The sequence below is a fragment of the Pelobates fuscus genome, chromosome 5, assembly GCF_036172605.1.
Source record: "Pelobates fuscus isolate aPelFus1 chromosome 5, aPelFus1.pri, whole genome shotgun sequence".
Lineage (NCBI taxonomy): Eukaryota > Metazoa > Chordata > Amphibia > Anura > Pelobatidae > Pelobates > Pelobates fuscus.
The window spans coordinates 376,173,763-376,233,814 of NC_086321.1; the positions used below are offsets into that span (position 1 = coordinate 376,173,763).

At 44.7% G+C, this 60,052-nt stretch overlaps 1 protein-coding gene across 1 annotated transcript; it reads right to left on the bottom strand.

The window, feature by feature from the left end:
- Positions 1-323: 323 nt before the first annotated feature.
- TUSC3 (tumor suppressor candidate 3) lies at positions 324-47,877 on the bottom strand. The gene is made up of 10 exons (XM_063453426.1): positions 47,750-47,877; positions 40,261-40,430; positions 36,735-36,852; positions 25,477-25,617; positions 23,270-23,410; positions 22,795-22,884; positions 11,112-11,175; positions 9,484-9,558; positions 8,558-8,648; positions 324-1,438 (listed from the first exon to the last, which is right to left on the bottom strand). The coding sequence occupies exons 1-10, from the start codon at positions 47,855-47,857 to the stop codon at positions 1,423-1,425; spliced, it is 1,014 nt and encodes a 337-aa protein (XP_063309496.1). The 5' UTR covers positions 47,858-47,877; the 3' UTR covers positions 324-1,422.
- Positions 47,878-60,052: the final 12,175 nt, after the last annotated feature.

Sequence of the window (60,052 nt, forward strand, 5' to 3'; positions counted from 1 at the left end):
GTGGAAGAGAAGCTCTACAATATTTATATTTATTTGGCTGCCAATAGTTTTATTTTCTGGACGTTAGATCTGACGGCTATCTTAGACTCTATCAGAACTTTCAAAGATCGTATTACGTAACTTTACTGGTAACTGACCCCCTCCATAGATCATGTCAATATAACAGGATAAGCCGCCAATTAATGTTTGGATATTTCTGCCTGACAATAAAACCCATGATTACGAAGTGACAGCATGATTTTGAGTTGTTCCTGTGTTGCTTTACCAATAACTTAAAAACATTTTGCATTAACAAATAACACCAAATATGACAAATAGCCAAATTTTGATCAATAATTTTATTATGCCAAAACAAAAACAAAACATAGTAGCTGCATTTTAAGTGTCATCATTACGAAATACTAATTTCTAGATAATTGGGCATACAGTGACTCACATATATTTGTAAACTATTCAAATTTATAAGGATTTTAAATTAGCAAATAATAAGATTATAAAATTACAGAACACAGTAAATATCCATGGGGGTCTCCACTGTAAACAGTGATTGGATTCGAGATCAAATTAGAAAAAAATCTAAGAGGTAAAATGTTTCGTAGTGGTACAATTATTAAAAAGCTGAATTACTTCCTACAAGAATAAAGTATGTTTTATAAATATCACATTTCATTTTACAGTACAATTCCAGTGAATGCAACAAAACTGAAATTAAAGGGACACTCTAGACACCAACGCAACTTTTTTGAACTTTATAGCTTTTGATCGAAATAATTAGTTATTTCAAATTTATGAACAGATTTTTCTGAAAAATATATATATATTGATTTTGCTCTGCATCCCATGTCCCATCTCCTCTGTTCCAAAATACTTCCATCTTGCTAAATACTGAACCTGTGCACATGATGTCAAACACAACCTATATCTGTCTCTCCCATTTTCAATACAGTGTTTCTCCGATTTAACAGCAAATTCGTCTGGGAGTTAAAGTTTACTTAACAGTCTTCACAAGTAGAAAACTGACAGATGAACTATAAGTTCTAGAAACCCTTGTTTTGAGCAGACCTGAGGTTGTGGTCAGACTGTCACTATCGCACTTCTAAACTCTGCAAAGAGTTAAACAACCATTAAACATGTCTAACATGTCACACTGCACGGACCAGAATGAGAGGGTCAATATTTCAGGACTTTACTAGTGGGTATATTTTTTAATTTGCATGTTCGGATTATTTTACAAATATGTTTTAATAAATGTTTAATATCATTTGTTTCAAACAACATGGATCAAACTACCTCGGAGTACCCCTTTAATACGTTACAACAGTGAAATCTAACGCATAAACTAACAGCAAAGTCACAAACGAACATGCCTTCGAATACTGACAAAAAGCATAGTTTTCTACATCACCAGAATTCTTGTGAATTTCACTTGATTAGAAAACTGTAACAAAAAAGGGGGATATTATAAGCAATGATTGATCAATCAATAGATAGATAGATAGATACATAGACAGAATAATTCATTTTTTAAATATTCCTTCATTAAAACAAGCAATCAGAGTACAGTAACGATACAAAATATGATAAGCAAATCAAGTGAATTAATATTGTACAAGGATTAATAATTACTAATTCATTATTTCTTTAGCTACCAAATATTAATGATGCTTCAGACGTCAATAGCAGTCTCAGCACTGTAAACAATCCCTTTTCTGAGAAAAGGCAATGTTTATATTTATCCCTCAAGACACCTTCCTATTATGACACTTCCTGTTCTGGACCTGCAATCTTTGTAGGACCAACTTTCACTAGTACCAACTTTCACTGGTACCATAAAGAATTGGAATAATGGATTTTAATGAGGAAACGTAGACTGACGCGCATGTACAGTAAGTAAGCCCTACAATGCTTCTCTACAGAGAAGTGTTGGACTGGCAGGGATCACCATCATAAAGGTGAGTAAACTGGCTTTATTTTTAAGGGAAGGCATGAGTCAGAAAAAACTCTAACGTTAGAAAGAAAAATTTTTGTATTTCTAACATTAGAGTTTCCCTTTAACAATCTTTGTAATGTTGGCCAAGCAAAAGCACAACACAGAGCAGACCTACACGTCTTTATCAAACCTTTTCTCATACAGTTTATTGCACTAAATACATGTGACGAACCCTGCTGCATAGACCTGTATTGCTGGTTCGTCTGTTTGCATTGGATTCATGGATTTCCTGTCCGTATGCTTTTGTTCGTACGTTTTCTAAAGTACCGATTGAAACTACCGAACATCGGCCACCCAGGAGAGGAGTGTGCGGCTCATTAACACCTTGACCACAAATTAGAACGTTGTGGTTAACCGCAAACACCTCTCCATTCCATCCGTACGGGTGGTCGTCGTTCGTATGCCGAACACGAGGCGGCGGCCATTTTGGACACGAGGCGAATCAGCGGTGTTCGGTGCAAAACCCATGGATCTAAAAACGGACTCTTTATCTACCGAACACCGCTAGAGACGGCCGTCTCCCCTTCTATTCCCTTGGAGGCATACGAACACTGTTCCGTTCGGGAGTTTCTTTCATCCGTATGAACTTACCCAGATAGCCGTCCCATGGAGTCATTCGTATACCGAAGGACTTATGAGAGACTTTGACTCCATGGCGATTGGACTGTGTACATCGGACCTGAGCGCTATTCGGTAGGAATATGCCCTCAGATCCAGGCTATCTGGGGATACGTTGCACGAACACTATATATTCGGTACTTTTGATTTTATGTATTTTATTGCATTTTTTGTGTTTGATTTTAAAATGGCGATGGTTCCTATCCTCGGAGTTAATTAGGTTTCTCTCTAATTATCTCCGGGATAGGAAAAGATGTATTATGGGTAAAATGGGAAGGGCTTGTGTTATAGCCACTGTGATTGGCTACTGTCTCAAATGTTTTACAGTCTTCCACCAGGTCCCCTAGTAGAGTGTCTACCTGGTGGAGACCTGCATAAATACTGGGCAGGTAGCCCCCATTAAACACATTACTGCTTGACCTTCAAAACGGAGCTTTGTCTCGTTTGTGGAGGGATTGACTATTGGGACAGCGTTTTCGTTTATTTCTAGCTGTGGAAGGATTTCGGATGAATTGCTGATCGGGAGTTACCGCATTCGTATGCTCCGTTCGGGAGTTTTATGATCGGTTATACTGGAATTGCATTTCTGGAGAAAGGGGATTATCGACTAAACGGCGGCTTCATTCCCCAGGCGGTGAGTGTCGTAACAATTGGTGGCAAGCGACGGGATGAATCCCACCGCCCTGAAGGCCAGCTACACACCCCGGATTGGAAATGCAATATGAGGAATTAAGGCGTGCTACCCTTAAAGACATTTTGGAGCGCAGAGGACGATCAGCGAGCAATCTCAAGAAAAGAGAGATTATTGCTATATTGGTAGAGATGGATACGGCACAGGGAATGGAGATAGCTAATGTGCCGGGCCTGCTGGACTTAACACCCGAGGAGATAGCATTTAACCGGGCAGTTCAGATAAGGCTGGCACACTTTGGCCCCAACCCTGCAGCGGATATTGTGGTGCAAGTACAAGCCGCAGTGACAGCACAACAGGCGCTCCAGAGGAGAGGAGCTGCAGCAGCAGAGGTACCCCATAATAATAATGGAAAGAAAAAGGTACCATTTGCTGCTTTTAGAAGTTTTATTGAGACTGAAGGAGAGATAGACGGGTTCCTGGCGGACTTTGAACGACAGTGTGCCTTACACCAGGTGCCCGCAGAAGAATGGGTTCCTATCCTCTCTGGGAAATTATCCGGCCAGGCCAGTGAAGCTTTTCGGGCCATCCCAGAGAAGGAACTCACTAGCTACCGGGCAGTAAAAGATGCCCTTTTGGCCCGGTACGCTGTTACGCCTGAGGCGATTCCTGGACACTAATAAACAGGCTGGTGATTCCTATGTGGAATGGGCATGCCGGGTACACCGCACGGCAGCCCACTGGATGACAGGGTGCCGAGCGGTCACAGGGGAAGAGGTGCTGCAAGTGTTCCTGCTAGAACATTGCTTTGACAAGTTACCTGCAGGAGTTCGTGAGTGGGTCAGGGACCGTAAACCCGCTACCTTCCATGAAGCTGCTCGTCTGGCCGACGAATACACTGATGCACGTAAGCTAGATCAGACAGCAGCCAAGGTCCCTGCCCGAGTGGAGTACAAACCGGCAGCACCTCCAACCACCAATGTATATCACCCCCCAGCACAACGTACCCCCACTATGCCGCCAGCAACCAACCATGGGCAGTCAGCCCGATTCAACAACCGGGGTTACTCCAACCAGATCCAGTGCTATGGATGCAAGCAGATGGGGCATAAACGACCAGAATGCCCCTTAAACAGTGCCAACCAAGCACAGTCCTGGAGAAAACCAGCCGGCGGAGCCCAGCAGTCACCTCAGCCTTCTGCTCACTGCCTTGAGCAGGAGGAGTTTTGGGGTTTCCTTCACAAAGCAGACCCAGTACAAGCAGCTCAGCAGGACAACCGCCAACACCACAGGCAGACCGTTAAGCTGAATGGGAAAGTGGTCACTGGTCTTAGAGACACTGGAGCTACTATGACCCTGCTCCAAAAGAACCTGGTTTCGGAACACCAACATACCGGGAATACTGTAGCAGTAAGGGTGGCAGGAGGCGCCGTGTTCCGCCTGCCTGTTGCCCGGGTTCATTTGGACTGGGGAGTGGGAGCTGGACATGTGAATGTGGGGGTTATGAAGGACTTGCCTGCTGATGTTTTGCTGGGAAATGATTTGGCCCCTCTGATTTCGGCCTATGCTTCCATGGGACCTGCCGAAGCCAATCCAGTGACTACCCGTGCTCAGACCCGTGCTGCTGGAACCGGCCCACCTGCTGCTGAGACCCAGGTAAGAACCGATTCCCCGACTGACACCCCAGGGCAGACTTTAGCTAGTTGGGATTCCCCAGAGGAGTTCGGGAGGGAAACCCAGACGGATCCATCTCTCCAGAGGTATAGGGGCAGAGCAGACACTGGAGAAGAAGGAGCAGAGGGGGAGCGGTATGAGTGGGTGGGGGACAGGTTATATCGGATCCCTAAGCCGTCCCAGAAAAGTGTTGCCCCTCCGCCGAATCGACAGCTGGTAGTGCCCGCGAAATACCGGCAGGAGATTCTGCGGATAGGGCATGATGTTCCGCTAGCCGGACATCTAGGGTCCCGCCGCACAGGCCATAGGATTATGCAGAACTTTTTTTGGCTCTCATTAGAGGCCACTGGGAGGGGGAGACGGAGCAGGAAGGGACCCCCATAGTGCCATATGTTCTGGAACTTCGGGACCGCATGGAGAAACTGTCTCTGATGGTAAGAGAGAACCTCCAGGTGGCCCAGGGGAGACAGAGGGAATGGTACGATCGGGGTGCCCGGCAGCGAGTATTCCAGGTTGGGCAGAAGGTGCTAGTGCTCAAACCTGTGAAGGCGAACAAGATGCAGGCATCTTGGCAGGGCCCGTATAAAGTGTTAGCTCAGGTGTGTGATACTACCTACCTTATAGCCAGCTGTTCAGATGACAGGATCCAGCGATCCTTTCATGTGAACATGCTAAAGGAGTATCAGGAACGACCTGAGGATGTAGCTGCAGTATGTGCCCCCGCTGCAGACGATACCGAAAGCTTACCCTTACCCGACTTATTAGCAAGAGGTTCCCAGACGGATCTGACTAATCTTGTACAGCTAGGGGATAGGTTAAGCCCCGCAGAGAAAGGACAGGTGAAACAGCTTCTGTGGGAGAAGCAGGCGACGTTCTCCCAAGAACCCGGCTACACTACCCTAGCTGTACATAAGGTAGAGACCCCTGGACAGAACCCCCTGCGACAGCCCCCTTACCATATCCCTGAAGCAGTCCGAGAAGGAATGCGGAAGGAGATAGAGGAGATGACCCAGCTTGGGGTCATCGAGCACTCCGATAGCCCTTGGGCCTCCCCTGTAGTCCTGGTGCCTAAGAAAGATGGGACCACCCGGTTCTGTGTGGACTACAGGAGGCTCAACGAGCGGACCACCACTGACGCCTACCCGATGCCCCGGGTAGACGAGTTGTTAGATCGCATTGCCAGGGGACGCTATCTGACCACCATAGACCTGTGTAAGGGCTAGTGGCAGATTCCCCTGGCCAAGGACGCTATCCCCAAGTCGGCCTTCGTCACCCCATTTGGCTTATACCAATTTAAGGTTATGCCATTTGGGATGAAGAATGCCCCAGCTACCTTCCAACGTATGGTGGACAGGCTCCTTGATGGATTCCAGGAATTTGCTTGTGCATACCTGGATGATATTGCGATCTACAGTGGGTCCTGGGAGGAACACCTGGTGCACGTAGGGGTAGTACTGGATAAAATTCGGGCCGCTGGCCTGACATTGAAGCCAGAGAAGTGTCATCTAGGCATGGCTGAGGTACAATACCTGGGTCACAGGGTGGGGTGTGGGAGCCAGAGACCAGAGCCAGCCAAGATAGAGGCAGTAGCGAACTGGCCCACACCTATCACTAAGACCCAAGTATTGGCCTTCCTAGGGACAGCAGGGTATTATAGACGCTTTGTCCCCGACTACAGCTCTATAGCTAAACCCCTGACAGACCTGACCAAGAAAAACCTCCCTAAACAGGTCCTGTGGTCTCCAGCTTGTGAAGCTGCGTTTCAAGCACTTAAGCAGGCTCTCGTGAATGCCCCTGTCCTGGCTGCCCCAGTTCCTAACAAACGTTTTCTCGTCCATACAGATGCTTCCATGTATGGACTGGGGGCTGTGCTAAGCCAGGTCGGGGAGGATGGAGGAGAACACCCTGTCGCATATCTCAGTCGAAAGCTGTTACCCCGGGAAGTGAGTTATGCGGCAGTGGAGAAAGAATGTTTGGCCCTGGTCTGGGCATTGAAAAAATTGAGTCCCTATTTGTATGGACAGGAATTTTCCCTTATCACGGACCACAATCCCCTTGTCTGGCTTAACCGGGTCTCAGGAGACAATGGTAGACTGCTGCGGTGGAGTTTAGCCTTACAACCATATAACTTCACCATCAGCTACCGACCCGGTAAGCAGAATGGGAATGCAGATGGATTATCACGGCAAACCGACGTTCTTGCTACCTCCTAGTCCGGTCATCCCCAAGTTGACCCGCTAAAGGGCCAAGCCGGGTCTGCCGGAGTGTTCCACAAGGGGGGAGCCGTATGACGAACCCTGCTGCATAGACCTGTATTGCTGGTTCGTCTGTTTGCATTGGATTCATGGATTTCCTGTCCGTATGCTTTTGTTCGTACGTTTTCTAAAGTACCGATTGAAACTACCGAACATCGGCCACCCAGGAGAGGAGTGTGCGGCTCATTAACACCTTGACCACAAATTAGAACGTTGTGGTTAACCGCAAACACCTCTCCATTCCATCCGTATGGGTGGTCGTCGTTCGCATGCCGAACACGAGGCGGCGACCATTTTGGACACGAGGCGAATCAGCGGTGTTCGGTGCAAAACCCATGGATCTAAAAACGGACTCTTTATCTACCGAACACCGCTAGAGACGGCCGTCTCCCCTTCTATTCCCTTGGAGGCATACGAACACTGTTCCGTTCGGGAGTTTCTTTCATCCGTATGAACTTACCCAGATAGCCGTCCCATGGAGTCATTCGTATACCGAAGGACTTATGAGAGACTTTGACTCCATGGCGATTGGACTGTGTACATCGGACCTGAGCGCTATTCGGTAGGAATATGCCCTCAGATCCAGGCTATCTGGGGATACGTTGCACGAACACTATATATTCGGTACTTTTGATTTTATGTATTTTATTGCATTTTTTGTGTTTGATTTTAAAATGGCGATGGTTCCTATCCTCTGAGTTAATTAGGTTTCTCTCTAATTATCTCCGGGATAGGAAAAGATGTATTATGGGTAAAATGGGAAAGGCTTGTGTTATAGCCACTGTGATTGGCTACTGTCTCAAATGTTTTACAGTCTTCCACCAGGTCCCCTAGGGGAGTGTCTACCTGGTGGAGACCTGCATAAATACTGGGCAGGTAGCCCCCATTAAACACATTACTGCTTGACCTTCAAAACGGAGCTTTGTCTCGTTTGTGGAGGGATTGACTATTGGGACAGCGTTTTCGTTTATTTCTAGCTGTGGAAGGATTTCGGATGAATTGCTGATCGGGAGTTACCGCATTCGTATGCTCCGTTCGGGAGTTTTATGATCGGTTATACTGGAATTGCATTTCTGGAGAAAGGGGATTATTGACTAAACGGCGGCTTCATTCCCCAGGCGGTGAGTGTCGTAACAATACATTTTTCTGTTATTTCTTTTATCCATCTAAGTTCAAGCAGGGATGTCCAGAAATGCCCTGTCCATGGCCCAATCTGGTAATCCTCACCCCTAAACTATATGTTGCTTGGCATGATACATGGAATTAACTAAATCCAGTGTGATGGAAATTATTTTTTAATGCAAATGCAGAAAATGAGCAATGTCAGGATAATGGGATAGAACGGCTAAAACGCAAACAGGCTAAATCATTGAGAATAGCTTACCGCACCTGTACGGATATCCGTGGTATTTTGATCTGAAGATTGAGAGAAGAAAACTAAAAAAAAACACGACAAGGCCCAATCCGACTAGACATATAACTGGAAAAAGAGAGAATTTGTCAACGTTTATAAACGTTGGTAAAACAATATATACCATAATAACAGTATTTATTATAATTATAATATAATAACAAAATATAATAATAAAATAGTACATAATAAACAAAATAACATATTTCTGCTTCAGGTAAAGTGTATCAGGTATCTCTAATGAGAGAGAAACCCCTACATATTTATTAACCTTAATAGGGAACACATGGGGTGGGTGGCAGCATTGTAACATAGCTGTGTGATACAAAAGGGAATCCAAATACAAAAAAAACAAGTCCTGCGCTCAAACTCCCATTACTCCTGGGTGGCAGCAACAACCATAGCACATATCAGTATTGCACAGCCACGTCGCAGTGCTGCCCCTCTCTGTCTCTTTAGAGAGATTTTTTTTACCTGAAGCAGAAGGAAGCAAGGTGAACTGTTAGTGCAGGACCCACTTAAGGGTTGATACTAAAAACCTGTTATTTAAATATACATAGGGATCTGGGAAAGTGCGCAGGTAATTTTTTTTCTTTGGTTTTTATTGTTTCATTGAGGCTGAGTATCTCTGTCTCTGGTTTGTTTCTCCATAATCCTGACCTTGTCTTGTTTCCGTGTACAATTTTTGTTATATTCTTGTGTTACCCCGGGCCACTCTAAGGACCGTTAGTACATCCCATACTGTATTCTCTAATTCTAAAGTTCTGTGTTGTGGGTTATTGCAATTCTCACACCAATACACTTTGACAAATGCTATCACAGACAAGTGCTATTCTTATTATGATTAACGTACAATAGGACTAAACTTTACGTTTTTTGGTTGAATTGAAAAATTTTGACTTACTTCGTCTTTTTCCAACATCACCTTTTGACGTTGCTGCTTCATTTAAGAGAACCATTCCCATTGTGATAGCCGCATCTGTAATTGTCGCTAAGGAAGGGTGACACTGTGCATACATTACTATCAGATTTCAATATTGTCTAGCAGAACTTTACCTTACTTTATAGAATGAAGAATGTGTCAGAGTGCTATATTATTATCAGTAACAGTGCCAATTCTTTAGAGCGCTCATATTCCAGAGCGCTTTACAATTATAGAAAGGGGATATTTAGAAATGAAGAATGCTCTGCTCACATCAGCTTACAATCTATGACCATGCGAGGTTGCTGTATATATATTGTTAGGGACACTTACTGGTGAGGTGCTCTGACCAGGATTGAACCTGGGATTCTTGGTTGACATTACCACTGATCTAAGGACTATATCGACATATAGTGTGTAAATATTTATAATAAAAGGTTTGGAGCAAAATATTTTTGGCAATCAGTTTTGTTACCATATCATTGAGATGAATGTTATAAAAATACGTAATTGTGGATATACCTGTAACAGTCTAAATATCCCTTCTGTAAGATGGTAAAATCATTACTTTGGACTCTCACTGGGTTTATAATGCTTGCTCTATGTCAAATGACCGAAATAGCCTAACTGAACTCACATTTGGGTTGAACTATTTGTCTAAATTGGTTATTTTAGCCTAAATTTTAAAATTCATTTTGAATTCCTGACAGTAAATAACCCTGTTAGTCATGTTAATCACCAAACATTAGAAGGTGTCCCATCCTATCACCTCTTATGCCGATGATGACCGTCTTATAATGTAAAAAGTCCAATGGAATTTCTTGTTACAAATTTCTTCTTTTTTCTTTATTGTATTTTCATTTTTTTCCTTTATTTATTTATTCTATTTTCACAGTGATGCATATTCTGAATAATTAAAAATTTCTTCTAGTTATTCAAGAATATTGGAAGAACCTTGTGTTTAATGGGCTGTCAGGAGGCTTGTTTCAATCCATCATTTCTGTGGCACACATTAACAAATCTTAACGACACCCCCTTTTTTTATCGCGTCTCCTTCTCGCTCTGGCTCAGTCTGACCCACATTCCAATTTACCCTACCTCAAACCACTGACACCACTCGGACACGCCATAGCCCCGGGATGGAGAGGAGCATACTATGACAAAGCCCTATCTTTCATGGTGATTTTTCCTGAGCCATACGGCGGTAGGGCAGTTACCCTCTACCACTGTTTGTGCTACATAGCATCACTTTAGACGTCCGTGCCTCATACAACTTTTTACTCTCTGTTACATGTTATCTATGAATGCATCCTTACATAAATTGAGATTTACAGTATCCTCCCCTGCGAGGGAAGACTTTCTGATTTACACTGTGTCCATACTTCTTCTCCTTCACGGGAAAACTGTTACTTATGTTGGTCAAAATACAACACTGATTCAAAACAAAGCTCAACCACACAAATAAAAAGTATTCAAATATATATATATGTCAAAACCATAAACAATATTGTTGCTACCAAGTGCAATACCAAGCATCTATGTTTCCATAGAACCCTTTATACCCATTTCATATGCCATTTATTTCAGCTAGATTCATCTGAAAAGGATACTCAGTAAGAGAATAATGTGGGATTCTGCCACGAACTGGGCTTGGCTGCTTCCATGAATGTAGCTCTGAAGAGAAGAATAAACATGATATTCTGTTACTTTTAATAAAATAGATTTCAACAACTGTAAGCATTTACAAAGCAACAAGGATAAATATAGTTTAAAAACTCGGCTGAAGAGAATAAACTATATTATAGGGACCCTCCGGGCAGCCAGACCACTTCAGCTAATTTAAGTGGTCTGAGTGCTTTCTCCCTATTGCACTTAGTGCTGCAATGTAAAGTGCCACTGGAAGTGAGACTGGGGGCGCTTCCAGAATCCTAACTGACTTTTGGTTCCGTTATCTGATGCTGGACGTCCTCACGGACCTCCAGCGTCAGAATTTCCCCATAGGAAAGCATCGAATAGTGCTTTCCTATGGGGAGGTCTAATGCGCGCACGGCCATTGCTGCGCATGCGCATTAGGTCTCCCCCGCTGGCTGACGTCGGCAGGGGAGGAGTGTGGGCGGAGCCTGAAAAAGCGCCGACGGCATTGGATAAAGATAAGTGCTTGAAGGGGTTTTAACCCTGTGGGGTAGGGGGCAGGAGGGAGGGGGGCAACCCAGGATTCTCCAGTGCAAGAAAAATGGGTTTGTTTTCCTGGCACTGGAGAGTCCCTTAAAACTGATGGCTGCTGCATGTTTGCTAGTGGTACGAAGAATGGTGTGTGGACAACCGATGGCTTCTGTGTGCCTGCTATGGCTCAGGTGTGTGCTATTTAGTTGACTGATCGCTCTGTGCCTTCTATGGCTGAGGTGTATGTTATTTGTGTGACTGATGGCTCTGTGCCTTCTACGGCTGAGGTGTATGTTATTCGGTTGACTGATGGCTCTGTGCCTTCTATGGCTGAGGTGTATGTTATTTGGTTGACTGATGGCTCTGTGCCTTCTATGGCTGAGGTGTATGCTATTTGTGTGACTAATGGCTCTGTGCCTTCTATGGTTGAGGTGTATGCTATTTGTGTGACTGATGGCTCTGTGCCTTCTATGGCTGAGGTGTATGTTATTTGTGTGACTGATGGCTCTTTGCCTTCTATGGCTGAGGTGTATGCTATTTTTGTGACTGATGGTTCAGTGCCTTCTACGGCTGAGGTGTATGTTATTTGGTTGACTGATGGCTCCGTGCCTTCTATGGTTGAGGTGTATGTTATTTGGTTGACTGATGGCTCTTTGCCTTCTATGGCTGAGGTGTATGTTATTTGTGTGACTGATGGCTCTGTGCCTTCTACGGCTGAGGTGTATGTTATTCGGTTGACTGATGGCTCTGTGCCTTCTATGGCTGAGGTGTATGCTATTTGGTTGACTGATGGTTCTGTGACTTCTATGGCTGAGGTGTATGTTATTTAGTTGACTGATTGGCTCCGTCCCTTCTATGGCTGAGGTGTATGCTATTTGGTTGACTGATGGCTCTGTGCCTTCTATGGCTGAGGTGTATGTTATTCGGTTGACTGATGGCTCTGTGCCTTCTATGGCTGAGGTGTATGTTATTTGTGTGACTGATGGCTCTGTGCCTTCTACGGCTGAGGTGTATGTTATTTGGTTGACTGATGGCTCTGTGTCTTCTATGGCTGAGGTGTATGTTATTCGGTTGACTAATGGCTCTGTGCCTTCTATGGCTGAGGTGTATGTTATTCGGTTGACTAATGGCTCTGTGCCTTCTATGGCTGAGGTGTATGTTATTCGGTTGACTAATGGCTCTGTGCCTTCTATGGCTGAGGTGTATGCTATTTGGTTGACTGATGGCTCTGTGCCTTCTATGGCTGAGGTGTATGTTATTCGGTTGACTGATGGCTCTGTGCCTTCTATGGCTGAGGTGTATGCTATTTGGTTGACTAATGGCTCTGTGCCTTCTATGGCTGAGGTGTATGTTATTTGGTTGACTGATGGCTCTGTGCCTTCTATGGCTGAGGTGTATGTTATTTGGTTGACTGATGGCTCTGTGACTTCTATGGCTGAGGTGTATGTTATTTAGTTGACTGATGGCTCCATCCCTTCTATGGCTGAGGTGTATGTTATCTGGTTGACTGATGGCTCTGTGCATTTTATGGCTGAGGTGTATGTTATTTGTGTGACTGATGGCTCTGTGTCTTCTATGGCTGAGGTGTATGTTATTTGTTTGACTGATGGCTATGTGCCTTCTATGGCTGAGGTGTATGCTATTTGTGTGACTGATGGCTCTGTGTCTTCTATGGCTGAGGTGTATGTTATTTAGTTGACTGATTGGCTCCGTCCCTTCTATGGCTGAGGTGTATGTTATTTGGTTGACTGATGGCTCTGTGACTTCTATGGATGAGGTGTATGTTATTTAGTTGGCTGATTGGCTCCATCCCTTCTATGGCTGAGGTGTATGTTATTTGTTTGACTGATGGCTCTGTGCCTTCTATGGCTGAGGTGTATGTTATTTGTGTGACTGATGGCTCTGTGTCTTCTATGGCTGAGGTGTATGTTATTTGGTTGACTGATTGGCTCCGTCCCTTCTATGGCTGAGGTGTATGTTATTTGGTTGACTGATGGCTCTGTGTCTTCTATGGTTGAGGTGTATGTTATTTGGTTGACTGATGGCTCTGTGTCTTCTATGGCTGAGGTGTATGTTATTTGTGTGACTGATGGCTCTGTGCCTTCTATGGCTGAGGTGTATGTTATTTGGTTGACTGATGGCTCCATGCCTTCTATGGCTGGGGTGTATGCTATTTAGTTGACTGATGGCTCTGTGCCTTCTATGGCTGAGGTGTATGCTATTTAGTTGACTCATGGTTTTCAGTGCCTTCTATGGCATAGGTGTATGTTATTTGGTTGACTGATTGGCTCCGTGCCTTCTATGGCTGAGGTGTATGTTATTTGGTTGACTGATGGCTCCGTGCCTTCTATGGCTGAGGTGTATGCTATTTGTGTGACTCATGGTTCAGTGCCTTCTATGGCGGAGGTGCATGTTATTTGGTTGACTGATTGGCTCTGTGCCTTCTATGGCTGAGGTGTATGTTATTTGTGTGACTGATGGCTCTGTGTCTTCTATGGCTGAGGTGTATGTTATTTAGTTGACTGATTGGCTCCGTCCCTTCTATGGCTGAGGTGTATGTTATTTGGTTGACTGATTGGCTCCGTCCCTTCTATGGCTGAGGTGTATATTATTTGTGTGACTGATGGCTCTGTGACTTCTATGGCTGAGGTGTATGTTATTTGTTTGACTGATGGCTCTGTGCCTTCTATGGCTGAGGTGTATGTTATTTGTGTGACTGATGGCTCTGTGTCTTCTATGGCTGAGGTGTATGTTATTTAGTTGACTGATTGGCTCCGTCCCTTCTATGGCTGAGGTGTATGTTATTTGGTTGACTGATGGCTCTGTGCCTTCTATGGCTGAGGTGTATGCTATTTGTGTGACTGATGGTTCTGTGTCTTCTATGGCTGAGGTGTATGTTATTTAGTTGACTGATTGGCTCCGTCCCTTCTATGGCTGAGGTGTATGTTATTTGGTTGACTGATGGCTCTGTGACTTCTATGGCTGAGGTGTATGTTATTTGTTTGACTGATGGCTCTGTGCCTTCTATGGCTGAGGTGTATGTTATTTGTGTGACTGATGGCTCTGTGTCTTCTATGGCTGAGGTGTATGTTATTTAGTTGACTGATTGGCTCCGTCCCTTCTATGGCTGAGGTGTATGTTATTTGGTTGACTGATTGGATCCGTCCCTTCTATGGTTGAGGTGTATGTTATTTGGTTGACTGATGGCTCTGTGTCTTCTATGGCTGAGGTGTATGTTATTTGTGTGACTGATGGCTCTGTGCCTTCTATGGCTGAGGTGTATGTTATTTGGTTGACTGATGGCTCCATGCCTTCTATGGCTGGGGTGTATGCTATTTAGTTGACTGATGGCTCTGTGCCTTCTATGGCTGAGGTGTATGCTATTTAGTTGACTCATGGTTCAGTGCCTTCTATGGCTGAGGTGTATGTTATTTGGTTGACTGATTGGCTCCGTGCCTTCTATGGCTGAGGTGTATGTTATTTGGTTGACTGATGGCTCCGTGCCTTCTATGGCTGAGGTGTATGCTATTTGTGTGACTCATGGTTCAGTGCCTTCTATGGCTGAGGTGCATGTTATTTGGTTGACTGATTGGCTCCGTGCCTTCTATGGCTGAGTTGTATGTTATTTGTGTGACTGATGGCTCTGTGTCTTCTATGGCTGAGGTGTATGTTATTTAGTTGACTGATTGGCTCCGTCCCTTCTATGGCTGAGGTGTATGTTATTTGGTTGACTGATGGCTCTGTGACTTCTATGGCTGAGGTGTATGTTATTTAGTTGACTGATTGGATCCGTCCCTTCTATGGTTGTTATTTGGTTGACTGATGGCTCTGTGTCTTCTATGGCTGAGGTGTATGTTATTTGTGTGACTGATGGCTCTGTGCCTTCTATGGCTGAGGTGTATGTTATTTGGTTGACTGATGGCTCTGTGCCTTCTATGGCTGGGGTGTATGCTATTTGTGTGACTCATGGTTCAGTGCCTTCTATGGCTGAGGTGTATGTTATTTGGTTGACTGATTGGCTCCGTGCCTTCTATGGCTGAGGTGTATGTTATTTGGTTGACTGATGGCTCTGTGCCTTCTATGGCTGAGGTGTATGTTATTTGTGTGACTGATGGCTCCATGCCTTCTATGGTTGAGGTGTATGTTATTTGGTTGACTGATGGCTCTGTGCCTTCTATGGCTGAGGTGTATGTTATTTGTGTGACTGATGGCTCCATGCCTTCTATGGCTGAGGTGTATGCTATTTGGTTGACTGATGGCTCTGTGCCTTCTATGGCTGAGGTGTATGTTATTTGGTTGACTGATGGCTCTGTGCCTTCTATGGCTGAGGTGTATGTTATTTGGTTGACTGATGGCTCCGTGCCTTCTATGGCTGAGGTGTATGTTATTTGGTTGACTGATGGCTCCGTGCCTTCTATGGCTGAGGTGTATGTTATTTGGTTGACTGATGGCTCTGTGACTTCTATGGCTGAGGTGTATGTTATTTGTGTGACTGATGGCTCCATGCCTTCTATGGCTGAGGTGTATGTTATTTGGTTGACTGATGGCTCTGTGACTTCTATGGCTGAGGTGTATGTTATTTGTGTGACTGATGGCTCCGTGCCTTCTATGGCTGAGGTGTATGTTATTTGGTTGACTGATGGCTCCGTGCCTTCTATGGCTGAGGTGTATGTTATTTGGTTGACTGATGGCTCCGTGCCTTCTATGGCTGAGGTGTATGTTATTTGGTTGACTGATGGCTCCGTGCCTTCTATGGCTGAGGTGTATGTTATTTAGTTGACTGATGGCTCCGTCCCTTCTATGGCTGAGGTGTATGTTATTTGGTTGACTGATGGCTCTGTGCCTTCTATGGCTGAGGTGTATGTTATTTGGTTGACTGATGGCTCCGTCCCTTCTATGGCTGAGGTGTATGTTATTTGTGTGACTGATGGCTCTGTGCCTTCTATGGCTGAGGTGTATGTTATTTAGTTGACTGATGGCTCCGTGCCTTCTATGGCTGAGGTGTATGTTATTTGTGTGACTGATGGCTCTGTGCCTTCTATGGCTGAGGTGTATGCTATTTAGTTGACTGATGGCTCCGTGCCTTCTATGGCTGAGGTGTATGTTATTTGGTTGACTGATGGCTCCGTGCCTTCTATGGCTGAGGTGCATGTTATTTGGTTGACTGATGGCTCTGTGCCTTCTATGGCTGAGGTGTATGTTATTTGGTTGACTGATGGCTCCGTCCCTTCTATGGCTGAGGTGTATGTTATTTGGTTGACTGATGGCTCTGTGCCTTCTATGGCTGAGGTGTATGTTATTTGGTTGACTGATGGCTCCGTGCCTTCTATGGCTGAGGTGTATGTTATTTGGTTGACTGATGGCTCCGTCCCTTCTATGGCTGAGGTGTATGTTATTTGGTTGACTGATGGCTCTGTGCCTTCTATGGCTGAGGTGTATGTTATTTGGTTGACTGATGGCTCCGTGCCTTCTATGGCTGAGGTGTATGCTATTTGGTTGACTGATGGCTCCATGCCTTCTATGGCTGAGGTGTATGTTATTTGTGTGACTGATGGCTCCGTGCCTTCTATGGCTGAGGTGTATGTTATTTGGTTGACTGATGGCTCTGTGCCTTCTATGGCTGAGGTGTATGTTATTTGGTTGACTGATGGCTCCGTGCCTTCTATGGCTGAGGTGTATGCTATTTGGTTGACTGATGGCTCCATGCCTTCTATGGCTGAGGTGTATGTTATTTGTGTGACTGATGGCTCCGTCCCTTCTATGGCTGAGGTGTATGTTATTTGGTTGACTGATGGCTCTGTGACTTCTATGGATGAGGTGTATGTTATTTAGTTGACTGATTGGATCCGTCCCTTCTATGGTTGAGGTGTATGTTATTTGGTTGACTGATGGCTCTGTGTCTTCTATGGCTGAGGTGTATGTTATTTGTGTGACTGATGGCTCTGTGCCTTCTATGGCTGAGGTGTATGTTATTTGGTTGACTGATGGCTCCATGCCTTCTATGGCTGGGGTGTATGCTATTTAGTTGACTGATGGCTCTGTGCCTTCTATGGCTGAGGTGTATGCTATTTAGTTGACTCATGGTTCAGTGCCTTCTATGGCTGAGGTGTATGTTATTTGGTTGACTGATTGGCTCCGTGCCTTCTATGGCTGAGGTGTATGTTATTTGGTTGACTGATGGCTCTGTGACTTCTATGGCTGAGGTGTATGTTATTTAGTTGACTGATTGGATCCGTCCCTTCTATGGTTGTTATTTGGTTGACTGATGGCTCTGTGTCTTCTATGGCTGAGGTGTATGTTATTTGTGTGACTGATGGCTCTGTGCCTTCTATGGCTGAGGTGTATGTTATTTGGTTGACTGATGGCTCCGTGCCTTCTATGGCTGGGGTGTATGCTATTTAGTTGACTGATGGCTCTGTGTCTTCTATGGCTGAGGTGTATGTTATTTGGTTGACTGATGGCTCTGTGCCTTCTATGGCTGAGGTGTATGTTATTTGGTTGACTGATTGGCTCCGTGCCTTCTATGGCTGAGGTGTATGTTATTTGGTTGACTGATGGCTCTGTGCCTTCTATGGCTGAGGTGTATGTTATTTGTGTGACTGATGGCTCCATGCCTTCTATGGTTGAGGTGTATGTTATTTGGTTGACTGATGGCTCTGTGCCTTCTATGGCTGAGGTGTATGTTATTTGTGTGACTGATGGCTCCATGCCTTCTATGGCTGAGGTGTATGCTATTTGGTTGACTGATGGCTCTGTGCCTTCTATGGCTGAGGTGTATGTTATTTGGTTGACTGATGGCTCTGTGCCTTCTATGGCTGAGGTGTATGTTATTTGGTTGACTGATGGCTCCGTGCCTTCTATGGCTGAGGTGTATGTTATTTGGTTGACTGATGGCTCCGTGCCTTCTATGGCTGAGGTGTATGTTATTTGGTTGACTGATGGCTCTGTGACTTCTATGGCTGAGGTGTATGTTATTTGTGTGACTGATGGCTCCATGCCTTCTATGGCTGAGGTGTATGTTATTTGGTTGACTGATGGCTCTGTGACTTCTATGGCTGAGGTGTATGTTATTTGTGTGACTGATGGCTCCGTGCCTTCTATGGCTGAGGTGTATGTTATTTGGTTGACTGATGGCTCCGTGCCTTCTATGGCTGAGGTGTATGTTATTTGGTTGACTGATGGCTCCGTGCCTTCTATGGCTGAGGTGTATGTTATTTGGTTGACTGATGGCTCCGTGCCTTCTATGGCTGAGGTGTATGTTATTTAGTTGACTGATGGCTCCGTCCCTTCTATGGCTGAGGTGTATGTTATTTGGTTGACTGATGGCTCTGTGCCTTCTATGGCTGAGGTGTATGTTATTTGGTTGACTGATGGCTCCGTCCCTTCTATGGCTGAGGTGTATGTTATTTGTGTGACTGATGGCTCTGTGCCTTCTATGGCTGAGGTGTATGTTATTTAGTTGACTGATGGCTCCGTGCCTTCTATGGCTGAGGTGTATGTTATTTGTGTGACTGATGGCTCTGTGCCTTCTATGGCTGAGGTGTATGCTATTTAGTTGACTGATGGCTCCGTGCCTTCTATGGCTGAGGTGTATGTTATTTGTGTGACTGATGGCTCTGTGCCTTCTATGGCTGAGGTGTATGTTATTTGGTTGACTGATGGCTCCGTGCCTTCTATGGCTGGGGTGTATGCTATTTAGTTGACTGATGGCTCTGTGTCTTCTATGGCTGAGGTGTATGCTATTTGTGTGACTCATGGTTCAGTGCCTTCTATGGCTGAGGTGTATGTTATTTGGTTGACTGATTGGCTCCGTGCCTTCTATGGCTGAGGTGTATGTTATTTGGTTGACTGATGGCTCTGTGCCTTCTATGGCTGAGGTGTATGTTATTTGTGTGACTGATGGCTCCATGCCTTCTATGGTTGAGGTGTATGTTATTTGGTTGACTGATGGCTCTGTGCCTTCTATGGCTGAGGTGTATGTTATTTGTGTGACTGATGGCTCCATGCCTTCTATGGCTGAGGTGTATGCTATTTGGTTGACTGATGGCTCTGTGCCTTCTATGGCTGAGCTGTATGTTATTTGGTTGACTGATGGCTCTGTGCCTTCTATGGCTGAGGTGTATGTTATTTGGTTGACTGATGGCTCCGTGCCTTCTATGGCTGAGGTGTATGTTATTTGGTTGACTGATGGCTCCGTGCCTTCTATGGCTGAGGTGTATGTTATTTGGTTGACTGATGGCTCTGTGACTTCTATGGCTGAGGTGTATGTTATTTGTGTGACTGATGGCTCCATGCCTTCTATGGCTGAGGTGTATGTTATTTGGTTGACTGATGGCTCTGTGACTTCTATGGCTGAGGTGTATGTTATTTGTGTGACTGATGGCTCCGTGCCTTCTATGGCTGAGGTGTATGTTATTTGGTTGACTGATGGCTCCGTGCCTTCTATGGCTGAGGTGTATGTTATTTGGTTGACTGATGGCTCCGTGCCTTCTATGGCTGAGGTGTATGTTATTAGGTTGACTGATGGCTCCGTGCCTTCTATGGCTGAGGTGTATGTTATTTAGTTGACTGATGGCTCCGTCCCTTCTATGGCTGAGGTGTATGTTATTTGGTTGACTGATGGCTCTGTGCCTTCTATGGCTGAGGTGTATGTTATTTGGTTGACTGATGGCTCCGTCCCTTCTATGGCTGAGGTGTATGTTATTTGTGTGACTGATGGCTCTGTGCCTTCTATGGCTGAGGTGTATGTTATTTAGTTGACTGATGGCTCCGTGCCTTCTATGGCTGAGGTGTATGTTATTTGTGTGACTGATGGCTCTGTGCCTTCTATGGCTGAGGTGTATGCTATTTAGTTGACTGATGGCTCCGTGCCTTCTAAGGCTGAGGTGTATGTTATTTGGTTGACTGATGGCTCCGTGCCTTCTATGGCTGAGGTGTATGTTATTTGGTTGACTGATGGCTCTGTGCCTTCTATGGCTGAGGTGTATGTTATTTGGTTGACTGATGGCTCCGTGCCTTCTATGGCTGAGGTGTATGTTATTTGGTTGACTGATGGCTCCGTCCCTTCTATGGCTGAGGTGTATGTTATTTGGTTGACTGATGGCTCTGTGCCTTCTATGGCTTAGGTGTATGTTATTTGGTTGACTGATGGCTCCGTGCCTTCTATGGCTGAGGTGTATGCTATTTGGTTGACTGATGGCTCCATGCCTTCTATGGCTGAGGTGTATGTTATTTGTGTGACTGATGGCTCCGTGCCTTCTATGGCTGAGGTGTATGTTATTTGGTTGACTGATGGCTCTGTGCCTTCTATGGCTGAGGTGTATGTTATTTGGTTGACTGATGGCTCCGTGCCTTCTATGGCTGAGGTGTATGCTATTTGGTTGACTGATGGCTCCATGCCTTCTATGGCTGAGGTGTATGTTATTTGTGTGACTGATGGCTCCGTGCCTTCTATGGCTGAGGTGTATGTTATTTGGTTGACTGATGGCTCTGTGCCTTCTATGGCTGAGGTGTATGTTATTTGGTTGACTGATGGCTCTGTGCCTTCTATGGCTGAGGTGTATGTTATTTAGTTGACTGATGGCTCTGTGCCTTCTATGGCTGAGGTGTATGTTATTTGGTTGACTGATGGCTCCGTGCCTTCTATGGCTGAGGTGTATGTTATTTGTGTGACTGATGGCTCCGTGCCTTCTATGGCTGAGGTGTATGTTATTTGGTTGACTGATGGCTCCATGCCTTTTATGGCTGAGGTGTATGTTATTTGGTTGACTGATGGCTCCTTGCCTTCTATGGCTGAGGTGTATGTTATTTGTGTGACTGATGGCTCCGTGCCTTCTATGGCTGAGGTGTATGTTATTCGGTTGACTGATGGCTCCATGCCTTCTATGGCTGAGGTGTATGCTATTTGGTTGACTGATGGCTCCATGCCTTCTATGGCTGAGGTGTATGTTATTTGTGTGACTGATGGCTCCGTGCCTTCTATTGCTGAGGTGTATGTTATTTGTGTGACTGATGGCTCCGTGCCTTCTATGGTTGAGGTGTATGTTATTTGGTTGACTGATGGCTCTGTGCCTTCTATGCCTTAAGGTGTATGTTATTTGTGTGACTGATGGCTCTGTGCCTTCTATGGCTGAGGTGTATGCTATTTAGTTGACTGATGGCTCTGTGCCTTCTATGGCTAAGGTGTATGCTATTTGTGTGACTGATGGCTCCATGCCTTCTATGGCTGAGGTGTATGTTATTTGTGTGACTGATGGCTCTGTGCCTTCTATGGTTGAGGTGTATGTTATTTGGTTGACTGATGGCTCTGTGCCTTCTATGCCTTAAGGTGTATGTTATTTGTGTGACTGATGGCTCTGTGCCTTCTATGGCTAAGGTGTATGCTATTTAGTTGACTGATGGCTCCATGCCTTCTATGGCTAAGGTGTATGCTATTTGTGTGACTGATGGCTCCATGCCTTCTATGGCTGAGGTGTATGTTATTTGTGTGACTGATGGCTCCGTGCCTTCTATGGCTGAGGTGTATGCTATTTGTGTGACTGATGGCTCCATGCCTTCTATGGCTGAGGTGTATGTTATTTGTGTGACTGATGGCTCCATGCCTTCTATGGCTGAGGTGTATGTTATTTGTGTGACTGATGGTTCAGTGCCTTCTATGCCTTAAGGTGTATGCTATTTGTGTGACTGATGGCGGCTGCGTGCTTCTTTTGGGCCGGTGCATGTTATGTTGTCTCGACCTGAAGCTTAGGTCATGGGGTGCCATGGTGTGAATAATAGGTGCTGTAAGTTATGAAGATTCCATGTAAAGGGTTGGTGGGTTTTCTGTATGATGAACACATTGCAGAGAAGATTCACGTTGTGTATCAAGTCCTGGCGTGGATCTCTAGGAAGTGAAATAAGAGTGAATTTCACTGATAGGTGTTTCATCTGATATGATGCCTTGGGAGTGATTATAACTGGAGAGTACAATGTGGATGTCAATGAGTTAATAAATACTGTGAGTGATGTACTCTAGTGATGTGGATATTTTTAAGTCTTGAGAAAATATAACATATATAACAAAGTTTGCAGAATATGCGCACTAAACACAGCAGGAATGCACTGGGGGTTATCTGTTAATAAATGACGTACCACTTGACCGTTTTGTGGATTCTTATGTGCATAAGGCGGTCCACGTATGTGATTCCACATTTGTCCAGATGTCATGGCAAACACAACACACTAAAAAAAAAAAGATTTTAAAATAATCAATTACGTTAGCATCATGTACAATATGTTATGTTAAAATTACATGGAAATATGAGATACCAACGTTCATGACAGTAGTGGAAACGATTGGAAACAAAACAAAACTCATAATATTGTCACACTATTTAATTCTCATTTAATATCAGCCTCACATTGTTCAACTAAATAAAGGGTCCGAAGGCTCCTGAGACCTTGAAACACAGGACAAGAAAACAGAAGGCCATCTGATTCTCTTACGTCATTGCCTGCTTTAACACGAGCCCCTTCATAATATGATCCTGTCCCTTTAAACTTGCTTGTATAAAGAATCATTCTATAAGATGGAAAATTATAGATAGAAAACCCTACAAATACTTACAAGAGCCGCCATCGCCCATCCTGTCTTGTTGTAAATGAATTCCAAATTGTTTCTTCTCAAGTAGAGCAAACCCCCCACTAAGGAAACCAATAAGGCCAACGCGATTGTGCCAGAGTAGTTTGGAGGTCTAAAAACACGAATCTGTGAAAACCAAAGGGGAAAATACAAGCTGACAACTCTCCATTTGTGACTCAGATTCTGATTTTAACAATGTTCTACCCGGTTACATCGGTAATTGATTTCTTTTACTTGTTCCACCTAAACCTTAGTCTACCACTTCTGGCTCAACCTTTTCCGACCAATAAGAAGCTATGAGAACTACAGATCTATAGAAAGGCAGAACTAGAAGCAAAAGGTAGCTAGACAGCTAACGCCTGAGTAATTTAGACTGAAAATACAAACATCTATTATGTTTAATCTTTCACTCATCCCTGTTTGTGCGTCTGAACTTCAAACAGAATTTATATGAGAGCTGTTTTTATTTGGCCTGAATATATATCCATTAAATCTTAACATTTTATCTGTAGGACGCACTCATATTTCTGTAAACAACTGCATACATTCTCGGTTCTCTTTAAAACTTACCAGGAAAGGTTAAAGGATTTTAACATGTATAGCTTGGAGGAAAGACGAGACAGGGGGGATATGATAGAAACATTTAAATACATAAATGGAATCCGCACTGTAACGAAATCCCTGTTTAACCAACCTCAGAAACAGCATTTCGTTTGACCATACGTATTATGCTCAATTCGTATAATACTAAGAAACGAATAAAACTACCGACCCCAGGTAGCTACAGTTATGGAACTCTCTTCGGATGGAATTGCACGAACAACTGGTGAACTGAAACTTTACTCTACGTTATTGAGAACTGTGTTCGTGGGATCTGAGCGCTATTCGCTGGATAGCTTGGATCTGAGCCTATAATATGCGCTCAGATCCAAGCTATCTGGGGGTGTGTGGAACATGGGGACTTCGTTCAGCGAAACATGAGTTATTGATTTTAATACAGTTTTGTTAAAAGGTAAAAAGCACATGTTTCTCTCTGCCCGGAGATAATTAGGTTCTCTGCAACCACTTAAGTTAATTATCTCCAGGATAGAGAGGAGGGGTAAGTTAATTATCTCTAGGATACAGAGGAGGGGTTACACTCTTCCTGTGGGTGTGTATAAGAATTGTACTGTATACTGATTGGTTCTGCATATTTTGTTACAGTCTTCCACAAGGTCCCATGTGGGAGTTCCCTTGCTGGGAGACCATCATAAAAGGGCTGATTTTGGCCATCAATAAACACATTAGTTTTACCCCTTCATGAAGTCTCGACTCATGTTTGGGGAATTGGGAGCTATAATCACTACTTCACTCTTTTCAGCTTGGACTTCGGGAGACGCTTCAAGGATCAGCGCTGCACGGATAGCAGGATCCTTTACAAGCACATTAAAGGAGGAGACTATATTTAAAAGAAGAAAGACTACCACAACAAGAGGACATAGTCTTAAATTAGAGGGACAAAGGTTTAAATATAATATCAGGAAGTATTACTTTACTTAGAGGGTAGTGGATGCATGGAATAGCCTTCCAGCTGAAGTGGTAGAGGTTAACACAGTAAAGGAGTTTAAGCATGCGTGGGATAGGCATAAGGCTATCCTAACTATAAGATAAGGCCAGGGACTAATGAAAGTATTTAGAAAATTGGGCAGACTAGATGGGCCGATTGGTTCTTATCTGCCGTCACATTCTATGTTTCTATATCACGACAACTGCCCTATCAAATGGAAGATAAAATGGTTGACTTTTATTAAGAATCGTTTAATGCAAAAGTGACTGTGCACAAAAGTTTTTCTGCCTGCAGTATAGTAGGTCACCATGAAATGTTTTAACTCATTAGCAAAGCCCTGACTAAGAGCATTCATTGACTCTCCCTTGATGATCACAAATGTATAAGAAACACAACTCCGAAATCAAACAAACCTCTGTGTTTTCTCTCGACTAGGTGTAGAGGGCAGAAAATGAACAGCCTTACTGAATATACAAGGAAAGTATACCTGCACACACTTAAACTATTCAAGTGTTGAGTATGTAAAAATATAAAAAAAAAAAAAAAAAAAGTATAAATGCATGCTAAGTATCTATCTGCCTGGGTGTCTTTGGCTAATAATTTGATATATAACATTTACTTCTATTTATACGTTGCTACAACATACGTGAACGTCTGTTCTGTCCGCAATCCATTTTGCAAGCTGCTCGGCCGCGAAACCAATTCGTTGCAAGTCGAAGGTGTCAGCCCTCTTAGGCTTTCCTTTTGCAGGAAAATGCATAAATGTTGGAGCAGAATTCATATTGAGCTGCAAAATAAGTAAATAAATGAATGAAAAAAGAATAGAATCAGTAGAGTACTAAGGTATTCCAAAGGGGGGGGGGGACGGTGACAGGGTGAAGGTGTGTTTACAGAGCACCCCCATTCCCCCACTGTCACTCAATGCATTGTAATGTGGCCAATCAATATCACACGGTCAGACAGGGAGCTATAGGCAGCATGTAGTACGAGGAAAGGGATGTTGCTGATTGGAGTCTTAGACTCTTAGTGGCAGACGGGAAGTGGACCCTTCCACTTCCTGTCCAGCCTCACAAACAGACACTGGACGAGCTGGGACAGCAATGGGTTTTACACCCGCTATAACTGTTCCTGCAGCTCTGCTATTAAAGGAACACTATAGTCACTTAAATTACTTTAGCTAAATAAAGCAGTTTTAGTTTATAGATCATTCCCCTGCAATTTCACTGCTCAATTCACTGTCATTTAGGAGTGAAATCACTTTGTTTCTGTTTATGCAGCCCTAGCCACACCTCCCCTGGCTATGATTGACAGAGCCTGCATGAAAAAAAAACTGGTTTCACTTTCAAACAGATGTAATTTACCTTAAATAATTGTATCTCAATCTCTAAATGGAACTTTAATCACATACTGGAGGCTCTTGCAGGGTCTAGCAAGCTATTAACATAGCAGGGGATAAGAAAATCTTAATTAAACAGAACTTGCAATAAAGAAAGCCTAAATAGGGCTCTCTTTACAGGAAGTGTTTATGGAAGGCTGTGCAAGTCACATGCAGGGAGGTGTGACTAGGGTTCATAAACAAAGGGATTTAACTCCTAAATGGCAGAGGATTGAGCAGTGAGGCTGCAGGGGCATGTTATATACACCAAAACTGCTTTATTAAGCTAAAGTTGTTCAGGTGACTATAGTGTCCCTTTAAGGCTGACTAAGCTACAGAGGACACAGGCCAAGGCCCCTAGTACTTGTGTCCCCATCAGCCCAATTAATCACAGTATAAGTGCTGGAAACAGACGCCCCTTAGTAGCCAGACACCCGTACGCACGTGCCCACTCTACCCAAAGGGGAAATCTGGCCCTGGTTTAATATTTATAAACACGTGAAGGCACATTGTTTACATATTAAGGTTCAATAAATATTAATGGTGGATTAACAGACACAATAGAGGGAAAGTTGGAGTTATGAGATACACACAATAGACTGAGGGTGTGTGGAGAATCACAACCTAATATTTTATATTTGGAAGGGGGGAAACACACTATTTCCTCCAGGGTCCAGATAACCTATTGTCTCTGTCTTACAAACACATACACAGCCCTGTGAATGCTGCAGAGTCATACATTGTGTTACACATTGAGGTTCTGTGCGTGAGAGCCTGGATTGTGATCAGTCTATATTGACACCACTATATGTGATCTGTATTTAAGAAACCTATTACTCACCGCCAGGGCCTTCTTCATGCAAGGTATGCTAGAGCTGTGTCTTCCAGGGATGGCTAGCAGTGACACTGCAGACAATAGAACAGGGCTCGATATATCCTAGGCGCCAGGTCACCATGGCAACTTGGAATTTTGTCCTGGTGCCTGGGATTTGCGAGCCTGTTCAGCCCCCGGGGTAAGATGGGAGCCAGGCAGGAAGCTAATGCAGAGCGGAGGCAGGCAGGCGGTCGGCTGAGGTTTGCTCTCTTGTGCGCCCTCCAGTGATGCCTGGAGCTGGAATACGACGTCACTTCGGCCTGGGCATCACTTAACAGCACTCTAGGGAGCAGAGCAGGGAGATGACTGCAGCTCCACTGCAGCTCCACTGGACCCCAAGGAAAGCCAATCCACACCAGCTCTCCCAAAGCTGGGACGCTGGGTGGACACATTAAAATAAAAAATTGTGGGGGGCGTGGCCGACCACGGAGCAAGATGGCCGCATGAATTCTTGCTCTGGCACCCTGGGCACATAATCCACATTAATCTGGCGACATAACGCTGCATCCAACAGAATTTAAACAAAATGTCTCACAACAAAAGCAAAAAGAACTCGGCCAAACCGGACAAGATGCATTTTTTCAACCAGAAACAGCCACAACTGGTTGAGTCGCACCAGGCCGCACATGACACCGGAGACCCAGGCTCAGAGGCCGGAATGCAAGGCCGGGGACCCGGCTTACAAGCAGACTCTGCCCCAATTACGAAGGCAGACCTCACTGCAGCACTGGAAACTCTCTCCAACAAATTAGTGACCACATGGCAGCACACAGCGGACGCCATGCGGAGGGACATACAAGAGCTAGGGAAGCGGACATCCCACATGGAAGATAAGTGTGATGAATTTGCAACAGCTCACAACGACCTGGCAGGGACCGTGGAACAATTAAAGACGAAACTTACCTACATGGAAGAAAAACTGGCGGATCTCGAGGATAGGTCCCGCCGAAATAATCTCCGTTTGAGAGGCATCCCAGAGGAGGTAACAACCGCTGAACTCCCAGCCTATGTACGTACGTTACTGCATGCACATGCCCCAGACGTACCAACGGACATGTTGCTGGTAGACAGGGTGCACCGCATCCCGAAACCTCGCTTCCTCCCGCAGTCAGTTCCGAGGGATGTACTCCTGCGCGCCCACTACTATCATATCAAAGAAATAATCCTCCGGAGCAGCAAGATGAGGGCGAAGCCGCCAACAGAATTCCCCAACGTGAAAATCTTTGCGGACTTCTCAGCGACAACACTCAAGAGGAGGAAAGAATTTCATCAAATTACTACCACACTACGCGCACAAGGCCTAAGGTACAGATGGGGGTTTCCCACCAAACTTATCATCACTAAAGATGGCGACACCACTATCATACCCACCCCCGAAGAGGGCCTGAAGCAATTGAAGGCCTGGGACCTGCCTGTGGAGGCACCCGAACATCAAACGAAATCGTCCGGGCACTTCAAGCCCGACTGGAAGAAAACCTCTAAAGGACATTAAAGCCAGTTGACTCACTGGTTTATGAGACTGAGACAAAATCAAATTAACAAGCACGGACTCAATGGGACCGGGCCGGGCAAACATCGTTAGATCGGGGCCTCCCGCCGAAACAGTAAACTGTGACGAAGTGTAAACGGAGCAGGAACCGAACCGGGGGTCCCCGATCGAGGTAAGCCGGCACAAACCACAGGGCCTCCCTTATATACCCTTGTACGAGAACACGAGACTTACCTCTGTGAAAGGGCGAGAGAATCCATCACCGCCATTACTCTGGGCCTCCCGCCACTTCGACAACGAGGCGCAAGCAGAGCCGGGGTGGACGTGGGGGTCCTGGGCCCACACACACTCAACACGAACTGTGTAGCCATCTCCTGGCAAGAGGTATGTGGGTCACGAATAGACTGTTCAAAACCTAACCTTCTCGGACCGGGTCTTCTACCGGCCCGTGACGAGGCTCAAGCAGAGCGGGAGCCGCGGTGGGAGCCCCGGACCCGCATTAGTGAGAACAGGACACACCACCTTCCCCCCCTGAAATAGGTGCTACGTGGAGAGCCAATATAACTTTCCCGGTCTCTCCCGGTCTCTCCCGATCAGCCTGAGTAACTGGGCCTCGAGCCGCACTGGCGACGAAGTGCAAACAGAGCCGGTGCGGATGTAGAGACCGAGGCAGAACCCACAGCTTTGACTCAACATGCACGAGCGGTATTCCCCAAGAAGAACCATGTACTTTTTATTTTTTATTTCGGCTCTCTTTCCCCTTTCCCCTTCTCTTATGCTTACAAATGGAACAGACAGGCCGCATGTGGACTACTCATACGGAGCTGGGACTTCCCGCCGGCCTGTGACGAGGCGTGAGCAGAGCCGGTACCGGCGCGGAGTCCCCTGGGTCCGGACTAACATATGTGAGTGTGCCAAATATCTTTGCAGTTCCCCCAAACTTCAGAGCACCATCGAGGTGAGAATCCCCGAGCACGGCTCGTACCACGCATCACAGGACATGTGTCGCTCCACAGAGCCGGGGAACCCAAGAATAGAGACTCAATACAAAACCATGGCCTGCTAGACATGTACCATAAAAATGTAATGTATTGGGGAACGAAACATGGTATAATAGACAGAAAAAGCAACTGGGGAAGGGACAGGATAAAAATGAGGGGATAGAGTGGGAGGGAATGATTGTATGGGGTTTGTGGGGAGGGGGTGGGGGACGATGGCAAGTCAGATGGGAGGTAATGGGGAAGATCCGTTATGGAATCTTGAGCAAGGGGAAGTTAGGTGGTATATACAATGTGTTAATATGCTAACTGATATGTCGACCCCCCTACTTACCTACGGGCCCCACAGACCATAACATACTAAGCCACACGTATTGGTTACACCCATGACGAACCACATGACAATACAGAGATACTAAAGAGCCCCAGGAGCCGCAACTAAACCCCGGTCCCAGGCCCGAACCCAAGCCCGTGCACCTTATGTAAGCGAAAGCAGCCAAATAAAAGAGCTAAACCGAGCCCAGAAGGGCGCCAACGACCACGCAAATGGAGGAAAGGAATTTCTCCACTTCCCCGAGTGTGGAATACCCACACGAGATCTCCAAAGGAGATACCATGTACATAGTTATCCCACCTCCCCTATATCACCTACCCTTAACCCCACCAAGACCACGATCGCTCAAATTCCTAATGATAACATACACAATACGCAACTCACACCACTATCAACTACCCTATAGAGGCAATGGCCCCAAGATCTGCTACCACAATCAAAGTGGCCTACCAAGGGACACATATAAAACACATAAGAGGCAGAGGGACAAAACTCCCCACAAGATAAAAAAAAAACAAAAACAAAAAAAAAAAAAAAAAAAACGAAACAATGCAAATCAGGGCATACCGCCCAAACACAAAAGCAACCTTTTAAAATCCAATAAGTAAAGTATGAAAATACAAACCATAAATGCTCGTGGCCTTAACACGCCACACAAAAGGAGGCTTCTCCTTGAAGATGCGACTCGAGCAAAAGTGGATGTACTTTGCGTACAAGAGACGCACTTTGTCCACAACAGGGTTCCGGCCTTCGCCAGTAGGGACTACCCTGTACAATACCACTCAACTTATTCCACAAAGTCACGAGGGGTCTCCATTCTTATTCACAAATCAGTATCATTCGAACTTCTAACCCTAAAAAAAGATGCACAAGGCAGATACCTGATATTAGGCTGTACACTAAACAACTCTTTATACACTCTGGTGAGTGTATATGGACCCAACACTAATCAAAGAAATTTTCTGAATAAGGTCCTCAACAAAATTCACACTACCCAAAAACAGTCCATAATCCTGTGTGGAGACCTGAATCACGTACTGCAACCTAAACTTGATACTACATTAACAGACAAATCACCCAGACTCAAACAATTACGTAAACAAGCGACAGAGATTATGAAAATACTGACGGACCATGATCTATATGACACATGGAGGTCCCAATACCCCAATGGTCGAGAATACTCATTCTACTCCCCGGTACATGGCACGTACACGAGAATAGACTATATATTTACATCTGGGAACCTGCTTCCACACGTAGAACACAGTAAGATAGGGAATATTGTATGGTCTGACCATGCCCCGGTGCATCTATCCCTAAGGGATGCTTTCAACTTCCGTGGGACTACACAATGGCGTCTGAATGACACCCTACTATATGATCAGGAGTTCTGCTCCAAACTCACAGACGAACTAACATCATACTTCAGCACTAATGACACACCGGACACCTCCCCTGCTACTCTATGGCAGGCCCACAAGGCGGTCATAAGGGGCATTCTCATAAGCCAATCATCATATCTACACCGACGATCAAAAACAGAGTACATGGAGCTCCTGCGAGCACTAAGGGACACAACTGCTGCACATACGCAAAACCCATCCCCATCCTCGCAACTCCGCATTGACCAACTGAGACAGAAACTGAATGACATACAATTACGCAACACAGCACTTCTGACACATAGGTTAAAATTGAATACATACACCCAAGGTAACAAAGCAGGGAAAACACTAGCAGCGCTTCTGAAGCACAAAAGACAAAATGCAAAAATACCATATCTTGTAAACTCACAAGGAAATAAAGTGCATAACCCTCAGACTATAAATGACATGATGGCGGAATACTATGAGACTCTATATAACCTACGGACGGACAAACAAACACACCAACCCACAAACACGGACATAGAGAAATTCTTAGCCGACATTAAACTACCCAACTTACCAATACAATCCCAAAAAATGCTGGAGGATCACATTACCCAAACTGAAATTGCAGACACGATTAAAGCCCTCCCAAAGGGGAAATCACCTGGCCCGGACGGGTTCACAAATATCTACTACAAAACCTTTGCACATATTTTGATCCCCACATTAGAAAAACTATACAATAACATTATCACCACAGGAACTATTCCGAAAGAAATGTTAATAGCTCACATAACCACCCTACCAAAGCCAGGGAAACCCCCACACAAATGCCAAAATCTACGCCCCATATCACTATTAAATACTGACTTAAAAATATTATCGAAGATATACGCCAACAGACTAGGTACCATTATACCATCCCTAATCAATGCCGACCAGGTGGGCTTCGTTCGAGGCAGGCAGGGATCGGATGGAACCAGAAAACTGATCAACATCCTTCACAAGATCCAGAAAACGGGGGAACCCAGTGTGGCTCTGTCACTGGACGCGGAGAAGGCGTTTGACAGGCTACACTGGGGATACCTAAAAGCAGTACTAAGGGAATTTGAGTTCCCAAACAGCTTCATTACACTAGTCTCAACAATTTATGACAATCCAACAGCAAAAATAGTCAACGGGGGGTTCTCCTCCAGGCCATTCCACATCTCAAACGGGTCGAGGCAGGGCTGCCCACTGTCACCCCTACTATACATTTTAGCTTTGGAACCACTAGCACAAAGTATAAGGGACTCTGATAACATACAAGGGATCCAAATAGGCGAGAGCTCGCATAAGATTACTCTGTTCGCAGACGATGTCATGCTTACCTTGGCTAAACCTGATATCTCTCTACCGGCTCTTCAATCTTTAATACAACACTTTAGCAACTGCTCATATTACAAATTAAATGTTACCAAGACGCAGGCTATGGGTCTCAATATCGCAGAGGACCAACTAGCAGTCCTACGCAGCTCACATGCATACGACTGGAAAAGCGACCACCTAACCTTCCTAGGTATCAATCTCACACCGTCCCTGCATAAACTACACAAGGCGAACTACACAAAATTATTAAAAGACATTAGATACCAACTCCAAGGCTGGACAGGGAAATATGTCTCATGGTTAGGTAGAATCGCGGCAGTGAAAATGATGGTTCTGCCGAAACTACAATACTTGTTTAGGACTCTTCAGGTCAGAGTGCCGATACATTTCCTCACAGAAGCCCAACGAGTCCTGAACCAATTCATTTGGGGGGGGAAAAGACCCAGAGTTGCGGCAAGTATACTATATAGACCCTTTAAGGCAGGGGGAATGGGAGTACCGGATGTGAGAAAATATTATACAGCAGCCATGTTAAACACACTCATATCCACCTTCCACCACAAAACACCGCAGATCTGGAGCCAAATAGAGGCGGCACACACAGATGGGACTATGCTACCCACGCTCATATGGATACCCAAACATAAACGACCTAAATACACAGACATATGCCCCACAACGGAGGCAACACTCCATGTCTGGGACAACTACTATAGAAAACAATACACAGCGACACACATCTCCCAAGCTCTACGGATCCAAGCTCTCAAAATCCTGATCCCCGGATTTGATTGTGGAGTGTGGAACAGATGTGGCATCGACAACATCTCCCAGCTAATGACGAAAGGCCGACTAACGGACTTTCCAACATTGGTTGAGATGTTTAATATCCCAAATAAAGCATATTTTTCTTACCTGCAATTGCAGTCTTGGATGCTCAAACATATGACACAGCATAAGTCACAAAACCAGGGCCATGAGCCCACTGATATGGAAAATCTATGCACTACGCGCAAACCTCCCCAACGGATGCTGTCAGTGTTATACAAGCTACTCCAGAAGGACGAGCAGGTAGAGACACTAAGCTATGTAAGAGCATGGGAAAAAGAATTAAATCACAACTTCTCAAGCGACACATGGTCTAAGGCCCTTACTGCACACAAACACCTCACTCTGAATGCATCCCACGTAGAAATTAGCAGGAAGGTGTTGTACCGATGGTATATGGTGCCAACCAGGCTACACAAAACAGATAAAGGCAAATCAGCTGAATGCTGGAGATGCAAGAAGGAAGCGGGAACAATGACCCACATATGGTGGTCATGTCCAGCGCTCAAATCCTTTTGGGAAGGTATTTCAAAAGCCATATTGGAGGTAACAGGTACCACAATGCCTCATACGCCAGAAACGTACCTACTATTAATACTGCCATCAAAAATGCATAAGGCCGACAAATACCTAGCCTACCACATAGTCATAGCAGCACTCACGTCAATTAGCAGAACATGGCTAAACACAAACCCACCCAGTGTTGACCAATGCATTACCTCAATAGACACCACTAAGAAATACGAAAAGGCAGCACGACGATTACGAACCACAAACAAATATTGGCAAACAGCATGGGAAAAATGGGACACATGGTGCAAAGCAACCAGAAGGTGTACTCCAACATAGCACCAAGCCATCGCACCCACCTACATTTCCCGGAGTAGCAAACACTGAGGAAAGTGATCGACCCCTCTCCCCTTGCCCTACCCTTTCTTCCCCTCCCATACCCCCCTTAATATGTTAAAATATGTAAATCTTTATAATCATCAGATGAACGAGAACGGGAACAATTGCAGTTCATGTATAACACTTTTATAGGTTCCTGAAAATGTTTGACGACAACATGCACTGTTTATGATGTAACCTTTATGCGATGTAATTATGCTCGTTTGTCTGTTTTTTTTTTCCTTTTTGAAAATTCAATAAAATATTGAACATAAAAAAAAAATAAAAAATTGTGAGTGTTGCAGTATCAGTGTGTATGCATGTGTGTCAGTGTGTGAGTGTTGCAGTATCAGTGAGTGCGTCTGGTTAGGTGGCCGGCCTACCTCCAATTACATGGCAAAGGTGTTTTTAGTCAACTTTTTTTCCCATGCCGTGCCGGTCGCTGTTGGCATCTCCTCCATGGCTGAGATCATCACTCTCGATAACCTCTGCCAATCCAATGCTTTCCCGCATTCAGCCGAGGAGGAGGAGAGGAGGGGGAGGAGGGTTGGGGGGGAGGGAGAGGATGCAGGCAGCAGATCCTCTGTGATGCCGGGAGCCAGAATATTACATCATTCTGGCCTTGGCATCATTCTGGGGGCACGCTCAGGGCACTATAGTGCCAGGAAAACATACTATAGTGGTCCTTTAAGCTGTATACTATACATTAAGCTGTATACCAGTGGCGTACATACCGCTCGCAGGGGTCACAGCTGCGACCGGGCCCGTCACTGCAGGGGGCCCAGCCGCCCTGCGGACCCCTGCAACCGGGTACCAGCTGCCATGTGTTGCGGTCATGGCCCGCGCGGCAAACCGCTGGGGCCGCATGTTCAAGGGGCCCATCGGGTGACCAATGCTGTTAAGGCAACCCGATGGCTATGGATTTCCAGGGGGCTATGGACCACTGCTGGGAGGGAGTGACAGCCTCGGTCACTCCTCCCAGCTATCAGAGAGCCGTGCGGGAGGAAGGAGAGGGAGTTAGAGTGGGAACTGCAGAGATACCCCTCCCTGCAGAGCCCCCTCCCTGCACAGATCCCCTCTCCCTTACCTCCCTGCACCGCCTACCTCCTTTACAGTCCCCATCCCTCCCCTGCACTGACCCCCTCTCCCCTGCACAGAGAGGGTATCTCCTCTGCACAGATACCCTCCCTCCCTGCACAGCCCCTCTCCCTGTGCAGATCCCTTCTCCTCCTGCCTCCCTGACAGTACCCCTCCCTCCCCTGCACAGACCCCTGTCCCCCCTCCCTCACATGCACAGATCCCCCTCCCTCACCCTGCACAGACCTCCTCGGTCCCTTCACAGACCCCATCCCTGCACAAATCCCCTCTCCCCCTGCCTCCCTGACAGTCTCCCTCCCTCACCTGCACAGATCCCCTCTCCCCACTCCCTCCCTGCACAGATCCCCTCTCCCCCTGCCTCCCTGACAGTCCCCCTCCTTCCCCTGCACAGATCCCTATCCTCCCCTGTGCAGATCCCCTCTCTCCCCTGCAGAGATCCCCTCCCCTGCAGAGATCCCCTCTCTACTCTGCACAGATTCCCCTCTTTACTCTGCACAGATTCCCCTCTCCCTCCCCTGCAGAGATCCCCACCCATGTGCAGATCCCCTCTCTCCCCTGCAGAGATCCTCTCCCCTGCACAGACGCCCTCTCTCCCCTGCACAGATCCCCTCTCTACTCGTCACAGATTCCCCTCTCCCTCCCCTGCACAGATCCCCTCTCCCCCTTCCTCCCTGACAGTCCCCCTCCCTCCCCTGCACAGATCCCCTCTCTCCCCTGCACGGATCCCCTTCCTTCCCTGCACAGATCCCACTCCATCCCTGCACCCTCCATAGCCGCCCTCCACACACACACACTCCCTGCCAAAAAATAAAAGTATATATTTCTTAAATGTGTATAAAAAATGTAATTGAATAAGCTGTGTTTCACTCCTAAGTGTTTCCTTTGACACCAATAAAAAGTTAAATATACTGAAGCGCTTCAGTAACAATATTTATTTAAAGGAACACTCTGCCCAAATGGGCAACCCTCCCCCCCCCCCCAAAACCTGATAAAATCACTGTTTAGTAGATATGCCCCCAATGAATTTCAAACATGTATTCATTGGATGTATATCTTAAAAAAAAAGCATGAAAAGTTTGTAAACTGTGTAACTGTGTAAACTGTGTTAGAGGCGTTGAGTATGTCTGGTGCAGCCACGAACGTCCGCCACTGCACCGGACATGACGTGACTCGAGATAGGGGTGGCAAACCCAGGGGCAGCCCTCGGTTAGCAAAAGCACTAGCTACGCCACTGCTAGTATATCATTTACAATTGTGGACAATCTATACTTTCATTCACCTGCTGGAAAACATCTGCCCCTTCATCATAGTCCACAACGGTGAAGAAAAGCTTGTTGGAGAATGATGACGAATAGCGCCACGAATTCGCCAGGACTTGGTATTCTTCGTTAGCTTGCCTGTTGGTAAAATACACATCAATAAACGCTCATCCGGCTGTGCACAGAATACAGAGAAATGCTAACCTAGTGGTTAATTGTCTATAAACCTACCTTGCATGTAGCGAATTCCAATGACGAAGAATATCAATCTTATTACTTAATGATAACTGATTTTAAACAATGATGTTATGAAAATCTATATGATTTCAAAGGTTCTCTCGTACTGAGGTGATAAACCTCACAAAAAATTATAACCAGATATTTGGGAAAACCGCAGGACAACACGTTCCCAAATTGTGTATCTGATTGTATCAATTACAAATCATGCTTCTCATATAAATCAGAAAATCGATTTTCACACAGATCTCCTCAGAAAGCAGAACTTATCCTGCAGCTAAGGATTCTGGGACGTGATATACCTTTAATTTCTGTATCCACTTTATTCATATGCTCACTTTCAAAGGACAGCAAAGTCAGGAGGGCATTAGACTTTGAGATTTGCTGAATTCCTAAACACATAGTGCCCCCCATGTGGGCCTTGTTACCTTACTAACCCCTCCCCTTTGCAAATGTTCCGACATGCATGTTTCTATGGCAATGACTTAATTTCTCCATCTATTAGCCCCACCCATTTTTATAAACAGACACACGCTTTCTGACATTCACACACTCTCACTGAGAGAGACACACTGACAGACACACTCACTGACAGACACTGATACAGACCATCAAAGACAGACACACTCCCAATGACAGACTCACAATCTCACTGAGAGAGACACACTGACAGATGCACACTCACTGACAGACACACTCACTGACAGACACTGATACAGACCATCAATAACCGTGCGCTGTATAGTGTGCGAAGGCCAGAATTATGTAATATTCCGGCTCCCATCATCACAGAGGATCTGCTGCCTGCATCCTCTCCTCCCCCCCCCCAACCCTCCTCCCCCTCCTCTCTCTCCCCCAATCAGATATCGGCAGAATAGTCAGGTGCCTGCGATTCCTTACTGAATAAGGGCCACTTCGGGAGTGCCCTAAGGTGGCCAGACAGACACCTCATAAGCCCTCTATGACAGGACTCCTCTCGGTGCCCCACAACTTCAGCCGCCCGAGCCCTCTGTACCCAAATTATGGACCACCCAAAACCCACAATGCTGAACTTGTCCAGTTCGGATCAGGATTCCAGAAGTATAAAAAGGGATGATTGATGGTAAAAAGGACTATTAATAGCTAGGAGACCGAGGGAAAACCAGAATTAGCAGTAAATAAAGTCTATACATACTACACATTTAATTAATATATAATATAGATTGTTCTGTACTGCTTCTCCTGTTTCTCCCTCTGTTGGTTACTTTTCTCATCTGATCTGTGAATCAAACAGCGAGAAAATGCTCCAATTGGTGTCCTGCAAATATAAACAGGATGTTATGTATATATTTTACAATATTGGCGCATTTTCTACTTTTTTTGTTCTTCAGATTCAGTTCCCAAATCAGACATATGACCGCAAAATGGGAAAATGGTCTGACCAATTCGAATTTTCTAGAGGGCATTGTTTAAAGCGTATAGAATGTAAGCTCGATTGAGCAGGGTCCTCTTCAACCTATCGTTCCCGTACGTTTTTTGTAATTGTCCTATTTATAGTTAAATCCCCCTCTCATAATATTGTAAAGCGCTACGGAATCTGTTGGCGCTATATAAATGGCAATAATAATAATAATAATAGTAATAATAATAACACAGGTTAAAGGTCAGATTGTGTCTGATACATTGCCACCTTTCAAGACACCATCCAAAAGGTCAGTGGTATCATTTATATAATACATATAATAATGTATATCTTGTAATTTCATACCAATTATATAATAGATATAATCATTATATCTCGTATACTCGTACCATTTATGTAAACCATATAATTGTTTATATTTCATAATCTCGTACTACTTATGTAATCCATATAATAATTTATCTCATAATCTCGTACTAATTATATAGTCCATATAATAATTTATATCTCATAATCTCGTACTATTTATGTAATAGTATAATAATTTATATCCCGTAAACTCTTACTATTTATGTAATACGTATAATAATTTATATCTCGTAAACTTGTACTTATTATGTAATCCATTTTATAATTTATATCTCGTAATCTCATACTATTTATGAAATATGTCTAATAATTTATATCACGTAAACTCTTACTATTTATGTAATCCATATAATAATTTATATCTTATGATCTCATCCTATTTATGTAATATGTATAATTATTTATATCTCATAATCTCGTACCATTTATGTAATAGTATAATCATTTATATTTTATAATCTCATAATATTTATGTAACATGTATAATTTATATCTCGTAAACTCGTACTGTCAGACCCCCGCTCCTTTGTCACCTTACCGCGCACTCCCACACAGCATCTCCCTTTCTTTTAATGGAGGCGCCGTTTCGGAGCATCCCATGAACGGCACCACGGATCGGAGTCTGCCCTCTCCACTCACACATTGGCAGAGGGGCAAAGCAATAGGAGGGACCTTTGGCGCACGCGCCGAAGCAACGCCTTCTGAAATGGACAGTGGGTTTAACTGTCAAAGGGGCGTATTTAGAAGGCGTAGTTGAAGTAAGTGGACATGCCTCTATTCCATATTTAAATTCCTCTGCTCCTAGACTAATTTCTCAGTGATACTGTCCGCCTGTGATGGTGATACCTTCAGTGCCTTCCTGGTATTTGACCCTTTCCTGATTCCCGACTACGATCCTGTGCCACCTGACCTTTTGGCTTTCCTGACTATTATTCGTTTGACCCTATTGAACTGCGAACCTGATTTTGTGCTTACGGCAATTTTCGGTATCATTGGCTTCATCTACTAAACAGTGTCCTAACACGTACCATTTATATAATACATATGATAATTTACATCTCCCAATCTTGTACTATTTATGTACAACGTATAATATTTATATCACAATTTAAAGACTGTTTCGTTATCACTAGTCAAACTAAGTTCATTCTTACCCTTTTCTGCAGGGCGCCCCAATTTTAAGCATGGTATTAGTCTGCAACACATTTTTCAATTGAATAATTATGATAAGTGGCCCTAGTGACTCAAGGGAAACATAGTCTTCAACAAATGCAGTGCCAGGCGTTAGCCATCATTTGTCTCTAGACCAACAAGACGAAGGATGCAGAGGGTTTTATACCGGATGGGTCATGGAATCACAAAAAAATGGTTCGCAAAGTGCCTTATTACAACGTATTGCAACTAAAAATAATTATAGCATTTTTAAACTACTTTTTTAAGTTGTTACATTAACCGAGTGAGCTATCTTTCCAGTTAGAAGTACAATCATTTCAATTCATTAAATAAATAACAATGAGGTTTTTATTTTGCTGATGTACCTGCAAACAGAACATTGCCTCTGAGGCTGGAGGGCGGTAAACATTACTATCACAGAATAGTTACGCGGAGGGGCTTTCACTAATCTCCGAAATTTGTCGCCATTCATACGGATGACGGACCGTCGTGAGCTCCACTCCATCATCTGCTCCACCTTTTCACTCAATAGATTCTAGAATGAAAAAAACATCTAATAATTTATCATTGAAACAGTATAAAATTATACAGCAGCTACACAGAAAGATTATTGTATCATTGCATAGTTACATAGCTAAAAAGAAACATGTCCATCAAGCTCAGCCTTTTTCACATTTGTTTTTGCCATTGATTCAAAAGAAGGACAGTTTGAAATGCTTCTAATTTTGGAACAAACTAGGAAACAAAATTCCTTCCTGACCCCTGAATGGCAGTCAGATACCTCCTTGGATCAAGAAATTATATCCCTTTATATACCTGTATATTATGTTTTTGCAAGTATTTATCCAATTGCTGTTTCAACATCTGTATAGACTCTGATAAAACCACCTCTTCCGGCAGAAAATTACACATCCTCATTGTTCTTACTATAAAAAATTTTTCTTTGCCTCAGACTAAATCTCCTTTCTTCCAGTCTAAATGCGTGACCTTGTGTCCTGTGTATAGTCCTATTTTTGAACAGATTTCCAGACAATGGTTTGTATTGGCCCCGGATAACATAATCTTAGTCATAACGGATAACGATATCTTATTACTTCTATTTCTACAAAAATGTGCAACTCTATTGAATGCCATGCAACTGTTTTACCATGTCTGTTTCTGAAGTACTTGCTAATGCTGTCGTGGCATCGCAAGCTTGTTTTTGTAATCTCATGCACGTCAAAAATAAAGAATTATTTAAAAAAAAAGTGAAAACTGTCTAAGCACCAAAACCAGTTCTACTAAATGAAGTCATTTTGAAGTGTGAAAGCTGTGCCTGCAGCCTCGCATTTGAACACTGCATTGTTTAGAAATGTTGTAGTTTCAATGAGATTTGATTGGCAGATCATGGTGATTGTGAGTCCTCAATGCTTCTCTATTATGCAATGAGAAGACTCTCCCGTCACCTGTTACTAACATTTAACAAGTTTGCCGAACTGGCCGCCACCAGGAGAGCAAAAATCAGTTGTTAGTCTGTTCAGCGCTCCCTTCGACCTGCAGTGGCATACCCTCGAGGCAGCGTGCAGCTCCATAAGGGAATCGCATGCATACTAAGTCAGCTGGGGAGCGCCTCCCCGTTGCGCTCAGCGTAGGAGCGCAGGGAGTCATGTGACTACGCAGCGCTCAGGTGGGGGCCATGGATAAAATGTGTAAGGAGGAGAAGGACATGGAATGAGTGGGGGACATTTAGAGGAGGGGGACATGGAGAGTAGGGGGACATGGGTAAGAGGGGGACATGGGTGAGAGGGGCCATGGAGGAGAGAGGACATTTAGCAGAGGGGGACATGGAGGAAAAGGACATGGAGAGGAGGGAGACATGGAGAAAAAAGAACATGGAGAGGAGTGGGACATGGAAAGGAGGGAGACGTGGAGTTGAGGGGATACATAGAGGAGAATGACATGGAGAGGAGAATGACATTGTGGCGGAACCAGCCCCGACACTTGTGCCTGGAGAGGACTGCTTGCCAGCCTCTTGCCATGTTATTATGGTCCCTGGGAGGCTTGGCCCTTGAAATAACAGATTTGGGCATATTGTATTTTATTTTGCTGCTGCTGGCCCTTTAAGAACCATCTGGGGACATACTGTGGAGTTACTGGGTGGCCACCATTTCATGTATCAGAGGCACATGGTGAGAACAATGGATGAAGCACATGGTGAGAACAATGGATGGCGGCCATTTTAACTCACAGACACTGTTTGGACTTTTCTACACGGTGCCATCTCGCCGGTATTTGGTGCACAAAGACATCGTGCAGTCGTTTTAAACTATAAAAGAGGGGACACATTAAACAGTAATTATTTTTCATATAGCCTGTATATGTTCTGCAGAATCTGCATTAAACTGTATCTTCCAAACTACTGAACGGATCTGGGTGAATTTTGGATATGTGGTTCACCCAAATCCCCCGGTTTTGGGGGTTATTGCATGTTTTGGGGTCCCTGTGATATGTTTTATAAAACTTTATTTCTCTGCCTGTGATAATTATATTAACCATTGTGTTCAGTAATCATATCACAGGCAGAGGGGAGGATTTTGTGTGGGAGTGTCTGTGTGTATTGTACGGATTGATTGGTTGTATTTCAAAACCCTGTGGGCAGTTCTATGTTTGTAGATTGGGAATAAAAGAGGCTGTATGTGCCAGTACAGTCAGTTCTGCTTGACCTCAAAAAGAAGTGTTGTCTCGTTATTGGGGGAATTGGAATGGTATGCTGATTGCCAGGAGTGTAAACTGATTGTATGCTTTTCCTGTTCAGCTGTTTACAGCATTCATATGCTTGAGAGCATTCATATGCTTCTCCGGTTCGTTGGTTGTGTTGTCTGCTGCAGTGCTTGGAGTCCTCAGGAAGCGCTAGGAGCATCCTTCAACGGAGGTACCCAGTCGGGGTGCCCGTCGATCCGTTACATTGGTGGCAAGCGGTGGGATGGCGTCCTAGTGCTAGGAGAAGCAGCTCAGAGACACTGGTAACGTTTGGAGTTACAAATTGAGGGCAACGCTAGTATCCGTACAGCGCCCCTGGCTACAGCAGGATGGAATTGGCTAGTTTTCGGACAGCGTTCCATGATGAGGAGGAGGAGGCAGCCGCAGACTAAAGGGATGCAGACAGAAAGGAACTCTGGTATGATGCCCTGGCAGATGCCCAGTGGCGGCGAGGTGAAAGTCTCCCCAGTGATGAGCAGCGGCTACAGAAGCGTGTGGCGATGCGGATGTATCTATTGGGAGAGCAGCCCCTGGATGAGTGGGTGACAAGACTAGAGACCCTGGTATGGCGAGAGATCTGGCTAGACAACGCATACCAGGCCCTCTGGTGGCATACCGTTCGACTTACCCCCTGGACGGCCGAGCATGACTTACCGGAGGGGGATGATTATGATGGCCCGGGTTTATTATGGGATGCCTTGGAGGACGACATTGATCTTGGCAGCACGGAGGGGTGTAGGTTTTGGGACATCTACGACTTCCGGATGGGCATGTATGTCTGGGCTGACGAATGCGAGGTGAGCAAAGACATGACCCACCTGGTAACAAGGGAGTGGGAGCTGGAGCAGGACTACCAACACCTGCTCAGCTTCGTGCAGCCCCAACCTACCCAACAAGCAGAACCAGACCTCCTAGACTGGTCCTGGGAAGACCCACAGATGGCAGGTGGAGATGGGACGGCGGTCTCTCTACCGGCCCTACAGGGATGCTGGGCAGTCGGCCCAGATCCCAGCGGCAGGGTGAGCTACAGGGATGCTGGGCGGTCGGCTCAGATCCCAAGCGGCAGTGTGAAATGCAGGGAGTGGAGAGCAGGGTCTTCCCTCCCCAGCGGCTGAAAGTGTGTAAGGGAGAGGAGCTTGTTACCCCCTCTCCCCAGCGGCAGCTTAGCCCACCAAGGGGAGACACTAAGTTCCCCACCGGTGCAGATGGGACCATGGTCTCTGCGCCCAAGCTACAGGGAGTACAGATGGTCCTGCTCACCAGCGGCAGTGTCTTCTACTGGGAGGGGAGAACCTTGTCCCCCCTCCCCAGCGGCAGCGTAGCCCACCAAGGGGAGACACTAAGCCCCCCACCAGCGCAGATGGGACCGTGGTCTCTCACCCAAGCTACTGGGAGTGGAGAGCAGCGTCCTCCCTCCCCAGCGGCAGAGTGTCCTACAGGGAGCAGAGACAGTTGGTCTCTCACCCCAGCGACAGGACAACTTATGGAAAGGAGAGACAGTCGGTCTCCCTCTTCAACAGCAGAGAGAGTGTCAGGGAGAGGAGCCTGCGGCTGAAAGTGTGTAAGGGAGAGGAGTTTGTTACCCCCTCTCCCCAGCGGCAGCGTAGCCCACCAAGGGGAGACACTAAGCTCCCCACCAGCGCAGATGGGACCGTGGTCTCTGCGCCCAAGCAACTGGGAGTGGAGAGCAGCGTCCTCCCTCCCCAGCGGCAGAGTGTCCTACAGGGAGCAGAGACAGTTGGTTTCTCACCCCAGCGACAGGACAACTTATGGAAAGGGGAGACAGTCGGTCTCCCTCTTCAACAGCAGAGAGAGTGTCAGGGAGGGGAGCCTGTTACCCCCTTTCCCCAGAGGCAGTGTCCTATACTAAAAGGGGAGACAGCCTGGCTTCCCCTCCAGCAGCAGCCCCAGGGCCAGAGTGAGGAGCCTACTACGCCGTTCCCTCAACTGGGCTCCAACCAGGCTACTCCCGTGGTAGTGCTGGCACCAGGGCAGAGTACCGCTGGTCTCTGCCCACCCAGCAACCCACCGATCCAGAGTGCTTGTACCCCCCAGAGCCGAGGTGGAGCTCCTGGACCTGGACAAGCGACCCACTACTCCAGGTGTAGTAACCAATTTTCGTGGGTGGGTTATACTGCGGATTCTGTTTTGTGGGTGGGTTGCTGGACTAACCAGGGCACTGACCGGCAGAAGGTCAGATACCCTGTTAGTCTGGTGGGTAAAGGGGAGAAATGTGGCGGAACCAGCCCCGCCACTTGTGCCTGGAGATGACTGCTTGCCAGCCTCTTGCCATGTTATTATGGTCCCTGGGAGGTTTGGCCCTTGAAATAACAGATTTGGGCATATTGTATTTTATTTTGCTGCTGCTGGCCCTTTAAGAGCCATCTGGGGACATACTGTGGAGTTACTGGGTGGCCACCATTTCATGTATCAGAGGCACATGGTGAGAACAATGAATGAAGCACATGGTGAAAACAATGGATGGCGGCCATTTTAACTCACAGACACTGTTTGGACTTTTCTACACGGTGCCATCTCGCCGGTATTTGGTGCACAAAGACATCGTGCAGTCGTTTTAAACTATAAAACAGGGGACACATTATACAGTAATTATTTTTCATATAGCCTGTATATGTTCTGCGGAATCTGCATTAAACTGTATCTTCCAAACTACTGAACGAATCTGGGTGAATTTTGGATAGATGGTTCACCCAGATCCCCCGGTTCCGAGGGAGTGTCTGTGTGTATTGTACGGATTGATTGGTTGTATTTCAAAACCCTGTGGGCAGTTCTATGTTTGTAGATTGGGAATAAAAGAGGCTGTATGTGCCAGTACAGTCAGTTCTGCTTGACCTCAAAACGAAGTGTTGTCTCGTTATTGGGGGAATTGGATTGTATGCTGATTGCCAGGAGTGTAAGCTGATTGTATGCTTTTCCTGTTCAGCTGTTTACAGCATTCATATGCTTGAGAGCATTCATATGCTTCTCCGGTTCGGTGGTTGTGTTGTCTGCTGCAGTGCTTGGAGTCCTCAGGAAGCGCTAGGAGCATCCTTCAACGGAGGTACCAAGTCGGGGTGCCCGTTGATCCGTTACAAACATGGATGGGAAGGGGACATGGAGAGGAGGGGACATGGAGGAGAAGGACATGGAGAGGAGGTGGACATGGAGAGGAGGGGAACATGAAGAGGAGAATGACATGGAGGAGAAGGACATGGAGAGGAGGGGGACATAGATGGAATTGGTAAGTGGACAAGAAGAAGGACATGGAGAGAAGGGGGATATGGATGTAATTGGTAAGGGGACATAGAGGGAGAGGGGGGACATGGGTGGAAGGGGGAGACATGGATAGAAGGGGGAGACATGGCTGGTAGGGGTACATGGAGGGGAGGGGAAAGGGGACATGAAGGGAAAAGACATGGATGGAAGAGGTAGCAGGACATATAGGGACAGGGGACATGGATGAAAGGGATAAAGGGACATGGAGGGGAAAGAGCGAGAGACATGGATGGAAGAGGTAGCAGGACATATAGGGACAGGGGACATGGATGAAAGGGATAAAGGGACATGGAGGGGAAAGAGAGAGAGAGACATGGATGGAAGGAGGGATGTCACCCTCCCACGTACACTGTCACCTTCCCACACACACTGTCACCATCACCACACATTGTCACACTGTTACCCTCACTGGAGGCAGAGAGGCTAGTGGCAGAGAGATGGCACCGAGAGGCTAAGGGCAGAGAGATGGCACAGAGAGGCTAAGGGCAGAGAGATGGCACAGAGACGCTAGTGGCGTTGCTGGCAGAGAGATGGCACGCACAGGCTAAGGGCAGAATGGCATTGATAGGCTGTTTGGGGGCACATGTGGTTTATTGGCATGATATACAAATGTTATGAATGTATTGCTCTTTGGCATGATATACCTAGTTTATGTATTTATTGCTTCATTGGTGTGATATACCAGGTGTATGCATTTACTTTCCATTGGCGTGATATACCTAGTTTATGTATTTATTGTTCATTGCATGGTATACCTAATTTTTCGTATATTCTGCTCATTGGCAAGATATACAAAGTTTATGCATTTAATGCATTAATAGCATTCCCTTTGCCCCCCAGAATATATATGTGTGACTGTGTCGATGTGACTGTGTCGATGTGCTTGTGTGTGCATGACGGGGGAGGGAGTAGTAGGGGGTGGAGGCAGCACATTGTCTCGGGCTGGTCCTGTGGATTTGGAAACATGTAAAAAGTCAGAACTGGTTACTAAAATTTTTGAACCCCACTACTGGTTCTGGCTAGACTAACCTTTTCTGAGCTGGCAGAGAACAGGGAGATCGGACTGAGGGGAGGAGAGAAGAGGCATGCTGGGAATGCCGTTCTATGACTGGTTGTCTGGCGTCAGCATGATGGAGGTGCTGGCGTCAGACTCCAGTTTTGCACAGAATTCCTATCAGCCAGCACAGAACAACGTTCAACAACGTTTGAAGACGTTGCGGGTGGTGAAGTTACAACTCTGGCAGCTAAGGGGTTAAACTATTTCTATGTGCAGCGTTTCAAAGCGAAATGCTCCACGTAGAGACGCCAGGCACCATGCCCACTTCCAATCATTGAAGTGCTCATGGTGCTTGGAATAACCCTTTAAGCTAACCTGTAAACAAAAAAAATGTATATTTAATCTAAAGCAGTAAAGGTACAACATCCGGTTTATTATAAAAACGTAGTGTATATTACAAGCTATTGTATGTACAGACAGAATACAGATAAATTATACTGGAATACGTGAAATGCATTTTGTTAAAAGACGAGAGCACAGACTCCCACTGAATAATGTTATGTTCACATATGAAGTGGAATTATTTTTTAATGAAAATTTTATATAACGAATATAGACAAAATTACAATTCCACAATTTGTGAATAAGAAGAAGTTTCTGTTTGTGTAAATAACTAAAATAATTTAACCTTTAAACGGCGCAATCTGTATTCCCAGGGAAAGGGGCAATCCTTGGAGGGCTATTAAATAGGAAAGAGACATTCTGATACATAGTATCACCATAGCAGCACCATAGCAGCAGGAAACAAATACAAGCAGCTTAACCATTGAATGACCACAAACCTCTTTCTTCTTCTGCCCTCCTCCATACCCCAGGCACAGAGTCAGGATCAGAAAAGCCTTAACAATCAGCAGACGCTTCATTGATGCTTTAGTGTTCCACGCCATCATTCTCTAAAACCACATCCCCATCACCACCTGCTTTATGGTTATCAGCTTAGTCATTGGCCACAAAAACAGCCAATCAGTGCAAAAGGAGGAAGCAAAGCATGACTGTCATTGTAGTTTTTACTCATTCATCAGGGCTCTGCCTGAGCAATGGGATATTATGCTCCCTCGAATCAATTGAACCCTGACGGTGGTTATACACTAAAGTGTGCGGTGTCAGGAACTCAAATGTAGTCCACGGGGAGTTTAAATATTTAGCTGCACTGAAAGCACAGCGACTACAGAGACGGCCGCTATATTCCTCGTTTCTGTGTAGTGTAGATGGCACGTTGTAATGAAATGATTGTAAATTGATGCAGAGAGGGGAATTCTCTGAGAATTCCAGACAATTCACAATTGACTGAACAACTCTGTTATACTGTGTCGCAAAGGATTGGTGATTCTTAAAGAGTGTGGCACAAAAAACAATGGAAGATATAATTTGGGTTTAAACAAGAGGGGTAAAATGTTCCGTTCACGTCCTTTAATTAACCCTTAATCTGCCACTCAATGCGTGAGTGAATCGAATAGGCACATGGCCCAGCCTCTCTTTGGTAATAAGAGTCAAAGGGGACCCTGCACATTATATGCAATATTGGAAAGCGCTACGGAATCTGTTGGCGCTATATAAATGGCAATAATAAATAAATAAATAAATAAAATATGCTTGTTCTATTTTTATTTTTTTTAGTAATGGTTTGTTTAAATCAAGCATGTCAAACTCAAAGTCTAGCATGGGCCACATAAACAAGGTTTAAGTTTATGTTGGCCGCAAAAAACAAAAAATACTTACATTTATAGTATACGAAAAACCCCAGCATACCCCTTTACTAAATCCCAGCTTCTCCTCCCTCACCCCCTACTAAATCCCAATTCCCCCGTCTACTAAATCCCAGTCCCCTCCTCTAGCCAACAAGCAGACTCCAGTCACATTGCCGTTGCCAGTTTGCGACTCCGGAGTCCAGCCTCTGGTATACCCCAAATGGCACCCTGTGCCAAAGCGGATCCTCCCGCTACTTCTTGAAACCCTGTCAAGGTGGAGCATGTCGACGTCATGTTGGAATGTGACGTGGCGTTGCGTTCCTTCCATTCATCTCCAGGTCCTCCACTGTCCAGCCGCGGCCATCGCAACACTGACCAACACACACAATAAGTGACACACACACACTCACTGACAGACACACACTCACACTCACTGACAAACACACACTGATAGACACACACAGTGACACACTCACTGACAGACACACAGACACTCATAGACACACACACAGACTGACAGACACACACACTCACTGACACACCGACAGACACACACCCACTGACAGACACAAACACACATACTCATTCTGACAGACACACACACACACACACTCTGACAGACACACACACACACACACTCTGACAGACACACACACACACACTGATATACAGAAACACACACACTCTGACAGACACACACTCACACATTTTTCACATTCTTGCACACACTCAAATTATTGTATTTATCCCTGGGGTTCAGTGGGGATCTTCTATCTGGTGCTCAGCCTTCGTGCTCCTCACTGCTCCCTCGCGCGCACTTTAGTGATGCGTCATATTCTGGCACCCGGCATAACTACAGAGGGCGCGAAGGAGCAGTGAGGAGCAGGAACGCTGAGCTCCCTCGCTGCATCCACCTTCCTCTCCTCCCCGGACGGGTAAATGTTAGCAGAGTAGGCACCTGCAATGTGGAGAAAGCAGGTGCCTACTCTGCTTGGAACACTAAGCATGTACTCGCGGCTCGCCAGGCCACAAAGATGTCCAATGTCCAAGATGGCCACGAGTTTAACAAGCTTGCTCTACATAGTCAGTGCAGAATATATTCAGTACAATCAGAGCAGTAAATATTCAGTATAATCAGAGCGGTATATATATATATTACATATGTAATGGCACTCACCCTTGCTGATAGTAAAATAATTTGTTAGATGCCTTGGTGCAATCCCACGATTGAATTATATATAGAAAATATAGAATAAGGATGCACTCTCCAGTCTTTTAAAGAAAAGTAGTGGTGTTTATTCCATCAAAGGGTTTACGATATTCTGATCAACATTTCTACCCGTTCGGGTCTTCCCTTTAGGATCAAAATGTAAACATACAGTCAAAGTATATATAGGAAAAATATAGTGTACTCACCAATTGTGATAAACTCCCTCATCCTTTCACTCCGAACCCGGAAGTGCATACCGACCATCACGTTACGTGTGTAGCGCGTGATGACGTGACCGCAGTGAACGTGGTTGCTAGGAGACCAATATAAACAATAAACGATCGGTCTAGTATCATTCCGTGTAGCGTGTGTAATGTGAACTAAGTGTGGTAGTATATTAATTACAGTGTGATCAGTATAGATATTATGAATATCGTCAATATTTTATATATATATAAGAGCCTGCGCAGTATCTTAGGTGTACCTAGAACTGCACTTTTCTGGACAGTGATCTCAGATATTCCTCCTGGAATCTGTTGAAGCCACTTCCCCAACTTGGGGGTCACGGCCCCAAGCGGTCCTATCACAACTCGGACTACTACTGTCTTCACTTTCCATATCCTTTCAAGCTCTTCTTTCGGTACTTGGTGTGTGTCCATCTTCTCTGTACCTTCTTCCCGATGTTATAGTCACTGGGTATTGCCATATTGCCACATCCACTATATACACAAGGACTGTCCGGAAAGTATCCAGCCTTGTAAAATGAAAAATAGAGAGATTTATTGAAGATACAAGAAACATTGTACATAGGACAATAACGCCTCAATCCCCTTCCAAGTAGGCAACTTGGGACCTCTTGAAGCGTCTCAGCCATTGTGAATGTGACGGCCACACAGTACACATGCTCACTCAGCGGAGTCTAGCGCCTCCACTGACTAGTACAGTGAAGTTCTCATTGTCACGCATGCGCATTCCAGTCCACTCTCTGGTTACACAAAGTCACATATATATTATAATATGTATATAATCAGTACAGACAGTATATAATATCAGACCAGTCAGTATATAATATATTATAATATATATAATCAGTACAGACAGTGTCTCATATATTATAATATATATAATCAGTGCAGACAGTGTCTCATATATTATAATATATATAATCAGTGCAGACAGTGTATGATATATTATAATATATATAATCAGTGCAGACAGTGTATAATATATTATAATATGGAAATAATCAGTGCAGACAGTGTATGATATATTATAATATGTAAATAATCAGTGCAGAGATTGTATAACATTCGACCAGTCAGTATATAATATATTATATATATAATCAGTACAGACAGTATATAATATCAGACCAGTCAGTATATAATATATAATATATATAATCAGTACAGACAGTGTCTCATATATTATAATATATATAATCAGTGCAGACAGTGTATAATATATTATAATATATATAATCAGTGCAGACGGTGTATAATATATTATAATATATATAATCAGTACAGACAGTATATATTATTATAATATATATAATCAGTGCAGTCAGTGTATAATAATATTATAATATATATAATCAGTACAGTCAGGGTATAATAATAGTATAATATATATCATCAGTACAGTCAGTGTATAATAATATATTATATATATAATCAGTGCAGACAGTATATATTATATTATAATATATAATCAGTGCAGACAGTGTATAATGTCAGACCAGTCAGTATATATTTTATTATTATATATATAATCAGAACAGACAGTGTATAATATATTTAAATATATATAATTAATGCAGACATTTTATCATATTAGACCAGTAAGTATATAATATATTACAATATATATAATCAGAGCAGTCAGTGTATAATAATATTATAATGTATATAATCAGTGCAGATAGTATATAATATATTATAATATATATAATCAGTGCAGACAGTGTATAATAATATTATAATATATATAATCAGTGCAGTCAGTATATATTATAATATATATAATCAGTGCAGACAGTGTATAATAATATATTATAATATATATAATCAGTGCAGTCAGTGTATAATAATATAATATATAATCAGTACAGACAGTGTATAGTAATATTATAATATATATAATCAGTGCAGACAGTGTATAATAATATTATAATATATATAATCAGTGCAGACAGTGTATAATAATATTATAATATATAATCAGTACAGACAGTGTATAATAATATTATAATATATATAATCAGTGCAGTCAGTGTATAATAATATTATTATATATATATAATCAGTGCAGACAGTGTATAATAATATTATAATATATATAATCAGTACAGACAGTGTATAATAATATTATAATATATATAATCAGTGCAGTCAGTGTATAATAATATTATAATATATATAATCAGAGCAGACAGTGTATAATAATATTATAATATATAATCAGTACAGACAGTGTATAATAATATTATAATATATATAATCAGTGCAGTCAGTGTATAATAATATTATAATATATATAATCAGTGCAGACAGTGTATAATAATATTATGATATATAATCAGTACAGACAGTGTATAGTAATATTATAATATATATAATCAGTGCAGACAGTGTATAATAATATTATAATATATATATATAATCAGTGCAGACAGTGTATAATAATATTATAATATATAATCAGTGCAGACAGTGTATAATAATATTATAATATATATAATCAGTACAGACAGTGTATAATAATATTATAATATATAATCAGTACAGACAGTGTATAGTAATATTATAATATATATAATCAGTGCAGACAGTGTATAATAATATTATAATATATATATAATCAGTGCAGACAGTGTATAATAATATTATAATATATATAATCAGTGCAGACAGTGTATAATAATATTATGATATATAATCAGTACAGACAGTGTATAGTAATATTATAATATATATAATCAGTGCAGACAGTGTATAATAATATTATAATATATATATAATCAGTGCAGACAGTGTATAATAATATTATAATATATATAATCAGTGCAGACAGTGTATAATAATATTATAATATATATAATCAGTACAGACAGTGTATAATAATATTATAATATATAATCAGTACAGACAGTGTATAGTAATATTATAATATATATAATCAGTGCAGACAGTGTATAATAATATTATAATATATATATAATCAGTGCAGACAGTGTATAATAATATTATAATATATATAATCAGTGCAGACAGTGTATAATAATATTATAATATATATAATCAGTGCAGACAGTGTATAATAATATTATAATATATATAATCAGGGGGGGCGGGGCCGGACCGCCGAGCCGGCCGGTCGCACGCAGGACCAGCTCCGGCAGCCAAACGCTAACAAAAGGCTTATTTGGGTGAAATATGGCATAAAACCTGCCGGCAATGGTGGCCCTCGCTGGGCAGAGAGCCCTGGGGTCCAGGGTGAGGCTGGCCCTACGGGCTACAGTCCCCTGGAGGAAGACTCCTACCCGACTTACTCAGGGCCTACACCAGAGGCGAGCGGGACGGACGGCCGCTGCCCTGCCGCTTACTGCCCGGGGCTTGAAGTCGGACCAGTGGGGGTACCGACCCCGTTCCCCCCCCCCTATGGACCGGGGGGGTGATCCCGGTCTACAATTTTGCTGACCAATCTACTAAGCCTGTACCTCGAATCCCCCGCCTGTACTGCAGACCGCATGTCGGGCCCAAGATGGCCGCCAAACTACCAACATATGAAAGCCTTGCAACGCAAACAAATAGAAAACACTCCAACGCTAAATCTGTCCTCACTTGCCGAGACCTCTGAAGGAGCGGGGAATACACCTCCACTTACCCAGCCCTACCCGCCACCCATGGGAAAGAGGCTGAAGAGGCGGCTGCACAATCCACCGGGCACACGGCAAACTGACATGCTCGACGGTGAGCCAGCCAATGGAAACCCCGAAAGGGGACTTGCACCGCGATATGACACCACTTACCACACTTCAAGCGGAGAGAACCCCGACCGGGACTACCGTGTTCCCTTAATCCAGCCGGGAGATCCCTCAAACAAGTGGCAACACAAGTCGGAAGACAACATCCCCACCGGACACCGCCATACCGCCCAAGTACGAGCTCACAGGGACTTATCCTAACCCGGCACCCGTTGAGAACCGGCTAAACAACTTTGGACATTCAGCAGCCGATCCTAGCTCTTTACTATTGCATGTTATTATTACTCTGAGATAAAGCACCTAACCTAATTAAATAACCTGCTATTTAATTACACTTGCCCAGTCTAGCATCCTGGCTTAGCGAGCATTTGTGTCACGACTAGTAATGTGGTCCAGCACGCAGAAACTATGTAAACATATACATAGGTAAGAAAAGGAAAATAACAGGATAGAGCGTAAACCGGACCTTAGAATGGCCGGACTAATACGCTAGAGACAGAGAATGGTCAAAGGGAAAGCCGAGGTCAAGGAAGCCAGAAAATACTCAATACCGATAAAACAAGCCAAGTCAGGGAAGCCAGAGATCAGAATAACCAGGGAAACGCCAAGGATCAGGATACCAGGAAATCAGAATCACGGAAATAACACTCTCAGGAAATCAGGAAACTGAAACCACGACATGGCAAAGTAATGGGAAAAGCTAGGGGTTTAAATACCCCTCTCTAGGCTATGATTGGTCAGAGGGCGACCTCTGACCCCAAAACGTGCGTGTGCGTTGACGTCGTGACGTCACGCACACGTTGGTATAATTTTCGGGGGCGGAGCTACTCTTAGGCGCGACCACGTGGTCGGCGACATTTTTGATTCGGGCGTGATGCCCGGAAGAACGGAAGGAGCGGTTCCCGGCTCGCCGACGAGCAGGTAAGCTTGTGTTGTCGGCGTGGCCGTGCTGGTCGGGCACGGCCGTGAGGCTCGGCGGGCCGGTGACCGCAACAGTACCCCCCACTCGAAGACCGCGCACCTGGCGGGAAGGACCCGGCTTAAGAGGAAAGCGGTTGTGAAATGACCGGATAAGACGGGGCGCATGGACCCGGTCAGCAGGAACCCAACAACGTTCCTCGGGACCATAACCCTTCCAGTCAACGAGATAGGACAAGACACCTCTGGATAATTTGGAGTCCATGATAGAACGGACTTCGTATTCTTCTTGATCACCCACTACCAAGGGCGGAGGAGGAGTGGAAAACCTGGTGTAGCGATTGCAAGTAAGGGGCTTGAGCAGAGACACATGGAAAGTATTTGCAATTCTCATATGAGCCGGAAGTGCCAAAGAATAGGTCACTGGATTAATACGTTGGGTAACTCGAAAGGGACCTATGTACCGAGGGGCAAATTTCATGGATGGGACCTTAAGCTTGATATGTTTTGTGGAGAGCCACACCCTGTCACCTGGAAGATATACAGGATTAGCGCCCCGTTTTTTGTCAGCTTGGGCCTTTGCTCGTAATGAAGCTTTCTGCAGAGCTGAATGGACGGAATCCCAGATATCATGAATTGATTCCAAACGGGTGTTCAAGGCAGGAATTTCCGTGTCTGAGAATTCAGAAGGAAAAACAGCGGGGTGATAACCCTGATTTACAAAGAATGGACTATGATTAGAAGATTCATGAGTGGCGTTGTTCCTGTCGAACTCAGCCATGGGTAAGAGCTCACACCAGTTAGACTGATTGGCATTTATAAAGCAACGTAAATAGGCTTCTAGAGACTGATTCGCCCTCTCTGCTGCTCCATTAGTTTGAGGGTGATACGCCGACGAAAAGGAGAGTTCAATGCCTAATTGCTTACAAAAGGAACGCCAAAACCTAGAAACAAACTGGGTACCTCTGTCAGATACTATGCTTTTAGGTACACCGTGCAACCGAAAGATCTCTCTCAAGAATATTTGAACTAGATCTTGAGCAGATGGTAATTTTTTAAGGGGGACAAAATGTGCCATCTTTGTGAACCTATCGATAACCATAAGGACTGTATTAAACCCGTTTGAACTGGGTAGATCCACAATGAAATCCATGGCTAAGTGGGTCCAAGGAGCACTGGGTATGGGCAGTGGTTGTAAGAGTCCAGGAGGCGATCTAGGAGGAACTTTAGAAACGGCACATATTTGACATGCCCCAACATATTCTTTGATATCGTTTCTAAGAGCAGACCACCAAAACCTCCGGGAGATGGCAGAGAGGGTTTTATGGACTCCAGGATGGCCTGCTGTGAGGTTGTCATGGAACAAATCTAGTACCTTCTTTCGAAACTGAGGTGACACATACAGTTTGTCCGGAGGTTTTCCCACAGGTGCCTGAGTTTGATCTGCTATTATGGCACAGAAGAGTGGAGAAGACACTTCGGTAACTGTAGTGGCAATGAGGCATTCAGGAGGTATAATAGGATATATCACCTGTTCCGGAGCTTCATCTGTCTCAAACTGCCTAGAAAGTGCATCTGCCTTGGTGTTTTTAGTACCAGGCCTGTACGTAATTATGAAATTGAATCGGGAGAGGAACAATGACCATCTAGCCTGACGAGAGGACAGTCTCTTAGCGTCCCCAATATAAGCCAAATTCTTATGATCAGTAAAGATCAAAAGTGGCTCTTTGGAACCTTCCAAGAGATGCCTCCATTCCTTAAGGGCAAGTACAATGGCCAAAAGTTCCCTATTCCCTATGTCATAATTCTTCTCTGCAGGTGTGAGTTTGCGAGAGTAAAATCCACAAGGATGTAAAGGTGTATCAGGACTTTCTCTTTGAGACAGAATGGCTCCAACTCCTGTCTCTGATGCATCCACCTCTAGGATAAATGGTTTGGTTGGATCAGGATGGGTCAGGACAGGTGCTGAGGAAAATAAAGATTTTAACAGTTCAAATGCCTCTCTTGCTTCTTTGTGCCAAGATGTACAATTTGCTCCTTTTTTGGTTAAATTGGTTATAGGGGAAATCACGGAGGAAAAACCCTTTATGAATTTTCGGTAGTAATTTGCAAAACCTATAAAGCGTTGAGTGGCTTTAAGGCCCTTGGGTAATGGCCACTGTAAGACTGCCTCCAGTTTACGGGGATCCATCTGGAAACCAGACGGAGATATAACGTATCCAAGGAATTGTATCTCCGTTTGGTCAAACTGGCATTTTTCCAGTTTACAGTAAAGGCCGTTCTGTAACAGGGTTTTCAGTACAATTCTCACATGTTCGTGATGTGTCTCTAGGTCTGGGGAATAGATGAGAATGTCGTCCAAGTACACTAGAACGAACATGTGAAGGTACTCTCTTAAGACATCGTTAATAAAATCCTGGAATACCGCTGGAGCGTTACATAATCCAAACGGCATAACCAGGTATTCGTAATGTCCCATTCTGGTGTTAAATGCGGTCATCCATTCGTGACCGTCCTTAATCCTGACTAGATTGTATGCGCTTCGGAGATCGAGCTTGGTAAAGACTCGAGCTCCCCTCAATCTGTCAAACAGCTCTGATATAAGGGGAATAGGGTAGGCATTTTTTATGGTAATCCTATTCAAACCCCTATAATCAATACAAGGGCGTAGGTCTCCTTCTTTTTAGAGACAAAGAAGAATCCAGCCCCGGCTGGTGAGGAGGACCTACGGATATGACCCTTTCTGAGAGCATCTTTAATATATTCCTCCAAACAAAGATTTTCCTGGGGGGACAAGGCATAGACTCCTCCCTTGGGAGGCATAGTCCCTGGTAATAAGTTTATGGTACAGTCATAAGGTCTATGAGGAGGTAACCCTTCTGACTGGACCTTGTTAAATACCTCTTTCAAATCCATATACTGCGGTGGAATTTGTGTGGTCAAGGGAGGTGCAACAGGAACATTAATGGTACCAATAGGTTGTGGGATTTGCTTAAAGCAAACACCTTTGCATCTCTCACCCCAACTCACAATCTCTCCTTCAATCCAATCCAAACGTGGATTGTGTTTCAGGAGCCAAGGGAAACCGAGTATTATCGGAACTGTAGGTGAAGATATGATTTGAAAGGTCATTTCTTCAGAGTGGAGAATACCCACTGAAACAGTGATTGGCAGAGTTTCGTGTGTGATGAAAGGCTGGGTAAGAGGCCTTCCATCAATGGCCTCGACTGCTATCGGTTTCTCTTTATGTCTTAAGGACAGGAGATGTTTTGCAGAGAATTCTTTGTCTAGGAAATTCTCCGCTGCCCCAGAGTCAATCATAGCCTCACACTGAACAGTAGTGTTCTTGAAAGATAAGGTTACTTTGACAAGGAAACTGTTCTTAGTCAATTTAGGGGACATATACATCACACCTAAGGTCGGTCCCCGTACGTGCCTTAGGTGTGCAAGTTTTCTGGCCGAACCGGGCATGACGATCTTAGATGTCCCTTCTTGCCACAATACATACATAACCCCTCGTTACGTCTGTGTTGTCTCTCTGCCTCAGTGAGTTTAGCGCTACCCAATTGCATGGGTTCAGGTTCTGGAAGAGGCGTTTGGCTACTCACCACTGGGTTAGAGAAACGAGGAGCTATGGACAAATTAGAACGTCTGTTACGTTGTTTGTTTTTCTCTCTCTCTCTGAGCCGGTTATCAATGTCTATCATGTAGGCAATAAACTCATTAAGATTAACCGGAAGGTCTCTAGCTGCAGTCTCATCTTGTATACTCTCAGCTAGACCTTCAGAGAAAGCAGCCACCAGACCACTATTGGTCCAATCAACCTCAGACGCTAATGTCCTGAACTCTATTGCATAATCGGCTACAGAACGACTGCCTTGCTTGATTCTCATAAGGGCTTTGGCAGCGTTCTTCTCCCTGCCTTTAGGTTCAAACGTAGCCTTAAAGGCCGTAAGAAAAGTACTGTAATCACGGGCTACTGCGTCACCACTTTCCCATCAGGGGTTAGCCCAGGTCAAGGCTTTTCCAGTTAATTGGTTCATCAGATAGCCTATTTTTGATCTATCTGTTGGGAATGAACCTGGGGAGGCCTCAAAGTGGTATTCAATTTGGTTTAAAAAACCTCTGAATTCCTTAGAATCACCTCCATAGCGAGGGGGCGGTGACAAGGTTATGGACGGTGGTTTATGTGGTACGGGAACCACTACAGGTGGCGGAACCACAGGTGGTACCGGAGGGACCTCTAAATAGGCAGTCCTCTGGAGCAAGGTCTGAAATGCCTGGGCAAATTGGTCTAACCTGTGGTCCATATCCTCCACCCTACTCTCACAGGCGATCATATGCTTGCATAGTTCTGCAGGATCCATGGCCATGTCGTAATGTCACGACTAGTAATGTGGTCCAGCACGCAGAAACTATGTAAACATATACATAGGTAAGAAAAGGAAAATAAAAGGATAGAGCGTAAACCGGACCTTAGAATGGCCGGACTAATACGCTAGAGACAGAGAATGGTCAAAGGGAAAGCCGAGGTCAAGGAAGCCAGAAAATACTCAATACCGATAAAACAAGCCAAGTCAGGGAAACCAGAGATCAGAATAACCAGGGAAACGCCAAGGATCAGGATACCAGGAAATCAGAATCACGGAAATAACACTCTCAGGAAATCAGGAAACTGAAACCACGACATGGCAAAGTAATGGGAAAAGCTAGGGGTTTAAATACCCCTCTCTAGGCTATGATTGGTCAGAGGGCGACCTCTGACCCCAAAACGTGCGTGTGCGTTGACGTCGTGACGTCACGCACACGTTGGTATAATTTTCGGGGGCGGAGCTACTCTTAGGCGCGACCACGTGGTCGGCGCCATGTTTGATTCGGGCGTGATGCCCGGAAGAACGGAAGGAGCGGTTCCCGGCTCGCCGACGAGCAGGTAAGCTTGTGTTGTCGGCGTGGCCGTGCCGGTCGGGCACGGCCGTGAGGCTCGGCGGGCCGGTGACCGCAACAATTTGGTATAGGCTTCACACTCAGTGAGCACAGCTAACAAACAACTGAAGGTTTATTCTATGTTTTTGTTTAATATGTGTTTTAAGCTTCTTCATACTCGACATCATTAGTCTGTCCCTGAAGTTGTATCCTTATCCTGCTATCACTAATAGTATAATCGTTTGACAAACTTTGTGTTTTCATGAAAGGGGTAGCTCCAAGCGAATAACTAGGTAGACAAAATTAACCACTGACAGTAGCGGTATGGGACAATTCAAACCTCGTTCCTTTTTTAACT

Bases quoted from the DNA above. Each gene is read 5' to 3' on its own strand.
- TUSC3 (XM_063453426.1), bottom strand. From the start codon at position 47,857: ATGATGGCGTGGAACACTAAAGCATCAATGAAGCGTCTGCTGATTGTT. The intron at 22,885-23,269 runs GTAAGTATTTGT...TTTTTTTTTTAG, and splicing joins GATGGGCGATGGCGGCTCTT to TGTGTTGTGTTTGCCATGAC. The intron at 8,649-9,483 runs GTAAGTCAAAAT...CTCTTTTTCCAG, and splicing joins TGATGTTGGAAAAAGACGAA to TTATATGTCTAGTCGGATTG.